The 72,089-nt window shown below is 41.7% G+C and overlaps 1 protein-coding gene and 1 pseudogene across 1 annotated transcript; both read right to left on the reverse strand.

The window, feature by feature from the left end:
• Window positions 1-10,976: 10,976 nt before the first annotated feature.
• LOC139158179 (vomeronasal type-2 receptor 26-like) lies at window positions 10,977-44,754 on the reverse strand (annotated as a pseudogene).
• A 479-nt stretch (window positions 44,755-45,233) lies between these two features.
• LOC139158180 (vomeronasal type-2 receptor 26-like) lies at window positions 45,234-47,739 on the reverse strand. The gene is made up of 3 exons (XM_070735598.1): window positions 47,610-47,739; window positions 46,627-46,852; window positions 45,234-45,912 (listed from the first exon to the last, which is right to left on the reverse strand). Exons 1-3 carry the CDS (start codon window positions 47,737-47,739, stop codon window positions 45,234-45,236), a joined length of 1,035 nt encoding a protein of 344 aa, XP_070591699.1.
• Between the last annotated feature and the right edge of the window lie 24,350 nt (window positions 47,740-72,089).

Here is a 72,089-nt window from a genome sequence, read left to right on the forward strand (position 1 = left end):
ATGCCATAAAGTCACACAGTCTCATTCTTCCCCAACTGTTTACAGTTATTTTACCATTGAGGTCTTCCAGCTGATGTGGTTGCTTGACCAGAACAAAACAAATTACCAGGCTAAGGTTCCCAAACCTTTTACTACTAACATGTGGGTGTGCCTTATTTTGTGGGTGTGGTTTGATGGCCATGTGTTCAGGTGGGAGTGGCTGGTCAACCATGTGACTGGGTAGGAGTGGCTTGCCCACCATTTGCCGGCTCTTCAACCACACATTTATCACACAGTCTCATTCTTCCCCAACTGTTTACAGTTATTTTGCAATTGTGGTCTTCCAGCTGATGTGGTTGCTTGACCAGAACAAAACAAAAGTTAAATATTACCAATTACCAGAATTGGGCAGCCCCCAGTATGCCTGGGACCGCCATTCCTTTAGTGGAAACAGTGACGAGTGCGCATCTACACGTGCAGCCTTGCACAGATCCATGTGTGATGCGCAGAAGGAAAGAAATGGGCAAAAATCACCAAAATCTCTCACAAGGATGCTTGCACACATGAGCTTTTGGTGATCTTGGTTGCTGTACGAATGGGTGTGATTGATTTTAATATAACCAGGGGTTTTAGACAGTTATATACTTTTTAATTTAATTGGATTTAATTTTATTGTAATCTACTGTTTTTTTATATATTGTAATCCACCCAGAGTCTTCAAAGAGAGGTGGCATAGAAATCCAATAAATAAATAAAAATAAATAAACTCCAAATCTCAACCAACAAATGCTCTGTCCTACCCCTTGGCAAAAAGAATCAGAACACCAAATACAAGCTGAAGAGACAAAACTTTGCAGAAAACCCTCACTCTGTCAAAGACCTTGGAATATGCATATCAAATGACCTAAGTGCTAAAGGCCACTGCAACAACATCGCCAAATAGGCTTCAAGAGTTGTTAACCTAATCTTGCATGGCTTCTTCTCCAGTGTTATCACACTACTAACCACAACATAAAAAACTTTCACCAGCCCAGTCCTTGAATACAGCTCATCTGTCTGGAACCCACATTGCATAGCAGACATAAATACATTAGAAAGTGTCCAGAGATACTTTATTAGAAGAGCCCTCCACTCCTCTACCAGCAACAGTAGACCTTACGCAACTAGATTTGAAATCGTGGGCTTAGAAAGCTTAGAACTAGTTCGTCTTCAGCCCAACCTAAGCATGGCTCATAAAATTATCTGCTACAATGTCCTTCCTCTCAATGATTTTTTTCAGCTTCAACCACAATACATGAGCAAACAACAGATAGAAACTCAAAGCTAACTGCTCCAAACTTGACTATAGAAAATATGATTTCAGCAACCACGTGGCTAATGCTTGGAACTCACTGTGACTCAGTAGTATCATCCCCTAACCCCCAAAACATTACCCTTAGTCTGTCCACTGTTGACCTCACCCAATTCCTAAGAGGTCAATAAGGGGCGTGCATAAGTGCACCAGCATGCCAACCCTCCCTGTCCTAATTTTCCCCTCTTATTAGTACCCATATCATGTATATGAATCACCTTCATCTGTTAATTCTATGTTATCAGTCCAATGTATCAAGCTAGATTCCTTCGGAAAGGATTGCTAATACTAAAAAAGCAGTAAAATATATGGAATCATGAAGACTGACACAGGAAAAAAACCATCCAAACATCGTGGCCTCTTATACCATGGATTCACTTTCCATGATCTTAATTAATGTGATTTCTAAACATCAAGTCATATTGTCCCTGAGGTTTCCTCATTGCCCTTGAGAACCACACTCATCCCAAAAGGTAACTGAAAGAGCCCGGATGGTGCAGCAGGTAAAGTGCTGTAATGCAGGACACTGAAGCTGACTGTAGATCTGAAGGTCAGCGGTTCAAATCTCATCACCAGCTCAAGGTTGACTCAGCCATCCATCCTTCCGAGGTGGGTCAAATGAGGACCCGGATTGTGGGGGCAATAGGCTGACTCTGCTAAAAAGTGCTATAGCTAACATGTTGTAAGCCGCCCTGAGTCTAAGGAGAAGGGTGGCATAAAAATCAATCAATCTATCAATCAATCAAACAAACAAACAATAGACAGACAGACAGACACTTTCTTGAATTACGTCAAGATTCGAGCAATCATGGTGTTTCTATATTTCAGGGAACTTTTAGAGATAAAGTTGGCTTTCATGTTTCTTCAGCATTTTCTTCCTATGGTTTTTGAGCAAACAGCTATGTTGACTATAATATTAAACTGACTTTTTTCTTTCCATAGCAGCCAATTTTAATATTTTCAGCCTCACAGGTCCACTAATGTCCTTGTGGTTTATTAATTTCTGATTTTGCATGTTCATCTTCCATGAGGGTCTGGAGTAGGGATGAAATTCTTTTTTTTTTTCTCTACCAGCTCCATGGGCGTCACTTGGTGGTCATGTGACTGGGTGGGCAGATGTCACCAAGTTGATGTCACTAACCAAGGTATGTGGAAAGCACATCACAATAGTATTGGGGTATTTTAACTACCCAGACATCAACTGGGAGACAAACCCTGTACTAACAACAACAACAACAACAACAGCATCAACAATAACAGACTTGGAAGGGTCCTTGGAGGTCTTCTAGTCCAACTCTCTGCTTAGTGAGGAAACCGTACACTACTTCAGACAGATGGTTATCCGACATCTGCTTAAACATTTCGAGTGTAGGAGCACTCATAACTTCTGGATGCAAGCTGTTCCACTGATTAATTGTAACAACTATCAGGAAATGTCTTCTTAGTTCTAAGTTCCTTCTCTCCTTGTTCTGCTTCCACCTATTGCTTCTTATTTACATAAGAACATAAGAAGAGCCATGCTGAATCAGGCAAAGCCCATCGAGTCCAGCATTCTGTGTCACACAGTGGCCCACTAATTGTACATGGGGATCTTGAGCAGAAGGTGCCACCTCCACCAACATAGAGGTGGCACGTGGACATCCATTTAAATAATTGATTTAGCTTTACTAGATAAATGGTTAAAGCAATGGAAACTGCAGTTTAATGTTTCCAAATGTAAGATAATGCACTTGGGGAAAAGGAATCCTCAATCTGAGTATTGCATTGGCGGTTCTGTGTTAGCAAAAACTTCAGAAGAGAAGGATTTAGGGGTAGTGATTTCTGACAGTCTCAAAATAGGTGAGCAGTATGGTCAGGCAGTAGGAAAAGCAAGTAGGATGCTTGGCTGCATAGCTAGAGGTATAACAAGCAGGAAGAGGGAGATTGTGATCCCCTTATATAGAGCGCTGGTGAGACCACATTTGGAATACTGTGTTCAGTTCTGGAGACCTCACCTACAAAAAGATATTGACAAAATTGAACGGGTCCAAAGACGGGCTACAAGAATGGTGGAAGGTCTTAAGCATAAAACGTATCAAGAAAGACTTCATGAACTCCATCTGTATAGTCTGGAGGACAGAAGGAAAAGGGGGGACATGATCGAAACATTTAAATATGTTAAAGCGTTAAATAAGGTTCAGGAGGGAAGTGTTTTTAATAGGAAAGTGAACACAAGAACAAGGGGACACAATCTGAAGTTAGTTGGGGGAAAGATCAAAATCAGCATGAGAAAATATTATTTCACTGAAAGAGTAGTAGATGCTTGGAACAAACTTCCAGCAGACGTGGTTGGTAAATCCACACTAACTGAATTTAAACATGCCTGTGATAAACATATATCCATTGTAAGATAAATTACAGGAAATAGTATAAGGGCAGACTAGATGGACCATGAGGTCTTTTTCTGCAGTCAGTCTTCTATGTTTCTATGTTTCTATAACCACCGATACACTTGGCATCCATGAATTTGTTTAATCCTGCCTTGAAACTTGAAGCCAGATTGGCAGCTGTCACAACCTCACAGGTCCACTAATGTCCTTGTGGTTTATTAATTTCTGATTTTGCATGTTCATCTTCCATGAGGGTCTGGAGTAGGGATGAAATTCTATTTTTTTCTCTACCAGTTCCAAGGGCGTCACTTGGTGGCCATGTGACTGGGTGGGCAGGTGTGACCAAGTTGAAGTCACTAATCAAGGTATGTAGGAAGCACATCACAATAGTATTGGGGTATTTTAACTACCCTGCCATCAACTGGGAGACAAACCCTGTACTAACAACAACAACAACAGCAGCAGCAGCAGCAGCAGCAGCAGCAACAACAACAGAGTTGGAAGGGTCCTTGGAGGTCTTCTAGTCCAACTCTCTGCTTAGGCAGGAAACCCTACGCTACTTCAGACAGATGGTTATCCAACATCTGCTTAAAAAATTCGAGTGTTGGAGCACTCACAACTTCTGGATGCAAGCTGTTCCACTGATTAATTGTAACAACTGTCAGGAAATTTCTCCTTAGTTCTAAGTTGCTTCTCTCCTTGTTCAACTTCCCATATTGCTTCTTAGGAACATAAGAACATAAGAAGAGCTATGCTCTTCTCCGAGTCTTCGGAGAGGGGCGGCATACAAATCTAATAAATTATTATTCTTGTTGTTGTTGTTGTTGTTGTTGTTGTTATTATTATTATTATTATTATTATTATTATTATTATTATATAAAAACACACGCATATACAGCTCTTCTAAAATTATACACATTTAACTTCCTCTATTGCGATAGAAAAAAACATACCCAGAACCCAGAAGGGAAAAAAAGAAAAAAAAAATCAAATTTTTGCTACTGGTACTGCGTACCTGACCATAACCATAGGAGCCCACCACTGCCCTTGTCCAAGTCATTGATGAAGACATTGAAAAGTCCTGGGCTTAAAACAGAGCCTTGGAGTCCTTCACCGTATACATCCCTCCATGTAGATGTAGTTCCATTGAGCACTATGCGTTGAGCACAGTTGGTTGGTGTTGCTGTCCATCCTACATTTTCATTAGTAGCAGGTTATGGTCTACTTTGTCAAAAGCCTTACTGAAGTCCAAGTAAATCACATCGATGGCATTCCCCTGGTCCACAAATTTTGTCACTTTGTCAAAGAATGCTATAAGATTAGTCTGCCATTATCTGTTTTTGACAAATCCATGTTGGCTTTTGGTTATTACTTTCTTTGCTTCTAGGTGTTCATTGATTCATTGCTTGATTATCCTTTCCAAATTCTTCCCAGATATTGAGGTCAGAGTCATAGTTCCCTCTAAGCTGAGCAGGTGAGCAATCGCTCACTTAAAAATCATCATCAACTCAGAGTTTTCCAAACCTGCCCAGAAGCCGAGAGGGAAATTTTATTATTATTTCTGTGTCGCCCAGTCCCGAAGGGGCTGCTGCTCAGACACTATACTTTTCCGCCCACCCCAAAAAAAATTTAGAGAGAACACTGGTCAGAGTGATAGGTCTGTAATTTCCTGGAACTGTTTCCCCCCCCCCTTTCTTGAAGATGGGAACTACATTAGCTCTTTTCCAGTCCTCTGGCAGTTCCCCGGTGCTCCAGGATCTTTGAAAGGTATAGTTCAGTAGTTCTGAGATCTCGTCTGCCAGTTCCTTCAGAAAATCTGGTCCTGGTGATTTGAATTCATCTAGGGCAGGGATAGGCAAAGTTGGCTCTTCTGTCCAATCATACTAGCTGAGGAATTCTGGGAGTTGAAGTCCACATGTCATAGAAGATGTTCCTTTACCATTTTCTTCCCTATTTTAACTTGTGTTCCTAATATGTTTTGTGATGCTGTTTTTGATAGGTTGAACTGTTTTTCCCCTTTGTGTAAAGACAGATGCAAAAAACGTGTTGAGTAGCTCTGCTTTCTCCGTGTTGCTTGTCACCTTCTTGTCACTTTCTCCCTGCAGTGGACCAATTGTTTCCGTGACATCTTTTTTTAATATGTTGAAAGAAACTTTTTTTATTACTTTTTACTCTTGTTGCGAGTCTTTCTTCATTGTGAGCTTTAGCTTTCCTCGCTTCATCTTTATAGGTTCGGGCTATTTGCTGGTATTCTGTCTTAGTTATTTCCTCTTTTTCCAATTTTTGTACTTGTCCTTTTTGTCTTTCAATTTGATTTCAGTTCTTTATGCAGTCATGATGGCTTCTTTTGTGGCTTATTATTTTTCTTCTTCGTTGGTACTGAACTAGTCTGGGCTTCTACAATCTCACTTTTCAAAATTTCCTAAGATCTTGAGTTATTTTTCCCTTGAGGATTTTCATCCATGGAATCTTTCCCAAGTCCTCTCTGTTTACTGAAATTAGCTCTCTTAAAGTCCAAGACTCTAGTTTGACTTTGTTCTACTGTTTATGTTTGCATAATGTTGAATTCCAGTATTGCATTGTCACTTGCCTGCAAGGTTCCTGTAGCTTCAACACCTTCTATCATTTCATCGCTGTTATTGAGAATTAAATCCTAATCCCCTTGTTCCCTTCTCTACCTTTTGGGTAACCAAGTTGTCTGCTAGGTTTGTTAGGAACCTGTTGGATCTTCCACTTGGTGCACAGTTTGTAACAATGGTTTCTTATTGGATTTTAAACTGTCTTTTATATTGTTTTTAGATGTTTATTTTATTTATTTATTTATTTATTTATTATTTAGATAAATTTATTATTTAGATTTGTATGCCGCCCCCTCTCCGCAGACTTATTAGATTTGTATGCTGCCCCTCTCCATAGACTCGTGAGCCCACCAGAGTCCGGAAGAAGTTGGGTGACCTATAAATTAAAATAATAACAACAACAACAACAACATCAAGGTTGATTCAGCCTTCCATCCTTCCCAGGTTTGTAAAATGAGGACCCAGATGACTGGGGGCAATATGCTGATTCTATAAACTGCTCAGAGAGGGCTGTAAAAGCACGATTGAAGTAGTATATAAGTCTAAATGCTATTGCTGTTGCTATTGCTATTGGCATCAGATATAAAACACCACTGAATAAAGTACCAAAGAGGAGTGGATCCAATAAAAAGAACTCAGGAATTTCTTAAAATTGTGTTTCGAACTGGCTCACTCCATTGGTTTTCTTCTGACTAAGTTTCTACCATGGTTTCTATTTTTGATTAGCCCATCCACAAATATTCTCCTTTCCAAACCTCCTCTTGTCCCCAGCTCTGCCTCTAAATGCAATGGTTTGTCTCTGAGTCAGTTTTCTGGAGAAACCAAGGATTCCTTCAAAGAGGAGAGTGTTAGATAGGGTGAATGGAAGAGACAGACAGAAATGACTTCAAAACAACAGGTCTTTATTTTGTAACTATTTATTGTTCTGTCTGGATGGGTCAACGATCAGAAATAAAAGGCAAATATGCTCCAAAGATGATTAAATCAAAAGTACATTGATTAAAACACGTTCAGGCAAAAAATGTTAACTCTAATGAGTTCATTCCAGCAGCGTTCCCGGATGAATGATTCAGAGATAACAATAGTCCAGGTTGACAGCTAAAGTGTTGTGGTTAGCTCTGGCCCAGCTCCTTCCCCAAGGACTGTGGATGTGGGGGAGACATCCACATGCTGCAGGCCTGTTTTGCCCCCAGTGGAATCTGCTGATGAAGGCTCCTCTGACCAAGAAGTCATGAGTGACAGGGAGGAGGAGAGTGTGGCAGACAGCTCAGAAGGAGATCAATTCTCTAGCTCCTCCTTGGATTCAGAACAAGAGTTAATGATACAGCCACGCATGCCGAGAGCGATGCATAGGCAACAACAACTGAGAGATTATTATCAAAGAAAATGAGGCCACCTGTGGTTGGGTGGGGCTGTGGTAATTAGTGAGGCTGCTATAAATAGCAGCCTGTGGGTTTGGCCGTTGTGGAGGATTATCTGATCGTTGTGTTTTATGCCTGCTTTGCTGACTTTGATCTTTGTGTGCTGATTTTCCCCCGCTTTGAAACTAAACCAGAGCAAAGTGTGTTTCACTTTGTGAAAGAATAAGGACTGTGAATTGCCTCACAGCTGCAAGCTAAGTATCACAGGACTGATAAGGGACTTGTACAAATTACCAGTTTGTTTGGAGATGAGTGCTCTTTACTATACCAAAAGAGGGCTTGGTTTAAGTGAATTTTCATTATAAAGAACATTGTTTTGAATTTTCAAATGTGTGTGTGTCAGTAATTGTATCTGCGCATTTTTGGGAGGATTCTACCAGAGAGCTCGACAGAACATGAAGAGTCATTAAGATTTGTTTTTGAAGTGATTCTAGCAATTTGACCAGACTTACAGTTCATAGAAGATTTGCAGAACATGAAGATTGCATGAGTGAAAGAGCTCTGGAATCAGAATATGCTATCTCAGCTGCAGTTCACAAGCAGCCAGGATCTTTTACAAACGTTGTTCACCACGCCCTCTTATCCCCTTATATAGAGAAAAGTGTAAGTGTTCCCTAGAACTACTAACAGCAAGGTCTTTTCTTTCTTAAATATTCTTGTCTAGACATAGTTCTCCTGATCCTTTCATTTAACAGGGGCTCCTCCTCCTCCTCATATATAAACTGAATAAACAAATTCTCACAGCCAACCCACACTCAGTAAAAGACCTCGGAATGCTAATATCAAATGATCTAAGTGCTAAAGCCCACTGCAACAATATCGCCAAAAAGGCTTCTAGAGTTGTTAACCTGATCCTACATAGGTTCTGCTCAGGCAATCTCACACTACTCACAAGAGCCTACAAAACTTATGCCAGACCCATCCTAGACTACTGCTCATCTGTCTGGAACCCATACCACATCTCGGACATCAACACCCTTGAAAACGTCCAAAGATATTTCACCAGAAGAGCCCTTCACTCCTCCACTCGAAACAGAATACCCTACGAAAATAGACTAACTATCCTGGGTCTAGAAAGCTTAGAACTACGGCGCCTAAAACACGATTTAAGTATTGCCCACAAGATCATATGCTGCAGGGTCCTACCGGTCAACGACTACTTCAGCTTCAACTGCAACAACACAAGAGCACGCAACAGATTCAAACTTAATATTAACTGCTCCAAACTTGACTGTAAAAAACATGACTTTAACAATCGAGTTGTTGAAGCGTGGAACTCATTACCGGACTCAATAGTGTCAACCCCTAGCCCCCAACATTTCTCCCTTAGTCTATCCACGGTTGACCTCTCCAAGTTCCTAAGAGGCCAGTAAGGGGCGTATATAAGTGCACTGGTGTGCCTATCATCCCCTGTCCAATTGTCTTTCCTTTATCTCATATATCATATATATTTTCTTCCTCTAATATATTTTCTCTTCTGTTTTACATATTATCTTTATATATATTACTTCATGTCTATTCTCTTCCATATGTATTGTGTATTGGACAAAGAATAAATAAAATAAAAAAAATTCCCCATCATCCTCTCATTCACTCACTACCATAACTGAGGGTGCTACAATCTCTACTTGATCCTCAATCTCTGACTCCACCTCACTTTCTCTCTCAGACTCAGGGTGAGAAGAACACTGGCCTAGGATTCCAATATGCACCATCTCCTGGTCCTCAAAATCCATGAGCAGCTGAGCCAGACGTGGACCTGTCACAACCCAGCAAAGGCTTTATCTGACAGCCAGCCCTTTTATAGGGAGCTGCCAGACAGTCTAGCCAATCAATATTTTCTCTCCAGAATGGAGGACCTGACTGAAGTCTGAGAATGTAACAGAGAGGGCTAAATTCCTTACTGCCATGATACACAAATAAGATATGATGGGAACTATGGGTGAAATTGATGCTGGCTGCTAACTCCTTGAGCACCCAGGAAAGGAAATCCTGGATCATTTCGAAGTGTTTACTCCTCTCCCTATATTCACCCCGGACATTGTGAGGTCAGAATGATATCACTCTTTTGTCACACTATAAAAAAAGAGAGTGAGACTCTTAAAAAATGCAGGAGACCAAGAGGATCCGAGGACTGGAGGCTAAAACGTATAAAAAATGATTGCAGGAACTGGGCATGGATAGTGTAGTGAAGAGAAGGACCAGGGGAGACAGGGTAGCAGTCTTCTAATATTTGAGGGGCTGCTACAGAGAAGAGGTTGTCAAGCTCTTTTTCAAGACACCTGAAGGGCAGACAAGTAATAATGAATGGAAACTGATCAAGGAGAGATTCAACCTAGAAATAAGGAGAATTTCTGACAATGAGAACCATCAACCAATGGAAGAGAAATTGCCTTTGGAAGTGATGGGAGCTTCAGCACTGGAGGCTTTCAAGAGAAGATTGGACTGCCATTTGTCAGAAATGCTGTAGGGTCTCCTTCTTGGGTGGGGGTTGGATTAGATCAGTGTTTCCCAACCTTGGCAACTTGAAAACAACTGGACTTCAACTCCCAGAATTCCCCAGCCAGCATTCGCTGGCTGGGGAATTCTGGGAGTTGAAGTCCAAATGTCTTCAAGTTGCCAAGGTTGGGAAACACTGGATTAGATGACCTACAAGTTTTTTTCCAACTCTATTAATCGGGTCTGTGTTTGTTCCACACCTCTTCAGGAGGTCTTGTTTTCCCCCCCTGCTGAATCCCACCAGGATGACAATATTCATCCAGTATTCAATCTCTCTTTCTTAGGGAAGATTGTGGTCACAGAGTAGCTTTAGAGGAGCCTAATTGAAGTAGATTGTCTAGTCTAGTTCAAATGTAAACTTTTTACTTATGTAAACTTTATATTTATACAAACAACTATAAAAATATTATACCGATGTCAAACCAGCGAATATCGATGAATTGTAAATATCTATTTTTCTTTGTTATTCATAATACTTGTACTTCACTGTATCAACTTTTCTTTGTTATATGTACTGTGTACTTTATTTGTATGTTTTTTTATGCTTGTTTGTAAAATTATTGAAAATCTAAAAATAATTTTTTTAAAAAAATGTTCCAAATTCAGTTGGTCAGTTGACATGGTATTGTGTGCTTCTCTCTTTTCTCTGAAGCAGTTTCCAGTCACTGTGGGTCAAAACTCCTTGTTGTGGTTTTTCTTTTTTGTACTTTTATACAGAAGTCAGATCAAATAAAATACTGCCTAAAATTCAAAATAAACTATCCAATCTGTGCATAAATCAGATATTCTTGTGCCTCATTATATTTTCTCTACAATTCAGATGGGGCCTTAGTAGGATAATGTAGCATTTGGGGAAAAAGATACAAGCCAAAAGACCTGTCCCAGAGGCCAAGATGGAGAAGATCTCCACGGCCACCATGGACTTCCCTTTGGTGCTCAGATAGGTGGGAAGGAATGAGATCCAAACACTGCAAAAGACCAGCATGCTAAAAGTAATGAACTTAGCTTCATTAAAGCTGTCAGGCAATTTCCTTGCCAGAAAAGCCACCGTTAAACTGATGACGGCCAGTACACCCAGATAGGCGAGGACAGCATAAAACATCAAAGCTGAGCCTTCATTACATTCCAAGATGGCTTCTCCTACCATGGAGTGAAAGTCTATGTTGGGAAATGGAGGAGAGGTTGCCAGCCAGGTGACACAAAGAACTGCCTGGATCAGGGGACAGCCTAAGACAATGGAGTTAGTAAGTGGCTTTCCTAAGAGTTTCCTTGTCTTGTTCCCTGGCTTGGTGGCCATGAAGGCCAAAACCACCATAATAGTTTTTGCCAAGACAGAGGAGACTGCAAGGGAAAATATGATGGCAAAGGCAGATTGTCGGAAAAGACAAGTGAACTTCCCAGGTCGACCAATGAAGAGGAAGGAGCAGAGGAAGCAGAGCAGGAGAGAGACCAGGAGGATGTAGGTGAGAACTCGATTGTTGGCCTTGACAATTGGTGTGTCACGATGTTTATGGAATATCACTAGGACTGCAGATGTGGTCACAGGGAGGAAAAGTGTGAGAAAAACTAAAGGTATCTTGATAGGCAAGGAAGTGGATCTTCTTCTCAATGCAGTGGTCCTTGTCTATATTTGGATATTTATCTTGTGGACAATCATCACAGTGGTCTGCATCTGAAACCAAGAATCAAGCAGTTCAGGACCATCTAGCATGATCATTATCCTCATTCAGGAGAGAGAAGATTGTCCCCTTTCTACTGTGGCCAACCACAAATGAAGTGATGGAAAAGGCAACTGCACTTTTTTATGGTTCATCAAAATGGGAAAATCATCCTTCCTTCAGAAGAACCTTGGAGATCCATTAGGCAGAGCCAAGGATCTGTTCATCCCCAACTGGCCTAGTCTGTTTCCCATGGAAAAAAGGTCTCTCCAGTCACCACTTTCTTGACTAATGTGACTGTTTCTGGGAGACCCATTGCCAACTGTATCTTTCTCAATTTATACTGGAATCCTTCAAAATCAGATCGTTCCATCAATTGAGAACCTTACAATTTTATATATATAGTGGTACCTCATCTTACGAACGCCTCTTCTAATGAACTTTTCAAGAGTTGGAGGGGTTGGAGGGGTTGGGAGTGGGAGGCACTGTTCTTCAGTGGTTCTCCTCCTACCTCTCTGGCCGGTCGCAGTCGGTGTTAGTGGGGGGTCAGAGGTCGGCTCCGAGGTCTCTCCCTTGTGGGGTGCCTCAGGGGTCGGTCCTCTCCCCCCTGCTATTTAATATCTACATGAAACCGCTGGGTGAGATCATCCAAGGACATGGGGTAAGGTATCATCAATATGCTGATGATACCCAGCTTTACATCTCCACCCCATGCCCAGTCAACGAAGCGGTGGAAGTGATGTGCCGGTGCCTGGAGGCTGTTGGGGCCTGGATGGGTGTCAACAGACTCAAACTCAACCCGGATAAGACAGAGTGGCTGTGGGTTTTGCCTCCCAAGGACAATTCCATCTGTCCATCCATTACCCTGGGGGGGGAATTATTGACCCCCTCAGAGAGGGTCCGCAACTTGGGCGTCCTCCTCGATCCACAGCTCACATTAGAACAACATCTCTCAGCTGTGGCGAGGGGGGCATTTGCCCAGGTTCGCCTGGTGCACCAGTTGCGGCCCTATCTGGACCGGGACTCATTGCTCACAGTCACTCATGCCCTCATCACCTCGAGGTTCGACTACTGTAATGCTCTCTACATGGGGCTACCTTTGAAAAGTGTTCGGAAACCAGATCGTGCAAAATGCAGCTGCGAGAGCAGTCATGGGCTTACCTAGGTATGCCCATGTTTCGTCATCACTCCGCAGTCTGCATTGGCTGCCGATCAGTTTCCGGTCACAATTCAAAGTGTTGGTTATGACCTTTAAAGCCCTTCATGGCATTGGACCAGAATATCTCCGAGACCACCTCCTGCCGCACGAATCCCAGCGACCGATTAGGTCCCACAGAGTGGGCCTTCTCCGGGTCCCGTCAACTAAACAATGTTGGTTGGCGGGCCCCAGGGGAAGAGCCTTCTCTGTGGCGGCACCGGCCCTCTGGAACCAACTCCCCCCGGAGATTAGGATTGCCCCTACTCTTCCTGCCTTCCGTAGGCTCCTTAAAACCCACCTCTGCCGTCAGGCATGGGGGAACTGAAACATCTCCCCCTGGGCATGTTTAATTTATGCATGGTATGTCTGTGTGTGCATCTGTTAGCATATGGGGTTTTTTAAATATTTAAATATTTTTAAATTTGTCTGTTTACTTATGATTTGTTTCTACATGTTGTGAGCCGCCCCGAGTCTTCGGAGAGGGGCAGCATACAAATCTAAGTAATAAATAAATAATAATAAATTAAATAAGATACGAACCCAGGGTTTAAGATTTTTTTGCCTCTTCTTCCAAACTATTTTCACCTTACGAACCCAAGCCGCTGCTGCTGGGATGAAGGGATTTCTTTTTTTTCCTTTTATGAAGAAAGAAAAGGGAGTGGCGGCTTGAAGGGGGAAAGAGTTTGCATTAAAAAAAGTAGGAGAATAACATGCTTGCAGAGGCACTGAAAGGGTGTCTTTTGAAGAAAGCAAAGGGAGGGGCGGCTTGGAGGGGGAAAGAGTTTGCATTAAAAAAAGTAGGAGAATAACATGCTTGCAGAGGCACTGAAAGGGTGTCTTTTGAAGAAAGAAAAGGGAGGGGCGGCTTGGAGGGGGAAAGAGTTTGCATTAAAAAAGTAGGAGAAAAACGTGCTTGCAGAGGCACTGAAAGGGTGTCTTTTGAAGAAAGAAAAGGGAGGGGCGGCTTGGAGGGGGAAAGAGTTTGTATTAACAAAAGTAGGAGAACAGCTTGCTTGCAGAGGCAGTGAAAGAGTGTCTTTTGAAGAAAGAAAAGGGAGGGGCGCCCCCCTTGCCTTTCTTCCTTCCCACTCACCCTTTAGCCTAGCCTTGCTTCTTCCACCCGCCCCCTTTAGCTGCTCCTTCCTGCCCTCTGTTCGCCTCCCTTCTAAAGTTTGGGATTTTCCTGAAGGATTTGCACGCATTATTTGCTTTTACATTGATTCCTATGGGAAACATTGTTTCGTCTTACAAACTTTTCACCTTACGAACCTTGTCCTGGAATCAATTTAGTTCGTAAGACAAGGTATCACTGTATATTCATTATCTATGCGCCACAGTGGCACAATGGTTAGAGCTCAGTACTGCAGGCTATTTCTGCTGCCTCCTGCCTGCCTGAAATTGGGCAGTTCAAATCTTTTCGAGGTGGTTAAAATGAAGACCTAGATTGTTGGAGGCAATATGCTGACTGTGTAAACCATTTAGATAGGGCTGTAAAGTAATTGTGGTGCAGTATATAAGTCTAAGGGTTATTGCTATATGGCTCAACAACATTTTTGTCTCAAAGTATTTTTTTCAAAATGCAATTGGAGTGATTTTCCTTGAGGAAGAAAAAAATATGTTTTGCTTCTCATCCAAGAAGCTTCATGAGTCCTAATGGCAGGGAGGTTTGGAAGGATAGGTACTGACAATTGAGAATGGGTGTTGGTGGTGGTGGTGGAAATGGAAGGATTGTATTTCTTTGCAGTCATCTGGTTGTTACCATTCCCCTGGAGAGCTCTTGAAGCCAATTGGGAGTTTGCCCTCAAGTTCATCTGAATTGGGATGCAACTGGTTGTGGAATCTTCTTGGAACTTCAGCAAGGGCTGCTTTGTAAACCTCAGGGAGGTGGCATCATATTCTTCCCCTTCTGTTCAATTCTAACATAGATGGAATCTTTTACCCCTATTTCAAACCAATGGTCCTCTCTATCAAAAGAGTGGGCTTTGCTCTCTTAGAAACATAGAAACATAGAAGTCTGACGGCAGAAAAAGACCTCATGGTCCATCTAGTCTGCCCTTGTACTATTTCCTCTATTTTATCTTAGGATGTATCTATGTTTATCCCAGGCATGTTTAAATTCAGTTACTGTGAATTTATCTACCACGTCTGCTGAAAGTTTGTTCCAAGAATCTACTACTCTTTCAGTAAAATAATATTTTCTCACATTGCTTCTGATCTTTCCCCCAACTAACTTCAGATTGTGCCCCCTTGTTCTTGTGTTCACTTTCCTATTAAAAACACTTCCCTCCTGAACCTTATTTAACCCTTTAACATATTTAAATGTTTCAATCATGTCCCCCCTTTCCCTTCTGTCCTCCAGACTATACAGATTGAGTTCATGAAGTCTTTCCTGATACATTTTATGCTTAAGACCTTCCACCATTCTTGTAGCCCGTCTTTGGACCCGTTTAATTTTGTCAATATCTTTTTGTAGGTGAGGTCTCCAGAACTGAACCCAGTATTCCAAATGTGGTCTCACCAGCACTCTATATAGCGGGATCATAATCTCCCTCTTCCTGCTTGTTATACCTCTAACTATGCAGCCAAGCATCCTACTTGCTTTCCCTACCGCCTGACTGCACTGTTCACCCATTTTGAGACTGTCAGAAATCACTATCCCTAAATCCTTTTCTTCTGAAGTCTTCGAAAGAGATAGACACTCAATGTCTTTGCTATTTAATTCAAATCTGATCTTCCTTCCTTCCTTCTTTCCTTCTTTCCTTCTTTCCTTCCTTCCTTCCTTCCTTCCTTCCTTCCTGAGATTTATGTCAATCCTAACAAAATGACAAAATATTAATATTTTGATCTAAAACATTACATTCTTGATCCTGGAAGATCTACATTGAAAGTGTGCTCTACCTGTCTGATTAGAAATGGTTCCTTCTGGACAAAGGGCACATTGGTAGCAGCAGACCTGTTCTCCCTCTGGAACTCTTCTCCTCTCTCCTGCATGGCACCTCTTCAAGCCACATCTGGCAAAGGGCACCTTCTAAAAGAGGAAAGAGAAACATTCTTCCTTTATTCCGGGGCTGTCAAACTCACATCATCATGTCGTTGTCACGTGACATATCACAACTTCCCCCCCTGCTAAGCTAGAGGTGGGCATGGCCAGCACATGATGTATACAGCCTGAGGGCTGCAAGTTTGATACCCCTGATTTATTTCTTTCCACAATCTTATTTCATTTTCATAATCTGTTTAAAAAAATGGTTCCCCATTTGTGCCATCAATTTTTTAAAAACCAAAGCTAGAAGAAAGGATCTGGAAGAAATAAGCAAAGTGCAGACCTTATTTATTTATTTATTTGTTTGTTTGTTTGTTTGTTTGTTTGCTCATTCATTCATTCATTCATTCATTTATTTATTTATTGGATTTGTATGCCACCCCTCTCCGCAGACTCAGGGCGGCTAACAACAGTAATAAAAACAGCAAATGGAAATCCAATATTAAAACAATTAAAACCCTTATTATAAAACCAAACATACATACAAACATACCATGCATAGAATTGTAAAGGCCTAGGGGGAAAGAGGATCTCAATTCCCCTATGCTTGGCAGCAGAGGTGGGTTTTAAGAAGCTTACGAAAAGCAAGGAGGTTGAGGGCAATTCTAATCTCTGGGGGGAGTTGGTTCCAGAGGATCGGGGCCGCCACAGCGACATTGTTTAGTTGACGGGACCCGGAGAAGACCCACTCTGTGGGACCTAACTGGTCACTGGGATTCGTGCAGCAGAAGGCGGTCCCTGAGATAATCTGGTCCGGTGCCATGAAGGGCTTTATAGGTCATAACCAACACTTTAAATTGTGACCGGAAAATGATCGGCAACCAATGCAGACTGCGGAGTGTTGGTGTAACATGGGCATATTTGGAAAAAGCCCATGATTGCTCTCGCAGCTGCATTCAGTACAACCTGAAGTTTCCGAACACTTTTCAAAGGTAGCCCCATTTAGAGAGCGTTACAGTAGTCGAGCCTTGATGTGATGAGGGCATGAGTGACTGTGAGCAGCGACTCCCGGTCCAAATAGGGCCACAACTGGTGCACCAGACGAACCTGGGAAAACGCCCTCTTTGCCACAGCCGAAAGATGTTTCTCTAATGTGAGCTGTGGATCGAGGAGGATGCCCAAATTGCGGACCCTCTCTGAGGGGGTCAATGATTCCCCCCCAGGGTGATGGATGGACGGATGGAATTGTCCTTGAGAGGCATAACTCACAGCCACTCCATCTTATCAGGGTTGAGTTTGAGTCTGTTGATACCCATCCAGGCCCCAACAGCCTCCAGACAGCAGCACATCACTTCCACTGCTTCATTGACTGGACATGGGGTGGAGATGTAAAGCTGGGTATCATCAGCGTACTGATGATACCTCATCCCATGCCCTTGGATGATCTCACCCAGCGGTTTCATGTAGATATTAAATAGCAGGGGGGAGAGGACCAACCCCTGAGGTACCCCACAAGGGAGAGACCTCGGGGTCAACCTCTGACCCCCCCACTAACACCAACTGCGACCGACCGGAGAGGTAGGAGGAGAACCACTGGAGACCAGTGCCTCCCACTCCCAACCCCTCCAGCCGGCACAGAAGGATACCATGGTCGATGGTATCGAAAGCCGCTGAGAGGTCAAGGAGCACCAGGACAGAGGATAAACCCCTGTCCCGGGCCCACCAGAGATCATCCATCAACGCGACCAAAGCAGCTTACGTTGCAAAACTGTAAGGAAAAATTCCCCACTTAACTCTCCCCCCACTTTCCAGGGCAGCAAACAGGAGGCTAGCTGACATTAGGCAAGAAAATGTTAAGGTAACACCTATCCAGTCTAGATGGGTTTTAGTCACCAGGACCAGATGGATTATACCACCAAATCTTTTATTTATTTTATTTAGTTATTATTTATTTATGACTGTGATTTTTATGCTGCCCAAATCCATCTGAGACTCTGAGCGGCTAACAGCAATATAAACAATAAAAACAGTAGTATAAAACTTTAAAAACAATTATAAAACCCCTATCGTCTCGGTTGACATCTCCCAATTGGAGTCCAGGACCATTCAAATATTTTTTTTTGTCCAATACATAATGTAGGTTTCAGAGGATATAAACATAGTGCAGTTTATACCGGTAAATGGAAGATTACAAGAAAAATGTAGGAATAATATGGAGGAAATTATTATTATTGTTATTGCTATTGCTATTGTTATTTATTAGACTTGTATGGCGCCCTTCTTCAAAGACCTTTCCCAAAATACTAGAGTTCATAAACATATACATGTAGTTAGTAGAAATATAAGAGACTTATTAGGACAGGAGACGGAGGGCACGCTGGTGTGGTTATGTGCGCCCCTTACTGACCTCTTAGGAATCGGGAGAGGTCAACTGTGGTTAGTCGAAGGGTAAAATTTTGGGGGTTAGGGGATTATTACTATTATTATTATTATTATTATTATTATTATTATTATTATTATTATTATTATTATTAATATTATTAATTCGATTTGTATGCCGTCCCTCTCCATAGATGACAACTTTATCTGCAAGAAACTGAACAAACTCCTGAGCTCTATCCTGCAATGGCTTGTCCGCTCCCTTCACATTAAGAAGGGAGTGGGTCACCCTAAACAGGGCCGCTGGATGTGATTTTGCAGATGCAATAAGTGCATATAAATGCAAACATTTAGGCTCCTTTACCGTCATTAAATAAGCCCTAATGTAGGTTCTTAACAGTGTCCAGACAGATTTAGAGTTGCTGGTCCTCCATGGAAGCATTCCAATATAGAAATGAGTTTGAATAGAAACCAAATAAATGGATTCTGGACCAGATTTTTGATAGACTTCTTTGCAATGGGATAGGGAGCAGGGGTTGGACTGGAATACTTCCAAGATCCCTTCTAACTCTTTTATTCTGTTATCGCCAAGAGAAAATAAACCTTTTCCTCAATTTACAACATTTCCTCCCAGCTCACCTTTGGGGCCCAGGTGATTGCCTTGGAGTTAAGGGTGAAGACCTTCCCTGGAGGAGCCTTTGCATCTATTTGGCCAATTTTCACGGGGACAAAAGATCGATTAGGGAGAAGAATCCAATTGACGAGATCGTAACCACCAGATTTAAGTACATTTTCTGAGAAGGAGACTTCCTCACCAACACTGTTGTTGAACTGGATGATCCTCAAAGAGGCAAGAATCTGAAAGAAAAGAGAACTTCAGAAATTGGAGTTCTTGGCTGAAGCCACAAATGAGACATCATGAAGTCAATCATAATGTAATGGGAATCATCTTGGGAGACAGGTGCATGTCTGAAAAAGATAGTGGAGTTTTCTTGGTGCTGATCTGAGCAATTGGGAGGAACATGAAATATTTGACTCCTTTTCCAACACTACAAAAGATTCTATTCATCATTGGGCATTTGTATCATGGCTTCTTCCTTTCTAGAACGATAGCTACATGGCACAATTTCAATGCCACATTTCAAAATATTGTGTGGTTTTGCTCCCGTCCTTGGCTATAGATATTGTTAAACATTTTCTTTGGCTCGAGGTCTTGTAAATGACAGGTGCATTTTAGGAATTATTTTAGGAACTTCTGTAACCAGAGCGTACAATTCCACTGGCTTTCTCTAGCTGATGGGCCAAGAGAGCAGAATGATCACTTTCCGCCTCAGCTTCCAAGGCCATGGGCTCAGTGTAATCACGTGGCCCTTGTTCTTCCTCTTCATCATCATCCAACATTATCAAAGTTAACATAAAAACATAAGAAGAGGAACTTCCGGTGGCTCCGTTGTCGCTGCTGGCAGCCTCTTCTGAGACTGCCAACCCTCGAGATAGTGTAGTCGCTAGAACAGCGAAAATCGGCTGTCTAGTGGCTTGAAAACTTCGCCCCCTGTGAGAAGAGGGTGAAGAGAGCAGCTGGGCAAGGGTAGAGCCCCTTTTGACCCCCCAGGGAACTTTTCGGGGGAGATAAGAGGGAAGCTCCCTATTGTGCCCAGCGAAAGCTCCGCTTCCGAGGTGTTTCTGCTGAATCAAAGCAGACCGAAGTGACACGACCACCCCTGCAAGATTGTAACAACTAAGGCTTTTGGAAGAATATTGCTGCAGGCAGAGTGAATTGCGAGGAAAAAGGAAAGAAAATAGCAAGTACCGTCTTTTTTTTTCAACTCTTCTGAGCTCAGCGGAAGTAAAGCGGCTGTGAAAATGGCGTTGTGCTAGGCAGAAACGAAAGTGAAAAGTGAAAGTTTGAGCGAGAGTGATCGTTAGCGATCGTTAGAGATTGTAAATTCGAGCCAGCTCAAAGACTTTTCTTGTTTACTTTAAATGGACTTCCCTTGTAAACTTAACAATTAGTCTTCTGGAAGGGAGGGAAAAAGAAGGAAAGAAAAAGTGGGGATAAAGTACTTAAGAAAGAATATTAAGAAGAAAGGATAGACAAATTGATTTGGAAATGGCTTCTAAACAACAGCCCAAAGCACCATTCCTAGATCCACCAGCCACAACTATACAGGAGCTGCACCAGGCATTACAAATGGGATTTAGAAAACAATCAGAAGAGTTAGATGGAAAAATTCAGAAAATGGAGGAGAAATGGGAGGGAAAAGTTGATGGTGTGTTGGAAACAATTCAACATCAACATGAGGCGATGAGGGAGGATATTGTTTTAGCATTTCAAGGGATACTGTTACAAATACAAGAAATCGAACAAGTTAATTTACAGCTGGAAAATAAAATGGAGGAGGTACAAGAGAAGATAGAAATATCAGATGCTGAATGTGTAATGATGCAATATAGATCTATGGAAGGGGCTATCAGAATAAGAGGTCTGAGAGAAAATGAAGGAGAAGATTTAAGACAAATTTTTGCAGACGCCCTGGAGAAATTTTTAGAGGATAAAGATGTTGACTGGGCTTGGAATATTGATAAAATTTACCGTGTGAACTCATGGATTGCCAGACAAAGGAAATTACCAAGAGATGTTATATATTTTGTTACAAGAGGTGCAAGAAACAGAGTTATACAACACTCATTTCAAAACAAACTTCAAGTTCTAGGGCAAGAAGTTGCTGTACTGAAAGAAATCCCTCCTAAGATGTTAAAAGCAAGGAAGGACTATTCTTTTCTGGTTTCTGAGCTAAAAATGCGACAAGTACAATATAGATGGGATGTCCCATATGGATTAATAGTTACATACAAGGGAGAAAGGCATCGTCTTAATACAGTAGTGAAAGCCAGAGATTTTTATGAAAAAATTTTAAAGGCACGTCAGGAACAAGCAATAGCACCAATGAAGGAGCAGGCACAGGAAGGAGCGATGGCTATACAAGAAGGCTCAATACAACCACCAGAAGAGATAACAGTTCGGGGTAAAACCCAGAAACAACTAAAACCACAAGACCAGAGGCAAACACGTGCAGTAGCAAGGCGTAGAGAGCAAGAGACCAAGTTACCCTTGATGACATATGCCCAAGTGGTGGATGGAACGAAAGCAGTGGGAGGAGCCAGATCTAAAATGACTCCAGCGGACCTGGAGGCAGTGCTCCAGAGGCTTTCGGGTGCCAAAGATGGCAATTAAATTTTTGACATGGAATGTTAATGGTTTAAACTCACCGCAAAAAAGAAGAAAAGTATTTCATTATTTGAAACAATTTAAAAATGATATAATATGCTTGCAGGAGACTCACATAAGACTGGAAGATCAAAAGTTTTTACAGAACGCAAAATTAGGGACACCATATATTGCATCGGCCCCGGAAAAAAAGAATGGAATTGTTGTATATGTAAGACCTGATCTTAAAGTTAAAGTGATAGAAGCTGATAATCTGGGCAGATATATAATAATTGACTTAACAATAGAGACAAGGAATTTTATGGTAGTTGGAATATACGCACCTAACCAACAGCAAGGAAAATTTTATGAGTTATTACACAAAAAATTAATAAGCTTGGATCGTAAATCATATATAGTGATGAGAGATTGGAATGGAGTAATTGATGTTAAAATAGACAAGAAAGGCCCTTCTAAAAATATTCAAAATAAGGCTAAGCTCCCTAAATCGTTTTTTGATATGATGGATGATATAGAATTAAGAGACTTATGGAGAGAAAGGAATGATAAAGAACAAGATTTTACTTTTTTCTCAGATAGGCATCACTCATTTTCAAGAATTGATTTTATACTAATAACAAATGATTTTTGTTCTAGGGTTAAGAAGATAAAGATTTGCCCAAGAACGCTGTCAGACCATAGTCCAGTATGGATGGAGTTGGGAACGGGAGAGAAACCTAGGAGAACGTGGCGTCTAAATGAAAATTTATTTAGATATGATAGGAATGTTTCTGAATGTAAAAAGCTGATGAAGGAATTTTTTACCTTAAATATGCAAAAGGAAACAACGATAGATATGGTCTGGGACGCAAGTAAAGCCTTTATGAGGGGGGTATTAATAAACCAGAATAATGTTTATAGACGGAAACAGAAACAAAAAAAAGAGGAATTGGAAAAAGAAATTAAAAAGAAAGAACAAGAACTGATATATAACCCAGAAGATAAGAAAATTAGAGAAATAATTACATTATTAAGATCACAATTTAACATGTTGGTTTCAGACCAAGTAGCTACTAACTTGCAATATGCAAAACATAATAATTTTTGTAATGCCAATAAACCTGGTAGATGGTTAGTATATATGTTAAGGAAAAAGCAAAAAACGCGAACAATAGATAAGGTATTATATAAAGGTAAAGAGGTATTTCAACAGGATTTGATTAAAAAGGCTTTTATAGATTTTTATAGAGATTTGTACACAAAAGACAAAATACAAGGTACTGACATAGATAGATATTTAGATAAGGAGTGCATTCTTAAAATCCCCGAAGCACAAAAAGAGAAATTAAACTCATATATAACTAAAGATGAGATTTTTACTGGCAATTAAACAGCTAAAAATAGGTAAAGCTCCAGGCACGGATGGTTTGACAGCAGTGTATTATAAGAGCCTTCAGGATGAGATAGTGGAACCACTTAAAGAATTACTCAATAAAATACTAGAAGGAAATAGGGTCCCTCCATCATGGAAAACAACTTTTATTTCTCTAATTCCAAAAGAAGATCAAGATCACACTCAGCCTAAGAATTATAGACCTATATCACTGCTTAATATAGATTATAAAATTTTTACAAAAATTTTAGCTAACAGACTGATGCCAATCATGCAACAGATAATACATAAAGATCAAACAGGTTTTATACAAGGTAGACAGATGAGAGACAATGTTAGACAAATTGTGAATATATTGGAGTATCTTAGGAGAGATATTCAGACTCCGGCGGTGCTAATGTTTTTAGATGCTGAGAAAGCGTTTGACAGATTGAATTGGCAATTTTTGGAAAAGATACTTCAAAAAATGCAAATGGGAGAACATTTTACTCAGTCTATTAAAGCAATATATAGAGAACAAACTGCACGGATAATAATTAATGGGAATTTAACAGAATCTTTTCAAATTGGTAAAAGTACAAGGCAGGGTTGCCCACTATCACCATTATTGTTTATATTGTCTTTGGAAATGTTGTTAAATAAAATACGTAAAGTAGAGGAAATAAGGGGGGTTAAAGTTAAACATCATGATTATAGAGTACGTGCATTTGCAGATGATGTGGTGGTAACATTAACACAGCCTCTACAATCTACTAAGGTATTAATGGAAATTATCAAGGAGTATGGAAAAGTATCGGGTTTTAAAATTAATGTGGGGAAAACCAAGATGTTAACAATAAATATGACAGGGAATCAAAAAGATGGTTTGGTAAAGGCAACTGGATGTGAGATTGTGAAAAAAGTAAAATACCTGGGGGTTTATATTTCAGCAGAGAATGGAAAATTATATAAGCATAACTATGAAACTTTATGGTCCAAGATACAGATAGAGATGGATAAATGGAAAAAATTGCAATTATCACTGTTGGGGAGGATAGCGGTAATCAAAATGAATGTTTTACCTAAATTTTTGTTTTTGTTTCAAATGATACCAATACTTAAAAATGATTCAAAATTGTTGGAATGGCAGAGAGGAATTAATAAATATGTATGGCAAGGGAAAAAACCAAGAGTAAAAATGAAAATAATGCAGGATATAAGAGAAAGAGGTGGCTTAAAATTGCCTAATTTGAAATTGTATTATGATGCAACAGTTTTGGTAACTATAAGTGATTGGGTAAACTTAACTAATGAAATGATATTGAATATAGAAGGGTATGAATTGTTATATGGATGGCATGCATATTTGGTTTATAATCAAAAGGTGCATAGGACTTTCAAGAGCCATGTACTAAGGAATGCTCTGTTGCGTGTCTGGAGAAAATATCAAGGGATAATGGATTATAAAGTACCTATATGGGTGGCGCCCAGACACGCAATAGAGAATACTAGTACAGAACAAAGGCAAGATGTTGTAACATATAAGGAATTACTGAAATTAAACGAAGGAGTATTACAATTAAAATCTTTGAATGATTTAAAAGAAGAAGGATTAGTGCAAACATGGTTTCAATACGCACAGTTGAATGATAGATGGCAAAAGGATCAAAGACTTGGTATGGAACAACAGGAAGGACAATTAATAAAACAAATTAAGGACCAAGGTCCAATGCACATAAAAAGAATATATAACATACTTATAGAAAAAGACTCTGAAACAGAACTAATTAAGGACTGTATGATAAAATGGTCACAGAATTTTGAGGAAACGATTACATTAGATACATGGGAAGTAATTTGGGTAAGAAATGTTAAATTCACACAAGCTCAAAATTTGAGAGAAAACTTTTATAAAATGCTTTATAGATGGCACTTGGACCCTAAAAAGTTGGCTAGTATGTATCCTGATATACAGCCTAAATGCTGGCGATGTGATTGTATGGACGCTACTTATTTTCATGTGTGGTGGACATGTGTAAAAGTAAAAGCATTTTGGATAAAAATATGGTGGATTATGCAAAATGTTCTTAAGAAAAAACTGAAGTTTATACCACAGTTGTTCTTATTAGGTATTACCACAGACTGTACAAGTATAGAGACTAAACTGATACTGAATCTAATAACAGCAGCGAGACTCTTGATTGCCCAATATTGGAAGAAGGAAGAGTTACCCACAATTCAAGAATGGACATTAAAGGTCATGAATCTAGCAGAGATGGCGAAGATATCGGCCTACATGAAGGATCACTCGAATGAAAAATATATATTGGACTGGAAAAAATGGATTGATTATATTCAAATTAAATATCACTCAAAAAAACTTCAAATAGTATATGAATAGTTTAGGATTTTTTAGTAGTATAAAGAGCCTAAATGGATTTGGGTGTGAAAGTAGTAGAGTTAGGGAGAGATAATAGTTAATACAGAATTTAAGTATGTATGATTTTGATTTTGTGGGAATTGAAAATTTGATTTCACTCTGGGAAGTTCGAGGAGGGGGGGAGGTTGGGGGGGGGAAAGAGATTAGTGTAATTGTTATGGGGGAAAACTTTTATACATATCTTTTTGACTTATTTTATGTTCCTTATATAACCTTGAATGGTCGTGGTTTGTAATATGAGAAATACTGTTTGAAAAGTTTCCCATTATTTCAGCTTGTATAACTTTGATAAAAACTAATAAAACTTTTTTTTTTTTTTTAAATGTAAGAAGAGCCATGCTGCATCAGGCCAAAGCCCCTCGAGTCCAGCATTCTGTGTCACACAGTGGCCCACCAATTGTCCATGGGGATCTTGAGCAGAAAGAGAAGGCAAGACCCTCCCTTTCCCTTGACCCCCAACAAGTGGTACTCAAGGGAATCCTGACTGCCTCAACCAACATAGAGGCAGCACTTGGACATCCGTTTCAATAACCATCTATATGCTTGGCATCCATGAATCTGTCTAACCCTGCCTTGAAGCTATCATGGCTGACAGCTGTCACAATCTCTTCTGGAAGTCAATTCCATAAACCAAGGACCCTCTGGGTGAAGAAATATTTCCCTTGATTTGTCCTCACTTTCTTACCTATGAGCTTTAGGGAGGGACCCCTTGTCCTAGTATTGTGGGGTAGAGAAAAGGATTTTCCTCTATCCACCTTTTCTATCCCATGCATGATTTTATACAATTGGGTCAAGTCACCCCTTAAATGCCGTCCTTGAAGGCTGAAGAGACCAAGGCGTTGCAACCTGGTTTCATAAGGGAGGGGCTCCATTTACCTGATCATACTTGTTGCCCTTTTTTGCACCTTTTCCAGTTCCATTATATCCTTCTTGAGGTGCAGTGACCAGAACCTGTTGCTTGTATCCTTAATATTTTAATTAATTGTTCTGTCTGGGTTTTCCCAGACCTCAACACCAACTGAAAAAAACAGCCAGACACTCTGGTAAAAGCCAAAAGTATTTTATAGCTGAAAAAAATAAGCACAAAGGAAAACCTGTCTTCACAACAGACAGGCTATAATACGTTACAGCAGGATCCTGATGTCCAGTCAATACCCCAAGCTTCTTGCTGGCACACCCCCCCAAGGTTTCAATAGTCCAAGGCACAAACCAGGATTGTAAGCCACCAAAGTTCACAGACAGGTCTCACGAATCTCCAAGATAAAACTCCACAAGCCAGGAAGGGTGGGTCCGCCTTTTATCCTTTCCCAAGAGCACCACACCCAAACCCAGCTGTGACCTCTAATGCTGGAAATACTTAGCCAATTGAGTCCGTCTCTGATTAGCTCTCCTTTGTCGCATATCTATGATGTCTTGAGCATTTTCCCCTAAGGAATCCAGGCTGCTTGCTGGGGAGAGCTCCCCCTGGTGGGACTCTGGCTGTCCTTCTTCTTCAGCCTGGGATTCCTCTTCCTCGTCAGTCTGCACCTCCTGTTCCTCAGCCTCTCCCTCTGAGCTGGAAACCGACAGAAGGTCAGCCATTCCCGGAGGGGTCCCAGACTGAACCACAACACCATCCCCCCGCGGAAGTCCCCTCCCCACCTGCCAGCGGAGAGGACGCGGTTTCTGAGGGAACTGGGCGTGAAAATCCCGAATAAGGTCGGGAGCGTCCAACAACGCCGCTTCCACCCAGGAGCAATCATCAGGGTCCCCCTCTACCCATTGCACCTTGTACTGGAAACACCCATCCACCCAACGGGAATCCACAATGTCATGTACCATAGCTTCAGGGAGGTGGTCACGAACACACGGGGCAGGAAACACGGGAACATTGGGACGGAGCGGACAATCGGGAGGGACAGGGACTAACAGCGAACGGTGAAACACAGGGTGAACCCGCAAGTTGGCCGGCAGGGTGAGCCGGTAAGCCACCGGATTGATCACCCGCTCAACGGGAAAAGGACCCAGGAACCGGGGATCTAATTTGTGCCGGGGTAATTCAGAAGCTACATATTTCGTGGACAACCACACCTGATCCCCCACCACCAAGGGGGGCACATCCCGTCTGGAGCGATCAGCCACCCTCTTGTAGTCCTCCTTGGCTTTATTCAGGTACCTCTTCACCATCTCGTGGACCGCCTGCAGCTCTGAGAGAAAGTCCTCAGCAGCAGGCACCGGGGAATCTAGGAGGGTCAAGGGAAAGAAGCGAGGGTGAAATCCATAATTTGCGAAAAAGGGCGTGAGCCGGGTCGATGAGTGACGGGAATTGTTAAAAGCGAACTCCGCTACAGGGATAAACCGGGACCAATCAGTCTGGCGATCCGCCACTACACACCGTAGGTATTGCTCCAGTATCCCTATAACTTTTTCGGTACCTCCATCGGTCTGGGGGTGCTGCGTCGATGCGAGGCACACGGACACATTCAGGGCCGACATCAATTCCCGCCAAAACCGGGCTGTGAATTGTGTTCCCCTATCAGAGACCACTCGATCCGGAAGCCCATGTAACCGAAACACGTGACTGATAAACATTTGAGCCGTGAGTTGGGCAGTGGGCACCCTAGTGCAAGGTACAAAATGAACCATCTTGGTGAGCATGTCCATCACCACCATGACTACCGTGAAGCGAGCAGAGGAAGGCAAATGAGTTACAAAGTCAATGGACACGGCACCCCAGGGTCTCTCAGGCGTGGGCAAAGGTTGCAGTAATCCCGGTGGGGCTCCAATCACCCCCTTGGCCGTACGACACTGGACATAGGTGGCCACATAGGAACGCACATCATCTTGGAGGCGTGGCCACCAGAATGTCCGAGAAACTAGCTCCAATGTTTTGAACAGGCCAAAATGCCCCGCCACTGGACAGTCATGACACTGGGTCATAATCAACCCTCTCACTGGGCCGGCGGGAACATACAGCTGCCCCCGGTACCGAAGCAGACCGTCTTGAAACGTCCATGGGGAATTGGGTGTTAACTCCCGCACTCTCTGCGCTACAAACCCATCCTCCCGCTGCGCCTCCCGTAAACGGCGACGCAAGTCCACTGGGTCCTGAGTGGCAGCCAAAGCTGCAGGGGGTAAAACTGTCTGCAGAGGAGCCGGCTCCTTCGGGTGCGTGTATTCCGGCTTGCGCGACAAGGCATCTGCTCGAGGGTTCTGGGCACTGGGAGTGTACCTGATGCGGAAATTGAACCGCGCGAAAAAGAAAGACCAGCGGATCTGTCTCTGGTTTAATTTCCGAGCCGTCTGCAAATACTCGAGGTTTCGGTGATCCGTCCGTACCTCGATTTGATGACGGGCCCCCTCCAGGTAATGCCGCCAATGCTCAAAGGCGGCCTTCACCGCTAAAAGTTCCTTCTCCCAAATAGTATAATTCCTTTACGAGGGAGACAACTTCCGGGAGAAGTAGGCACACGGAAACAACATGTCACCGGGACGATGGGCTTGGAGGAGCACTGCGCCAACCGCTACATCTGAAGCGTCTGTTTCTAACACAAACGGCCGAGCGGGATCAGGATGGCGCAGAAGCGGTTCCGCCATGAACGCCGCTTTCAGGGCATCAAAAGCCCGCTGTTCCGCCTCCCCCCAACCAAATGGGACTTGGTTTTGTAACAACCGAGTCAAGGGCGTGGTTAATGTGGCATACCCCGGAACAAAAGCCCGATAGTAGTTCGCAAACCCCAAAAGACGTTGTACGTCTTTCACCCGTCGTGGAGGTTGCCAAGACTGAAGTGCGGCCACTTTGCTCGGGTCCATGGAAATGCCACCTGGAGACAAAATGTGCCCAAGGAATTCGACGGTCGTCTGGAAGAATTGGCACTTCTCCAGCTTGGCATACAACTGCTGCTCCCGCAACCGGAGCAGGACCCGGCGCAGATGGTTCAAATGCAAGGCATGGTTCGGGGAATACACTAAAATGTCATCAAGGTAAATCACCACAAAATGGTCCAACATGTCCCGGAACACGTCGTTCATCAGATGTTGAAACACGGCCGGGGCGTTGGTGAGGCCAAATGGCATCACTGTATATTCAAAGTGGCCGTAACGCGTGCCAAACGCTGTCTTCCACTCATCCCCGGCCCGCATCCGGACCAAATTGTATGCACTGCGCAAATCGATTTTGGTGAATACCGTTGCCGTCCGCAACCGGTCCATGAGTTCAGGGATCAAGGGCAAGGGGTACCTATTCCGCACCGTGATGGCGTTAAGGCAGCGATAGTCACAGCAGAGGCGGAGATCGCCTGTTTTCTTTTTCACGAACAAAACAGGGGCAGACAAAGGGGACTTGGATGGCCGAATAAATCCCTTGGCCAAATTCTTTTCCACAAACTCCTTGAGAGCCACAAGCTCCGGCTCGGACATGGAGTACAAACGACCAGCCGGGAGCTTGGCGTCAGGGAGCAGGTCAATGGCACAGTCATACGTCCGATGCGGTGGTAGCCGATCCGCCTCCTTTTCGTTGAACACATCGGCGAACTCCTCGAGGCAACGGGGTAATTGAATCGCGGGAACTACTGGGCCGTGGGCTGCGCACACATGTCGGTGATGGTCCACGCACTGCAAACTGGAGAATGTGACCAGGTTCTGAGACCACACCACCTGCGGGTCATGTGCACGCAGCCATGACAACCCCAACACAAGGGGAAAATGAAGCCCCTTGGTAACATAAAACTGTAGGGCCTCCTCATGAGTTCCGATGCACATCCGCACCGGCAGGGTCTGGAAACGGATGGGACCAGCCAGCAAAACCCGCCCATCGATAGTCTCCACAGTTAATGGCGCGGTAACAGGACAAAGGGGCAAGGAATGACGTTGGGCAAAGGCTTCGTCTAAGAAGTTCGTCGTCGCCCCCGAATCCACGAGGGCCAACGCAGGGTAAGTCCGAATCCGTTGCGCGATATGCAGAGTCACCGCAAGCGTCAGGTGTCGAAACGGTCCGAATTCGGGAGTCGTGGAGTCAGAAGAAAGTGGGATCCCCGCCCGACCTAGTGTTGCCACCAAGCCGGGCCCCCCTCGTTTCCCGATCGTTCCGGCGACGGAGGACATCCAGACGAAGGCCCCGCCATCGGAGAGTTCAGGGCAGGGACGGGGACACCAGAGGTTGTCTCCTGTAACTGCACAGGGGACGCCATGGGAAGCACGGGAGAACTGTAGGGTACGGGAACGACGGCAGCCACTGTGCTCCGCCTCTTGTGGGGACAAACGACAGCAAAATGTCCCGGGGCCCCACAATAGAAGCACAACCCAGCTGCCCGCCGACGCCCTCGTTCCTCCGGGGTCTGTCGGGGTCGGGCGTAACTCACGTCCATCGGCTCCCCGGCAGCAACACGATCCATCAAGCGTGGAGGCAGCGCTGGTGAAAAACGTCGGGGCGCAGGGACCGGAGCCGGGGTGCTTACGGTTGACAACCCCCGCCGTGAAACAGGTGTCGGCGGGACGCCTGATGCACGGGGGTTGGACCGTCCCGCTCGACGGACTTCCCTGGCCAACAGCCTGGCCTCTATTGCCAAGCAATGCCGCTCCAAACCGTCCAACGTGCCGGGCATCACCTCATGCACCAATGCGTCCAACATCGTGTCTGATAGTCCATCCTGAAAGGCCTCGATCAGGGCAGCCTCATTCCACTGGACTTGCCCGGCCAGAGACCTAAAGTCAGCCATATAGTCCACCAGGGGGCGCGAACCCTGGCGTAATTGCTTCAGCGCCCGCGTGGCCATTTGTTCCTGCACCGGGTCCGCAAATTGGTGATGCAGCAAGTCACAGAAAGCATTGTAGTCCTGGAGTAGCGGATCATCCCGGGTCAGGTAAGGTGCCACCCACGACGCTGCAGGGCCAGCCAATAAACTACACAGAAACGCCACCTTGTGGTCATCCCCTGGGAAGTGCATCATCTGGGCGTTGATAAAAAGCTGCACCTGGCTCTGGAACGCAGAAAACAGCCGCCGGTCCCCCCAGAACTTTTCCGGCATCGCCACAAAACATTTCCTTCTGGGCAAAGGTGCTGGAGGTGGTACCACAGGTGCCGCCTGGGGTGGGGCCGCCTGGGACAAAACCTCCACTTGATGTTGTAATAACAAGACTGTCTGGGTCAATTGAGCAATGTCCCCTCGCAACTCTGCAAAGACAGCCTGCATGTCAGCTGCAGAAACATCCATGGTGACAGGCAAAAACAGGAAGCCGAAAAACAAAAGATGTCCAACAAGGAACCAGCAGCAAAGAGCAAGGAAAAAAGCAACCAAACCACCCCTCCAAAATGAGCACCAGGTGTCTGGTGGTTGGTGGAGTTTTATACTGTTCTGTCTGGGTTTTCCCAGACCTCAACACCAACTGAAAAAAACAGCCAGACACTCTGGTAAAAGCCAAAAGTATTTTATAGCTGAAAAAAATAAGCACAAAGGAAAACCTGTCTTCACAACAGACAGGCTATAATACGTTACAGCAGGATCCTGATGTCCAGTCAATACCCCAAGCTTCTTGCTGGCACCCCCCCCCCCAAGGTTTCAATAGTCCAAGGCACAAACCAGGATTGTAAGCCACCAAAGTTCACAGACAGGTCTCACGAATCTCCAAGATAAAACTCCACAAGCCAGGAAGGGTGGGTCCGCCTTTTATCCTTTCCCAAGAGCACCACACCCAAACCCAGCTGTGACCTCTAATGCTGGAAATACTTAGCCAATTGAGTCTGTCTCTGATTAGCTCTCCTTTGTCGCATATCTATGATGTCTTGAGCATTTTCCCCTAAGGAATCCAGGCTGCTTGCTGGGGAGAGCTCCCCCTGGTGGGACTCTGGCTGTCCTTCTTCTTCAGCCTGGGATTCCTCTTCCTCGTCAGTCTGCACCTCCTGTTCCTCAGCCTCTCCCTCTGAGCTGGAAACCGACAGAAGGTCAGCCATTCCCGGAGGGGTCCCAGACTGAACCACAACAATTAATATTGTTTCCTCATTGCTTTTTTGACCCCTATGACAATAATTAAGTGCTGTACCTTAGGATTCTTGACAAATTTATATTTTCTTTTATGTACACTGAGAGCATATGCACCACAGACAAATTCCTTGTGTGTCCAATCACACTGGCCCAATAAAGAATTCAATTCAATTCAATTTTATTCTATTTTATATAAAGTTAATCTAGGCTCACTCACAACACCATGAAAGCATACAATTCAGTAATTCAAGAAATGTGTATGGGAAACCTCCTCTCTAAAAATCAGTGGACAGGTTTAAAAGTGAGAGATTACCTGCCATGACTGGACATTTGAGATCGTCTTTCCAACCTTCATCATGGCTGGTCTCACTTTGGATCTATACATTGCATGTAAAGCATGTGCCACAGAATAAATGGCGTTGTAGATATTGTAACTTTTCCCCGTCATGGGTATTTCAAAAAGGTAAGATGGCAGATTCTTTAAATTCTCCCTTCCTGTACATCGTGTTTTCCACTTTGGATGGAACTTGCCTTCTTTGAAGATCTGGCAGTCGAAGACCATTTCCCACCACATTGGGAGGAAGACATCCCCTTGTGGTTTCCAAGGAGTTAAAGACAGGACGAAACGGCTGAATTCTGAGACATCTAGAGTGTGGTCCCTAAAATGCAGAGCCCCATGGAACTGTTTTACAAGTAGCAGTAGGTCTAGCTCTCCCATAATATTAAGATTCCAATGGGAAGTTAAGATCCAAACGATATGAAATGAGATCTTTCTCATTTCTTCATAATTATATGTAGCCTCCAGTAGAGCAATCATACTGTGGGTGTCTCCAGGCAAAACAATCACTTCAGCTTTAAACCAAATTTCAAAACGAGGAAGAAAATTCAAGATTGCAGTATCAGTCAACTCAGATGAAAATGTTGCGGTAAAGACCAGGCAGATCTCCTTCTCCTTCAGCATTGGTACCAGAGTTGAGACGAAATGTTCTCCCCTCTCATCTTCAGGGGCCAGAAGACCAACCCAGTTCCACTGGAAATACAGGAGCAGCTGGACTAAACCTTCATACTCAGCAGATTCACCAGGATTAATTTGTAAGAAGGAAGGATGGATTCTTCTGTCTTTCTGAGGGACCTCAAAGCCAACACCTAGCTGGAGAAAGTGAGATTCTTTTTTAAAGTATGAAAGTAAAGATTGGTGGAGACTTTAAGGGTCACTATTTGTTCTGTTGGGCTCTCTGGTAGAATCCTCCCAAAAATTCACAGGTACAAATTTCAGACACAGACACATTTGAATATTCAAAACAATGTTCTTTATAATGAAAATTCACTTAAACTAAGCCCTCTTTTGGTATAGAAAAGAGCACTCATCTCCAAACAAACTGGTAATTTATACAAGTCCCTTATCAGTCCTGTGATACTTAGCTTGCAGCTGCGGGGCAATTCAAAGTCCTTCTTCTTTCACAAAATGAAACACACTTTGCTTTGGTTTAGTTTCAAAGTGGGGAAAAATCAGCACACAAAAGGTCAAAGTCAGCAAAGCAGTCATGAAACACAACGATCAGATAATCCTCCACAATGGCCAAACCCACAGGCTGCTCTTTATAGCAGCCTCACTAATGACCACAGCCCCACCCAACCACAGGTGGCCTCATTTTCTTTGATAATAATCTCTCAGTTGTTGTTGCCTATGCATCGCTCTCCGCATGCGTGGCTGTATCATTAACTCTTGTTCTGAATGCAAGGAGGAGCTAGATAATTGATCTCCTTCTGAGCTGTCTGCCCCACTCTCCTCCTCCCTGTCACTCATGTCTTCTTGGTCAGAGGAGCCTTCATCATCAGATTCCACCGGGGGCAAAACAGGCCTGCAGCATGTGGATGTCTCCCCCACACCCACAGTCCTTGGGGCAGGAGCTGGGCCAGAGCTAACCACAACACTATTGCAAAGTTATTGCCTCACCACTCAGTCTGACTCACTTTGAGTGGCAAGCTTAAGTCTTATAAAGAGTCACCAGTTACACCTTTCACCTGGCTGGGACATGCTGGAGCACAAGGAAAGGAACCATCAACATGATCCCAAGGAAAAAACTGTGAAGAAAGTGTGGCTATACTGTTATGATGAATAAATTAACAAGAGGTTGCTTTTGGAAAATACAGCATTTCAACATTGTCTCATTCTCTTTGTGTTAAATAAAAACATATCCTGCAATATGAAATATAGTATGGATTGTCTGAGTCTCATACTCTTGGTCTCCATGCCAAATCCCTTTAGATGATTTTTGGTGTGGGTCTGTGGTTTGTCTACACCTTGCTGTCTCCAGCTAGAGCCGCTTCCCCTTTACCTGTGGAACCTTGAAGAGGCTGAAGGGGGAATTCATCTGCCTTGAGGTTTTGGGGTTGAGTCCTCCAATGACAGAGAGCAGAGGATCCTGACCTTCACAGTCATAACCTGGAACTAATTTGCGTCTTGCGGAGAGCACAGAGAGGCTGTTGATGGTCATAGATGTGGAAGCCAAGGGTGATGTTGGGGAGGAGATGCAAGTCTTTGTTGACCTCTCTGACTGCAAAGGCCAAGGCCAGGATCCTTTGGTAGTTCTTAGGCAGGAATCTACAGTGAGGAAAATATTTCAGTCGAGTTTCTGAGTGCTGGTAAATGTCACCTTGCTTTGGGGGCAAGGGCTTAAATTTGGAGGACACATACACATAAACAATTTTCATTTGATTTGTTTTAATTAAAGCATGTTCCTTGATTGAATTTGGATGGCTACATGAGAAAATATTAAACCTAACCAATCAGTATTATGGGCCCTTTAAACCCCCCTCTTTTGTCCCTCTCCATTCTTCTCTCTGTCCAATGGCTGGAATATTCCCCAATTGTTTCTTTTCGACCCTAATCAATTTGGGTATCCCTGTTCAATCCTGATAGCCATTCCAGGTTTACTTTTTTATATATATAGAAAAAAAATATTTTATTTTAATGCAAACAATTCATCAACAATTCAAACTGTGTGTAGTATGGGTGCAAATATCGTGTGCAATAACAATTAAAATTTACAATCATAATATCATTATTTTTTTAGAATAGAATTATTTTATTGGCCAAATGTGATGGGGCACACAAGGATATATAACAAGCAGGAAGAGGGAGATTGTGATCCCGCTGTATAGAGCACTGGTGAAACCCCATTTGGAATACTGTGTTCAGTTCTGGAGACCTCACCTACAAAAAAAATATTGATAAAAGTGAAGGAGTCCAAGATGGGCTACAAAAATGGTAGAAGGTCTTAAGCATAAAACTTATCAGGAAAGACAATGGAAACTGCAGTTTAATGTTTCCAAATGTAAAATAATGCACTTGGGGGAAAGGAATCCTCAATCTGAGTATTGTATTGGCAGTTCTGTGTTAGCAAAAACTTCAGAAGAGAAGGATTTAGGGATAGTGATTTCTGACAGTCTCAAAATGGGTGAGCAGTGTGGTCAGGTGGTAGGAAAAGCAAGTAGGATGCTTGGCTGCATAGCTAGAAGTATAACAAGCAGGAAGAGGGAGATTGTGATCCCCTTATATAGAGCGCTGGTGAGACCACATTTGGAATACTGTGTTCAGTTCTGGAGACCTCACCTACAAAAAGATATTGACAAAATTGAACGGGTCCAAAAATGGGCTACAAGAATGGTGGAAGGTCTTAAGCATAAAACGTATCAGGAAAGACTTAATGAACTCAATCTGTATAGTCTGGAGGACAGAAGGAAAAGGGGGGACATGATCGAAACATTTAAATATGTTAAAGGGTTAAATAAGGTCCAGGAGGGAAGTGTTTTTAATAGGAAAGTGAACACAAGAACAAGGGGACACAATCTGAAGTTAGTTGGGGGAAAGATCAAAAGCAATGTGAGAAAATATTATTTCACTGAAAGAGTAGTAGATCCTTGGAACAAACTTCCAGCAGACGTGGTTGGTAAATCCACAGTAACTGAATTTAAACATGCCTGGGATAAACATAGATCCATTGTAAGATAAAATACAGGAAATAGTATAAGGGCAGACTAGATGGACCATGAGGTCTTTTTCTGCCGTCAGAGTTCTATGTTTCTATGTTTCTAGAGGACTGAGTTTCTCTATGAGTTTCCCAATATGTCTTTCTGTCATATTGAATAATACAAGTCAGCTTCTACTCTAGGCAGAACAGATTTGACAATCGGTACTTTAGGACAGTGCAAAAATCACTGGGAGAAGTATATAATAGCAAAGTAAAGAATTAATTAATTGCACCTTTACTACACAAATGAAACATACACACTGCGAAGAAGAGACTGCAATGGAGGTTTCGCAAAGTCTGGGACCTTCATAATCGAAGCCGCTGACAGGTGCAAATTCCCAGCAATCATGAGATCTCCAGACCTGTAATAGTAAAGGCGAGTTTCTATATGTCCTTTCAACCCACATCCAGTGTGCATGCTCTTAGCAATAGTTAGAGGCAGGAGGCACAAAATCAGGAGAGGAAGCCCAGCCATTCTCATCACCTTTATCCCTAGATGATTATGAAGAAGAAGGAGGAGGAGGAGGAGGAGGAGGAGAAGTAGTAGTAGTAGTAGTAGAAGAAGAAGAAGAAGAAGAAGAAGAAGAAGAAGAAGAAGAAGAAGAAGAAGAAGAAGAAGATGATTATTTGTGGAGAATCTGAATGGCAGGTAGCCCGTGAATTCTCAGCACAGTTTCAGCACAACAGGGAAAGGTTTAGGTTTAGGTTAGGTTTAGGTTTATTGGATTTATATGCCGCCCCTCTCCGCAAACTCGGGGCGGCTCACAACAATAATAAAAAACAGTACAGTACACAATACCAAATCCAATGCCCACCCATCCAGTTCCAATTGAAATTAATAATCTCATAAAAAACAGTATATATAAAAAACAGGCACACAGTCAATCAATCAACAAACAACATGGGCAAGGGGGAGGTGTTTTAGTTTCCCCATGGCTGACGGCAAAGGTGGGTCTTAAGGAGTTTACGAAAGGCAAGGAGGGTGGGGGCAATCCTAATCTCAGGGGGGAGCTGGTTCCAGAGGGTCGGGGCCCCCACAGAGAAGGCTCTTCCCCTGGGTCCCGCCAGACGACATTGTTTAGTCGACGGGACCCGGAGAAGGCCAACTCTGTGGGACCTAACCGGTCGCTGGGATTCGTGCGGCAGGAGGCGGTCCCGAAGATATTCTGGTCCGGTGCCATGAAGGGCTTTATAGGTCATAACCAACACTTTGAATTGTGACCGGAAACTGATCGGCAGCCAATGCAGACTGCGGAGTGTTGGAGTAATATGGGCATACTTGGAGAAGCCCATAATTGCTCTCGCAGCTGCATTCTGCACGATCTGAAGTTTCTGAACACTTTTCAAAGGTAGCCCCATGTAGAGAGCGTTACAGTAGTCGAGCCTCGAGGTGATGAGGGCATGAGTGACTGTGAGCAATGACTCCCGGTCCAAATAGGGCAACAACTGGCGCACCAGGCGAACCTGGGCAAACGCCCCCCTCGCCACAGCTGAAAGGTGTTTTTCTAATGTGAGCTGTGGATCGAGGAGGACGCCCAAGTTGCGGACCCTCTCTGAGGGGGTCAATAATTCCCCCCCCAGGGTAATGGACGGACAGATAGAATTGTCCTTGGGAGGCAAAACCCACAGCCACTCCGTCTTGTCTGGGTTGAGTTTGAGTTTGTTGACACCCATCCAGGCCCCAACAGCCTCCAGGCACCGACACATCACTTCCACTGCTTCGTTGACTGGACATGGGGTGGAGATGTACAACTGGGTATCATCGGCATATTGATGATACCTCACCCCATGCCCTTGGATGATCTCACCCAGCGGTTTCATGTAGATATTAAATAGCAGGGGGGAGAGGACCGACCCCTGAGGCACCCCACAAGGGAGAAACCTCGGGGTCGACCTCTGACCCCCCACTAACACCGACTGCGACCGACTGGAGAGGTAGGAGGAGAACCACTGAAGAACAGTGCCTCCCACTCCCAACCCCTCCAGCCGGCGCAGAAGGATACCATGGTCGATGGTATCGAAAGCCGCTGAGAGGTCAAGGAGCACCAGGACAGAGGACAAGCCCCTGTCCCGGGCCCGCCAGAGATCATCCATCAACGCGACCAAAGCAGTTTCCGTGCTGTAGCCGGGCCTGAATCCAGACTGCTGAGGACCTAGATAATCGGCTTCATCCAAGGACCGCTGGAGTTGAAGTGCCACCACCTTCTCGACAACCTTCCCCATGAAGGGAAGGTTGGAGACTGGACGGTAGTTATTAAGCACGGCTGGGTCCAGGGAAGGCTTCTTGAGGAGGGGGCGCACAACCGCCTCCTTATAAAGTGGCGGAAAGGACCCCCTCCCCAAGGAGGCGTTGACAATCTTCTGGACCCAGCTCCGTGTCACCCCTCGACTGGCCGAAACCAGCCAAGAGGGACACGGATCCAGTAAACAGGTGGCGGAACTCACAGCTCCAATGGCCTTGTCCACTTCATCAGGTGTCACCAAGTCAAACCCCTCCCAGACAGATGGACAAAGACGTTTAGCCCCAGTCACCTCGACTGACTCATTGTCAGTCGACTCTGTTTCACAATTGGAGTCGAGGTCTGCTCGGATCCGGGCGATTTTATCAGCGAAAAACGTGTTAAAATCCTCGGCACTACTCTGCAAGGGCTCCCCAACTCCCCTCTGATTAAGAAGGGAGCGGGTTACCCTAAACAGAGCGGCCGGGCGGGATTCCGCTGATGCAATCAAGGCGGCATGATACGTGCATCTTGCCGCCTTGAGCGCCACTTTGTAAGTCTTAATATGAGCTCTTACAAGTGTTCGATCGGATTCGGACTTACTCTTCCTCCATCGCTTCTCCAGACGTCTCTTCTGGCGCTTCAACACCCGGAGCTCCTCGTTGAACCATGGAGCTCTACGGGGTCTAGTGCCGCGGAGAGGTCGCAACGGCGCAATCCGGTCAAGAGCCTCCCCTGCAGCCTTGTTCCAGGCCTCAGCAAGAGACTCTGCCGAACTGTGGACAAGTGTATCTGGAATAACCCCAAGCGCCATCTGGAAGCCTTCTGGATCCATCAGGCGTCTGGGGCGGAACCTCCTAATTGGTTCCGCCTCCCTGCGGGGAAGGATTGGAGCCAGGAAGTTAAGCCGCAGTAGGAAATGATCTGACCACGACAAAGGCAGCACTTCTAAGCCCCTTAATCTCAGATCATTACTCAGTTGCTCAGAGAGGAATATCATATCGGGTGCGTGCCCACCCTCGTGAGTCGGACCCTGAACTACTTGAGTCAGGTCCATGGCTGTCATGGTGGCCATGAACTCCTGTGCCAGTCCAGAGGAACCGCCGAGCGACGGCAGATTGAAGTCCCCCAGGACGATAAGTCCGGGGAACTCCACCGCCAGCCCGGCCACCTCCTCGAGCAGCACAGGCAGGGCTGTTGACACGCAGCTGGGAGGCAGGTACGTGAGTAACAAGCCCACCTGAACCCCCCCCCCTCAGACAAATGTATATCAACTATGCTTCCTCTTTAGCTGTATTTGGGCTGTGACCAAACTAAGGGCATCTGAATCTCCCCAAACCCAGGAATTGTCCCCTCTCCTGGCCCCAAGAGGACCTTTGAGCATATATTTTTAAATCAAGTTTTATCTTGCAAGTTGTACGTGGGTGGAAATCCACAGAGGGTTGAATTACTGTTCTTATGATAATTGCAAACAGAGGCAATCATTCTACCCACATAACAATTCACATAGCAGAGTGGGCAGAGCCGACCATGCCCCATATCTAGCCTCTAGGTGGGACCCACTGCCAAGTAGGGAGGGGGAGAGAGAGAGAGAGAGAGAGAGAGAGAGAAAGGTTGTTTACACAGCAAATAGGGGAAAACATGCTTGTATTTCTTGTAGATGGACTTGAGAATCAAAGTGAAGGTGTGTATTTGAGCTACACAAAACTGAGTACCTGCAGAAAAAATGGAGTTTGGCCTGTGACACAGTTTGTTTAGAAAGTCTGAATGCTAATGAGTAGTGTGGTGGCACTTACAGTCAGTTGTAGCTTAGTATGTTGGAGCTATTATTCCAAAGCTTGGATTGAATAACTGGTTTAAATGAGAGTTCATAAAATCGTATACCAAAATGTCCTTCCTGTTAATGACGACTTCACCTTCAACTGCAGCCATACACAAACATGTAATAGATTCAAACTAAATGTAAACCGCTCCAAACTCGACTGCAGAAAATACAACTTCAGCAACAGAGTGATCAATGCCTGGAATGCACTACCTGACACTGTGGTTTCTTCCCAACTCCCCAAACCTTTAACCTTAAATTGTCTATAGTCGACCATCTCCCCCCCATTTCTAAGAGGTCTGTAAGGAGTGTGCATAAGCACACCACTCTTCCTACGGTTCCTGTCCTCTTTCATCGTTACTTTTTACTTATATTTATACAAACTGCTACTATCCTACACATGTTTGATTGAATGGATAGATAGATAGATAGATAGATAGATAGATAGATAGATAGATAGATAGATAGATAGATAGATAGATAGATAGAACAACTAGCTGGAGCCAGAAAAGTTTGTTTGCTGTGTTTGCGTTGAGAAGTACCTCTTTCAGGCCGAAGCCATCATTTAAGTTAGAGACTTTGGCCTGCCACAAGTAAAGTAGTAATGTTGGAATTGGGAGGGATGGGTGCATGAGGGAGAAAGATACTAGCCACAACAAATTCCTTCCTGAAGATTCAAGGTCATCCTTTGTTCAGCACCAGCGGAAATACAGAGGAGGCCTGTGGACATGTAGACAACCGGACTGGTCCACGCGATGAACTTGTGGGTGTGGGGATCAAGGATGAACCTTAACCTGGATGGAGAACTGTAGAGAAAGTTAGTATCAGTTTGACTACAGTTCATATCCTACATGGCTCTGTTAATAAATTGGAATTTGAAAGAAGGCCAAGGTTTGGACTCTGATTTATTTCTCATTGATTGATTGATCGATTGCTTGATTGCATTTATATGCCACCCCTCTTCAAGGACATTATTAGGATGCTGACACATCTTCACAATTGTCAACTTCTATGGGCAGGAGGCCATAAACCATGATCTACCTTTGGACCAGCTGGGCTAATAGGAAATGGTTTTGTGTGCTTCTCTCCTTTCTCTGAAGCTGGTTCCAAGCTTAACATTTGTACTGAGGTATAGAATAAAATAAGATACCAAATGCAAAAGTAAATAGGAAAACGGTGAGGAGGAAGAGGGGGGATAGGAAAAGAAAGAAAACTACTTCCAACTCTCTCTGTTGCAGTAGAATAAAACATTAACATCAAATCACAACTTTTTGTTTATTTTCATAATACAGTGGTACCTCGAGATACGAGTTTAATTCGTTCCGGACCTGCGCTCTTAAGTCGAGCAGCTCTTATCTCGAATGACTTTTCCCCATAGGAATTAATGTAAATAATTTTAATTGGTTCCAGCCCTCAAAAAACTCACAAAGTTAGTCTAAATTATGCAAAAAGACATTGCAAGAATAAATGTAACTTTACTTATTAATAAGATGATAAGCTGAGAGCTTTCCTTCCCTTCCTCTTTTTACCCAAAACAATCAACATGGCAAACTTTTATTTTTATTCATTAAACTGGAGTTATTTATTCAACTTCACTGCCACCCAATCCTGTAGAGGGAGGAAAGAAGGGAGGAAGGAAAAGGAAAGCAAGAAATGGAGGGAGGAAAGGAAGGAAGGAAAGAAAGGAAGGAAGGAAGAAAGAAAGAAAGGAAGAAAGAAAGGGTGAAGGGACAGGAACAGAGGAAGGAAGCAAGGAAACTTATGAAAGGGGAGAGTAACTTCACTGCCACCCAATCCTGTAGAGAGAGGAAAGAAGGGAGGAAGGAAAAGGAAAGCAAGAAATAGAGGAAGGGAAGGTAAAAGAGAGAAAGAAAAAGAGCAAGAAAGCAAGCAAGCAAGAGAGAAAGAAAGAAAATGAAAGAGAAATAAAAATAGAGAGGGAGAATGAAAGAAATGGAAGGAGGGAAGGAAGGAGAGAAAGCAAGAGAAAGAAAGAAAGCAAGAGAAAGAAAGAAAGAAAGAAAGAAAGAGAAAGAAAAAAGAATGAAAGAGCAAGAGAGCAAGAGAGAAAAAGAAAGAGAGAGAGAAAGAAAGAAAGAAAGAAAGAAAGAAAGGAAACTTCAAAGAAAGGCTCACTGAGCATCTCTCACTCTCTCTCTCTTTCTATCCCTCTCTCTTTCTCTCCCCCCTCTCCCCCCTTTCCCTCTCTCTTTCTCTCTCTCCCTCTCTCTTTCTCTCCCCCCTCTCCCCCCTTTCCCTCTCCCCCCCCAGGCCGGCAGCGATGTTTTAAAACAGCCGCGCCGTTTGCGAGCTAACTCCTGAGGTGCGGAAGTTCGCCTTTGGCGTTTGGGCCACTCGGAATGTGAAATTCAAAACAGCGTTCGGATCCCCCCACCCCCAGCAGAAGCCAAGGACCCCCAGAGTGGGGCGGCAGGGGAGGCGACCGCCTCTCCACTCACCAAGTGCCGGGATACGAGCCGAGAAGAGCCGGGCTGGCTTACTTTCCTTCCTTCCCGCGCTGATGCAGAGCCACTCGAACAAAGCGTCACGCCCCCCCTGACGCTTTTGGCGGCAAAAGAGCCCAGCGTCGCTTCGGAAGCCGCCGAAAGCATCAGAGGGGCACGACGCTTTGCTCGAGTGGCTCTGCATCAGCGCGGAAAGGAAGGAAAGTAAGCCAGCCCGGCTCTTCTCGGCTCGTATCGCGGAGAGGGGCGGCATACAAATCCAAGTAATAAATAAAATAAAATAAAAAAATGTCTCTCCTCTCCCAGCTCTTATCTCGAGTAGCTCTTAAGTCGAGCAGCTCTTATGTCGGGGTTCCACTGTAATATGAACAAGCCATTTCTATAAAGATCCATCAATCTAATTGGTAAAACCCAAAATCGAAGCTTCATTCTTTTCCACTTTAGTGTGGAAAGTTCAGAAGCGGTCTACATATCAGCAGAGCAGAGATTATATTTTTGGGTATATGTTGATAAAATTGGGATGGGACACTACTTCTACCTTGGGTCTACCTGACCTGGTAGTTTTAAATACCATCATCTATGGCAGTGATGGCAAACCTTTTCTTCCTTGGATGCCAAAAGAGTGTGCCCAGGCACTATCATGCATACACGAATGCCCACTCCCATAATTTAATGCATGGGGAGGGTGAAAACAGCTTTCCCCGCCCCCTGGAGGCCCTCTGGAGGTCGGAAATGGTCTGTTTCCCAATTTCTGGTGGACCCAGTAGGCTCATGTTTCATCCTCCTCAGGCTCCAAAGCCCCCCCCCATCCCGCCAAAAGCTCTCTGGAAGCCAAAAATGTCCTCCCAGAGCCTCTTTGTGATCAAAAAATGAGCTGGCCAGCACACCATGCATGTTGGAGCTGAGATAAGGCAAACTTCCCAAGGTATGCCCATGTTACACCAACACTCCACAGTCTGCATTGGTTGCTGATCAATTTCCGGTCACAATTCAAAGTGTTGGTTATGACCTATAAAGCCCTTCATGGCATCGGACCAGAATATCTCTGGGACCACCTTCTGCCGCACGAATCCCAGCGATTGATTAGGTCCCACAGAGCTGGCCTTCTCTGGGTTCCGTCAACTAAACAATGTCATTTGGCGGGTCCCAGGGGAAGAGTCTTCTCTGTGGCGGCCCTAACCCTCTGTAACCAGCTCCACCTGAGATTAGAACTGCCCCCATCCTCCTTGCCTTTCGTAAACTCCTTAAGTCCAAAATTTCAAGTCTGGTGGAATAAGGTATTCTGTGGCAAGCAGAGGAGTGGAGGAATCTTCTTGTGAAATATTACTGGATTCTCTCAATTGTATTAATGTCTGGTAAGCAGTTCAGGTTCCAGATGGGTGTGCTGTATTCGAGGATTGGTCTGGCAAATGTTTTGTATACTCTGGTTAATAGGATGAGGGTATTCTTCAAACCGCACAGCCCATCCTCAGCAGCCCATCCCTGCCAAGCAATGCTGCCAAAGTTTTGCTCTAATGTGTGAAAGCTGTTAGATGCGGAGTATAGATAATTTCAGTTTATAATAGCACAGGCAGGGCTGTTGACATGCAGCTGGGAGGCAGGTTCATGAGTAACAAGCCCACCTGAACCCCTAAGTCCAACTTTACAAGGAGGGACTCACAACCCGCAATCTCAGGAGCAGCAAGTCTACGCAGGCGAAGGTTCTCCTTGGCTACAATAGCCACTCCTCCTCACCTTCCCTGGGGTCGAAGCTGGTGCCATACCTGAAACCCAGCTGGGCATATTCCCTCTTTTGTCCTGCTTCATGTTGCTCTGCCATGCTTGAGGCTGTGTTGCAATGTGGGGAACTTTTGGAACTCTTAATTTTTGCTCAAGGATCATATGGTAGTTATGGTCAGGAGGTTTTTGTTGTTGTTAAGCTTCAGTTGGTTTGTTTGCAGAAACCAAGATATCTACCACCCCCACAATCTTCTCTAATCTATGTTGACAACTCCAATTCTAGACAAACCGCACAAAACATTTAGCCTTCCAAATTTGAAGGAGAAACTTCCAGTGTGGAATGTTAACAATAAATTCTGCAGTATTAATTTCCATGTTTATTAGTACGGTCAACTAGCATTAATGAAAAATTAAAGGATGGGTGATTATTGTTGATTAACAGATAGTTTGTGATCAGATGCATTATTTAATTTCCAATTGTATAATATACAAGTCCTTTTCTCACTTCATCCTTTTTTAGAAATCAGATCAAATATGAAATGTCCACAATCAAAATAAATCTCCAGTTCTGAGCATAAATCAGATATTCTTATGCCTCATTATATTTTCTCTATAATTCAGATGGGGCCTCAATAGGATAATGTAGCATTTGGGGAAAAAGATACAAGCCAAGAGACCAGCCCCAGAGGCCAAGATGGAGAAGATCTCCACGGCCACCATGGACTTCCCTTTGGTGCTCAGGTAGGTGGGGAGAAAAGTGGTCCAAACACTGCAAAAGACTAGCATGCTAAAAGTAATGAACTTGGCTTCATTAAAGCTGTCAGGCAATTTCCTAGCCAAAAAGGCCACTGTGAAACTGACCAGGGCCAGGAAACCCAAATAGGCCAAGACAGCATAAAACATAAAAGCTGAGTCTTCATTACATTCCAAGATGGCTTCTCCTACTAGTGAGTGGAAGTCCAAGTTGGGAAATGGGGGAGAGGTTACCAGCCAGGTAGTACAAAGAATTCCTTGCACCAAGGGACAGGCTAAGACAATGAAGTTGGACAGGGGTTTTCCTAAGAGTTTCCTTGTGCTGTTCCCTGGTTTTGTGGCCATAAAGGCCAGAACCACCGTGACAGTTTTTGCCAACACAGAGGAAACTGCAAGGGAAAATACAATGGCAAAGGCAGTTTGTTGGAAGAGACAAGTGATCTTCCTGGGTCGACCAATGAAGAGGAAGGAGCAAAGGAAGCAGAGCAGGAGGGAGACCAGGATTGCATTGGCAGTTCTGTGTTAGCAAAAACTTCAGAAGAGAAGGATTTAGGGGTAGTGATTTCTGACAGTCTCAAAATGGGTGAGCAGTGTGGTCGGGCGGTAGGAAAGGCAAGTAGGATGCTTGGCTGCATAGCTAGAGGTATAACAAGCAGGAAGAGGGAGATTGTGATCCCCTTATATAGAGCGCTGGTGAGACCACATTTGGAGTACTGTGTTCAGTTCTGGAGACCTCACCTACAAAAAGATATTGACAAAATTGAACGGGTCCAAAGACGGGCTACAAGAATGGTGGAAGGTCTGAAGTATAAAACGTATCAGGAAAGACTTAATGAACTCAATCTGTATAGTCTGGAAGACAGAAGGAAAAGGGGGGACATGATCGAAACATTTAAATATGTTAAAGGGTTAAATAGGGTTCAGGAGGGAAGTGTTTTTAACAGGAAAGTGAACACAAGAACAAGGGGACACAATCTGAAGTTAGTTGGGGGAAAGATCAAAGGCAACATGAGAAAGTATTATTTTACTGAAAGAGTAGTAGATCCTTGGAACAAACTTCCAGCAGACGTGGTTGGTAAATCCACAGTAACCGAATTTAAACATGCCTGGGATAAACATATATCCATTGTAAGATAAAATACAGGAAATAGTAAAAGGGCAGACTAGATGGACCATGGGGTCTTTTTCTGCCGTCAGTCTTCTATGTTTCTATGTTTCTATGTAAGTGAGATCTCGGTTGTTGGCCTTGACAATTGGTGTGTTGTGATGCTTGAGAAAAATCACCAGGACTGCAGATGTGATCACAGAGAGAAAAAGGGCCAGGGAAACTAAGGTGTATCCCAGGGTCTCTTGATAGGCGAGGAAGTGGATCTTCTTGGGAATGCAGTGGTCCTTGTCCTTGTTGGGATATTGGTCTTCTGGGCAAAAATCACAGTAGGCAGCATCTGAAATGAAGAATCTTTGTTAAAGGATTTAATGGCATCTGCTATGAACATTGTCTTTCCTTCCTCAATGGTGACATGACTTCCTCCTTTTTGTTGTGATGGAATGACCCTCTGTGCATTTCATGGTGGATCAAAAGGACAGATAATCCTTCATGAAGATAGGTTGGCCAGAGAAAAGAATCTGTTAAACCCCAACTCTTTGCTAAGTTTTATCTGGGAAAACTTCATGGCACTGGACCAGGATATCTGTGAGACTGCCTTCTGCCGCACGAATCCCAGCGACCGGTCAGGTCCCACAGAGTTGGTCTTCTCCAGATCCCGTCGATTAAACAATGTCATCTGGCGGGACCCAGGGGAAGAGCCTTCTCTGTGGCGGCCCCGACCCTCTGGAATCAACTCCCTCCAGAAATTAGAACTGCCCCTACCCTCCTTGCCTTTTGTAAACTCCTTAAAACCCACCTCTGTCATCAAGTGTGGGGGAACTGAGACATCTCCCCCTATGTAGTTTTAGTGCATGATATGACTGTATGTATGTTTTTTATATTGGGGATCCTTGCTTTTAGATTTTTAAATGTACAATTGTTATTTTAGATTCTAATTATTAGATTTGTCATTATATATTGTTTTTATCACTGTTGTGAGCTGCCCCGAGTCTGCGGAGAGGGGCGGCATACAAATCTAATAAATAACAATAACAATAACAATAACAATAATAATTAAAAAAGGGATGTCTCCAGCTGACGGGCACATCAATGACCACTGTACATTTCAGAGTCAGATGAATTGTGCACTGTGTTTTTCCACAAATACAGGTGTCCCAGGATAATGTTGGTCCCTGGATCCAGCAGTTTCGTCTTCTGAGCTTTCAGACTCATACTGGAGCCCATTTTCAGGGAGCTTCTCTCCATCAGATCATGTGCTGTTTTATGTGAGGTATTTAGATTACATTTTTTAGATTTTTTAGATTATTATTAGAGTTGGAAGGAAAATGGACAAATAATTGTGGACTGAGTGTTATGAGAGAGAAAAGTCTGATTTCAGGGAAATGTAGGAGATGGCCAGGCTGAGCCTGAGGGAGTGGTCAAACAGTCACCACACTTCAAAAGAGACATTGAAACTCTGGAGAAGGTGCAAAAAAGAGCAACCAAGATGATTAAGGGATTGGAAACCAAGACTTACGAAGAGAGACTGAGGGAACTGGGCCTGGATAGCCTAGAGAAAAGGAGGGCCAGAGCGGACATGATAGCAGTCTACAGGTATACGAGGGGTTGCCACAGAGAGGAGGGGATCACTTTATTCTCCAGGGCACCAGAGGGCTGGACGAGGAACAACGGCTGGAAGCTGACCAAGGAGAGATTCAACATGGAGATAAGGAGGAACTTAGTGATGGTCAGAGCGATCAACCAATGGAACAACCTACCAGCGGACGTTGTGAACTCCAACACTCTGGACATTTTTAAGAGAAGATTGAACTGCCACTTGACTGGTGTGCTATAGGGTTCCTGCTTGGGCAGGGGGTTGAACTTGATGGCCTTCATGGTCCCTTTCAACTCTAACAATAAATAAATAAATAAATAAATAAATAAATAAATAAATAGATAGATAGATAGATAGATAGATAGATAGATAGATAGATAGATAGATAAATAAATAAATAAATAAATAAATAGATAGATAAATAGATAGATAGATAAATAGATAGATAGATAATTAGATAGATAGATAGATAGATAGACAGACAGACAGACAGACAGACAGACAGACAGACAGATAGATAGATAGATAAATGAATGTTATAAGTCATGAGTCTCTGTGCACTCACAAGAGATCTACCGTATTTTTCGCTCCATAAGACGCAGTTTTTTTCCTCCCAAAGTAGGATGAAAAATCAGCCCCGTCTTATGGAGCGAAGATGCAGGCAGGGAGGGGGGGGGAGGCGCTGGAGCAGAGGGGGCGCAGGGATGGGGACAGGGGGGGGGTTCGTCCGAATGCGGTTCCGAGTTGGGGGTTCGGGGTGTGTGTTCTGGAAAGCCCCCCAGGCCAGCTGCGATCTTTTAAAACAGCCGCTCCGCTTCCCAGCTGACTCCTGAAGCCAAAAGCCAAAGGCGAACTTCCGCGCTTCAGGAGTCAGCTGAGAAGCGGCGCGGCTGTTTTAAAAGATCGCAGCCAGCCTGGGGGGCTTCCCAGCACCCCCCCGAACCCCCAACCCGGGTTTGGGGGGGTGCTGGGAAGCCCCCCAGGCCGGCTGCGATCTTTTAAAACAGCCGCGCCGCTTCTCAGCTGACTCCTGAAGCGCGGAAGTTCGCCTTTGGCTTTTGGCTTCAGGAGTCAGTTGGGAAGCAGCGCGGCTGTTTTAAAAGATCGCAGCTGGCCTGGGGGGCTTCCCAGCACCCCCCCGAACCCGCTTCCCAGCTGTTAAGTTATTCTGTTATTGTAATACATATTTTAGCCCACTTTTTGGCTCAAAATATTTTTTTCTATTTTCCTCCTCTAAAATCTAGGTGCGTGTTATCAGCAGGTGCGTCTTATAGAGCGAAAAATACGGTAAGTCCAGCCCATATTGAATGCCTTTCTTATCTCCTGCTACATTCCCTTGACTGTTAGTAGTTCCGATTCTTGTAGAGAGCATAAGCTTACAATAAATCCTTATACTCATTAGAACTGCCCGGACTTCAGAGGACTTCCGGGTGGAGCTCGATCGCGCCGGAGGTGTGGAAGCCAAGCTCCGGCTCCATGGCCTTCGTTTCACCCCGTAGGACGCCTCGTTGCGTTGTGCCGACACCCGGACGGGGTCGGCCTAGGACAGGGGGTCTCCTGGACCCCCCGGGACGGATCGCCGCGACCCCGGGGGTTAGGGACAGCCCCGCAGCTACGGGAATGGAGAGCTGTGACCAGACGGCCGTCTGGGTGCAGCCATAGCGATTGCCGAAAGCGGAAGTTAAAGAAAGATCAAGAAGTCTACAAACCAGCAGATCGGCAGATAAGGGAGATTTACAGCACCACACAGAATCTTTCGGAATCTTTTTTTTTCTCAGAAAAAAGAACTTTGAAGACGAACACTGGCAGAGGAAGAATAAACAAATTGTAAGTCATATCCATACGCGGAGAGAAGCCTAGCCGGAACTACTTGCCTTTGTTGAATCCATTAGTACCGAATACAGTAATCCTTTTCTTTTACATTTTTTTTACAATCTTAGAATAGTGTGATGCCTTTGTTGTTTATTTCTCACCTTTGTTTTTCCTTTTAAATCATATTTTTATCTGACAACCAAAGACTGACTTGATAGCTACCTGACTAGATAGAGTAAAAATGTTTAAATGAATCAAATATACGACAACATGGATTGAATTGAAATCATCTTTTTACAATGGAATTTTACTGAGATTGTAACTGTCTGGACTAAATTTTAAACAGTATATTTTATTTTTATATTTTTATAATTCTTTTTGATTGAATTCTTTCTTTTTTATGGACTAAGTGGGACTATTTTCCTTTCAACATGAATCTGGAGGCGTAAGGATATTTTTTGTGTTCGTTCTTCCTTTCCTTGTTTTTCTTATTTTTAATCCTTTTTTATAATAAGAAGATACTTATTTTAATTGGATATTATATTGGACATTACATTGGATATCCGTTTGGAGTATTCTTTTTTTTTAAAGAGATTTTCATCAAGCATATTTTGGTATCACATACTTTGGCATTTTTGGACTTAATTGTTTCCTTTCTTTTTTCGCTTCATTTTTTTTTCTTTTTTTACCTTTTGGATTTTTCTCTTAGATTTTTTAGATCCTTTTTTCTTTTATATTTTTTAGTTAATTGATTACTATTATTGTACTGTTATTAAATTTTTTTTCTCTATATATATATCCTTTCATATCTCATTTCCTCTTTTTTTTTCATTTAAAGGAACTTTTTATAGTCTCTTCTCTCCTCCCCCCTATTATTTCCTTCTCTTTAAAGAAATTTCCCTACCTTTTCATCTATTTCCTTTCCTTTTTTTCTTTTTTGTTCTTCTCGCTTCCCCCTTTCCATTTTTATTTTTAATTATTTCCCTCTTTTTTAGTATTAAATAGCTATGTGCTAGAAATATTGGTTTCTTCCTTTCTCCCACCTGATCCCCCCCCAAGAAGTCTAGGAACTCACTGAAATATTTTTCTACCTCTTCACCCCCTCTTTTCCTTTTCTTTTTTTTAATTTCCCTTTTTAATTAAACCAAAATAATTAATTATAACATTAACTGAATTGAATTGATATACCTAATCTCCTCCTTTTCTCTTTTCTTTGTACCATTTCTTTACTAAGAATATAAGAATATATAAGATTTTGATTAAAATAATTTTTAAAATAAAATAACAACAGTGATTTTGAATTATGAAAGGTACCCACAGGGCACAGTGTGACTTCAGTGACTACAATAACATCACGAAAACAACCAACTACTCCCGTCCCCACTTCTACACCCAGAGTATCCCCAACTTCATCACCGTTACAACAAAGGACCATACCTACAATGTTGGCCAAAGAGAAAGAAAAAGACAAGCCTACGATGGACTCTGGCTTCCAGATTATCCAAGAAGCACTAGCAGACATCAAAGCACTACAAAACCAGGCAAAAATTGAAAGTGACACAAATAAAGAAGAAATGAAAACCTACTTACAAGAACTGAGGCAGGAGATGAAGGAGATGAAAGATGAAATCAAAAAAGAAATTGCGGAACTTAAAACTGAATTAACTGAAGTAAAAGGGAATGTCGCCGAAATGGACGGAAATATAAAGGTCATTCAACAAAAATTACAAGACAGTGAAAAGAGAATACAAGCGACAGAAGGAAAAATCCAAGATGTGGGACAGAGAGTAGAAGAATATGAAGATTGTAACTATGCAGCCCGCAGAGACTTTGATATAGCAATAACCAATCTAGAATTTCACTCCGCACTGCACGGCTTGAGGTTCCAAAACATTGAAGAAGAAAAAGATGAAGATTTGCCTGCAAAAATGGCAGAAGTCATGGGAGCTATTTTACAGTTAGACCCAACAGACCTGGTAAAAGAAATCGACGAAGTCTACCGAGTCCAGACTGGATATGTAAGGTGCCATAATTTACCCAGAGAAGTCCACATTAAGTTCACAAGAAGAATTGTTAAAGATGCGATACTGAAATACACAAAAAACAAATCCTTTCAACGTGACGGGAAAGAAATCACGATTCTGAAACAAGTCCCGAGGAGAGTCCGAGAGAGTAGAAGACAATATTATTTTCTCACAAGCATTTTAATCAGGAAGAACATTCTTTTCAGATGGCTGATACCAGAAGGACTGACCCTAACATGGCAATCAACGAGAGTGAAAATAGAAAGCGTAGAACAAGCAAGATCTTTCCTAGCACGCAGTGGACTGGACAGTACAGCACAAATCCATATTCAACCAAAGCCTAGCGATGATATGATGGGGGCTACAGGTGGCGGAGGGGAAGAAGCATTGGTCATGAAGCCGAAACAACTACAGATCTCACAGGATTTAATCTTGGATACTCGACTCCGAGAACCAAAAGAAGTCAAAAGGTACTATAAATAAGGATGACACATGATCTGAAAATATTTTCAGTCAATATCAACGGATTGAATAACCCAAGGAAGAGAAACCAAGTATTAACTAAACTTACCAAACAAAAAGCCCAGATAAACATTTTACAAGAAGTCCATATTAAAAAATCAAAAAGAAGTCTCCTTAAAAACCCAAAATTGGGGAAATTATATACTAGTTTGGCCAATCAAAAGAAAAGAGGTGTAGCAATGTATATTGATGAATTAATTGAATCAAAAGAAATATATAATGATGGGGATGGAAGGATTTTGATAGTACAATTAGACTTAGAAACAAAACCATTAACAATTGTCTCAATTTATGCACCAAATGATAATCAAAAAGAATTTTATAAAGACTTACATGAAAAAATTAATGAGATATCAATTGAAAATATGATAATAGTAGGAGACTTCAATGCAATTTCAGGTGATCATATGGATTATAATGGGAAAAGAAAAGAAAAGAAAAAAAGGTAATCTTACCGGTCTCATTTTGGAAAATGAGTTCAGAATTAGCATTAAAAGATGTATGGCAAGAACAGCATTTAAAAGATAAACAGTATACTTTTTATTCTAACCCGCATAAGACATGGTCTAGAATCGATATGGTTTGGGCCCCTACCCACATAATGGAACAAATAAGTGAAATAGAAATAGAGACAAATACTTGGGCGGACCATAACCCTTTATCCATATATTGGAAAGCTAAAAAGAGAATAAAGAATTGGTCAATGAATAGAACTATAATAAAAGACCCTGAATATAAGAAATGGATAGAGAAAGAATTAGAGATTTTTTTGAAAATAAATAAAAATACAGACACTACACCTCAAAATCTATGGGATACAACCAAAGCATATATACGCGGACTAACAATATCATTTATAGCAAGAAAAAATAAAGAAAAGAAAAAATATCAAGGAACACTAGTAGAAGAACTAAGAAAATTAGAAATTTTAATGCAAAAAGAGGATAAGGAGGACAAATTAAAAAATCAGAGAGAATTAATAAGACATAAATTGAGATTAATAGAACAAGAATCAATTGTAGAAAAAATAAAGACAGTAAAACAAGATTACTTTGAGCATGCGAATAAATCCGGAAGATGGCTGGCATACAAACTAAGAAAAGAAAGAGAAAATAAAATTATAAAAAATTTGATGGATTCAAAAGGTACAATAAAACATAGAATAGAAGATAAAAAGGAAATAGTATTGGAATTTTATAAACAATTATATAAGAAAGAAGACATAAGTGAGGATTTAATTTTTAAATATTTGGAAAAAATAGAACTTCCAGTTTTAACCGAAACACAACAGCAAAGTTTAAATAGACCTATTACAGATATGGAATTAAAACAATCTATAAAGAATCAAAAAAACAATAAAGCTACTGGTCCAGACGCAATACCAGCTGAATTTTATAAATTAGATTTAGAAATACTCTCTTCAAACATGCTTGAGATATATAATCAAATATTGACAATAGGTAAATTACCAAAAACTTGGTCAGAAACTTTAATAACTTTAATACATAAGGCTGACACAAAGAAGGAAAAAATTGAAAATTACAGACCTATCTCATTGTTGAATGTCGATTATAAAATTTTTATATCAATATTTGCCAATAGACTTAAAAGTATTATAAATAATATGATACACAGTGACCAAAATGGATTTTTACCAGGTAGACAAATTAAAAATAATTTAAGAATAATAATTAATACCTTGGAATATTATGAGCAACATCCTGAAAGGCAAATGGCACTCATATTTCTAGACGCCAAAAAAGCATTTGACAACGTGGATTGGAACTTTATGAAAATACAATTAAATAAGATGGAAGTAGGAACAAAATTTTTCAATATAATAGATGCTATATACTCTGAACAAACTGCTAAAATTATAATAAATAGTGAACAGACAGGAAAAGTAGTTATACAAAGAGGAGTAAGACAAGGCTGTCCAATATCACCATTGTTATTTATTTTAACTTTAGAAGCATTGTTAATAAAAATAAGAGCAGATAAGGAAATAAAAGGATTGAAAATTAGAAAAGAAACCTACAAAACACAAGCTTTTGCAGACGACGTAGTGTTTGTTTTGGATGATCCAATAGAATCTATTTCAAATCTAATAAATGTGATCGAAGAATATGGGAAAGTTGCAGGACTGAAAATAAATAAGGAAAAGACACAGATATTAACAAAAAATATGACTGAAATACAGAGAAAATACTTAGGAGACCTATCAAACATGAAGATCGTGAAAAAAGTGAAATATTTAGGGATATGGATGACTTCCAAAGCCGTATCTTTAAAAAATGACAATTATCTAAAATTATTAAATCAGATCAAAAAAGATTTAGAAATATGGAGCAATCTACAATTATCATTAGTAGGAAGAATTTCCACAGTTAAAATGAACATCCTCCCAAAAATATTGTTTCTTTTTCAAGTGATCCCAATAAATCCAGGAACGAAATTCTTTGCCGAATTGAATAAGATAATAAAAAAATTTATTTGGCTAGGTAAAAAATCAAGAATAAAACAAAATTCATTAGAAGATCTTAAGGAGAGAGGAGGCCTAGGCCTCCCAAATTGGAAACTATATTATTATGCTACGGCCTTGACATGGATAAAAGAATGGTTAACATTAGAAAATCAAAGATTGCTCAATCTAGAAGGACATGATTTGATGGTAGGTTGGCATGCATTCGTATGGTACGATAAATTAAAAACTGATTCATACTTTAAAAATAATGTTATTAGGAAAGCATTGATAGAAGTGTGGAATGAAATAAAGAAGAACCATTTTCTAGTAATGCCAGAATGGGTTTCACCCTTTGAAGCCATTGTACACCCGAATCTTAAAGGGAAAGGCAAGATTTGGAAATATAGTGACTTGCTGGATAATCAATTAAAATTAAGAACAAAACAAGAGTTATATGAGTTAGGTATAGATTTAGACTGGTGGCAATACATGCAGATTAGTTCCAGGTATCAAATAGACGCAAAGATATATACTTTTTAAAAAGAAAACAATGTATTGAGCAAATTATTACTTCAAAATCAAATAAAGACAATTGGAAATGTTTACAAATATTTACTAAACCACAGAACAATTGGTTGGATATTGAAAGATAATATGATCAGTTGGTGCAAAAATTTTGGCAAAGAGATTGATATAGACACTTGGGAGAAGATATGGATGTATAATTGGAAAATAACAAAATCAATTTCCTTTAAAGAAAATCAAATTACGATGTTTTATAGATGGCACCTTCCACCATATAGAATTTCTAAAATGTTTCCATCAGTATCGCCTATTTGTTGGAAATGCAAAAATGAAGTTGGTACATACTATCATGCATGGTGGACCTGTTCTGAGACAAAAATATTTTGGAATAAAGTACAGAATTGGATAAATGAAATCACTAAGGAGAAGATTAAAAAATCTCCTAAATTTTTCTTATTGGGTATTTCAAATATAAAGTATAAAAAGAAATTTACTATTTAATAACACATATATTGACGGCGGCGCGAATAGTATTCGCACAGAAATGGAAAGAAAAGACGATACCGAAAGATACGGAGGTATTCAAAAAAATTATAGAATGTGCAGAATTAGATATGATGACTAAACGTTTGAATAATCAAACCGAAACAGAATTTTACAAAATATGGGATAAAGTATATGATTGGTGGAATGTTAAAAATGGTATTAAAAATTTAAATATGATTATTTGAAAAATTATAAGATAGAATTAAATAGTTTTTATGATAACTTAGAAGTGTTTATTTTATTTTATTTTTGTATTACTAATAATCCGTTTATCGCTTTTTACAAATATATATTTTTATACAAGTATATCATTTATAATAAAAAATATGTGTGTATATGTATATATATATATGCGTGTGTATGTATATATATATATACATAAAGGAATCTAACCAACAATTTTAATCTTAAAAACATAGTATTAAAATTAATGACAATGTAATCAGTAAGTGTGGCATTTCTGCTTAGATCTGGAAATAGTTTGAGTTTTTTATATTCTGTATTAGTTAGACTTCTATGATAAGAGGAGCAATGGTAGCTCCTTAAATGTTCAACGTTGTATGTCTTTGTCTGTCTTTTTTTGAAAATAATAAAAAATATTTTTTTTTTTAAAAAAGAACTGCCCGGACTTCTTGATTTTCCCCGGTGCTTGACAAGAAATTGATTATAGGAGGGAGAAAGGAAACAAAGATGCAAAGACAAAACAGCACCGAAAGTTCTTTGGCTCAACATCTTTGCTTTGTACTTCAAATCTTCTCACACAGATTCTTCCCATCCTGGAGAAAGCCTAGTAGACATGGATAGATCAATCTCCAATTTCCCCCATAGTTCTATTAATTTCCTGGGAGTTTAGTAGTGCTGACAGAAAAGGCACACTTTGTATAATGAAAATGAAAACTTAAATTTCACACTCTGATCCTTTATGAAAAGGTTGGTATCTGGTATTTCCAATGGCATGTTATAGTAGGAGAGAAAAGGCTAGTAGGATACCAAGACGTTATGTATTTAAACTATCTAGCATTAACTTGGCGAGGTGTGGGAAAGTTGGTTTATGGGGGAATTTGAGTTTAGATCTGTGAACCGTGAGAACCATGAATACTTTGAAGCATGACAATCCTACAAAAATGGAATTAATATGAAAACATATTAATATTAAAATCTGCTGAACAGTTTGCTTGATCCTGGAATACCTAAATTTGAAGTGTGATCTACCTGTCTGACCAGAAATGGTCCCTTCTGGACAAGGGTCACACTGATAGCAGCAGACCTGGTTGCCCTCTGGGACACGTTTCCTTTCTCCTGCATGGCACCTCTTCATGCCACACCTTCCAAGGGGCACCTTCTAAAAGACAAAAGAGAAATGTTTGAGATGGCCTAAGCAAGGAACATGCTTCATTATTGATTTCCACATTTCTTTTTCCATGTTCAGAAAGTCTTCAAAGGAAGTGAGTCACCATGGTCTACAAGACACCAGGAACATCTCCTGAGGGCTTCTGGTCAGTAGAATTCCTGATGCATCAATGGATGCTGGAGAATGGAACTAGGAGATCAGTCTTGAAAAAAAACTTAAAAGAAGCATCGAGTTTTGTTAAAAAAAGAAAAGATTCAAGAGACAGGGAGTCTTTGCTCACGGTCACTCATGCCCTTATCACCTCAAGGTTCAACTACTGCTATATATACTATATATATATCCTCCACTCGAAACAGAATACCCTACGAAAATAGACTGACAATACTGGGTCTAGAAAGTTTAGAACTAAGACACCTTAAACAAGATCTAAGTATTGCCCACAAGATCATATGCTGCAACGTTCTACCTGTCAATGACTATTTCAGTTTCAACCGCAACAACACAAGAGCACGCAACAGATTCAAACTTAATATTAACCGCTCCAAACTTGACTGTAAAAAATATGATTTTAGCAATCAAGTTGTTGAAGCGTGGGTCTCATTACCTAACTCAGTAGTGTCAACCCCTAACCCCAAACATTTTTCCCTTAGACTATCCATGATTGACCTCTCCAGGTTCCTTAGAGGTCAGTAAGGGGCGTGCATACGTGCACCAGTGTGCCTTTCGTCCCCTGTCCAATTGTCTCTCCTTTATCTCATATATCTTTTCTTCCTTTCATATATCTTCTCCTCTATTTTTATATCTTTTCTTCTATCCTTTTCTTTATATATATTACTACATGTCTATTCTCTTCAATATGTATTGTGTATTGGACAAACAAACAAACAAACAAATGCTCTCTACCTGGGGCTACCTTTGAAGAATGTTCGGAAACTTTAAACCGTCCAAAATGCAGCCGCCGAAGTGGTTATGGGCCTTCCGAGGCATACGCATATCTTACCATCACTCTGCAGACTGCATTGGCTGCCAATTAGTTTCTGGACACAATTCAAAGTGCTGGTTATGACCTATAAAGCCCTACATGGCATCGGACCAGATTACCTCTGAGACCACCTTCTGCCACACGAATCCCAGCGTCCGGTCAGGTCCCACAGAGTTGTCCTCCTCAGGGTCCCGTCAGCCAGACAATGTCAGCTGGCAGGACCAAGGGGAAGAGCCTTCTCTGTGGGGACCCCAACCCTCTGGAATCAACTCCCCCTGGAGATTCGCACTGCCCCCACCCTCCTTGCCTTCCAAAAAAGCTTAAAGACTTATCTATGCCGCCAGGCCTGGGGTCATTAGGTCTTCCCCCCTGACCAATGAGTGTTTTAGTGTGTTTCGCAGAGTGAATGGTAACAAATGTCTTTTTAATTATACTAGAACTTTTAGATGTTTTAGTTATATTAATTGGATCCCATTGTATTATTATGTCTTTTAATATATTGTGAGCTGCCCCGAGTCCTCGGAGAAGTGCGGCATACAAATCCAATAAATAAATAAATAAATAGATTGAACAGGAATGGTCCACGGAAATATTTCTTCTCTCCTCCAATTGCATCCTGGATTTCAAGCAGAAGTTCTTCCCAATCCCAAACCTTTGTGCCACATATCTAACCTCAATTGTGTTACTCCCAAAGCAGGATTTTCACAAAATGTAATTTTGTAATTCAATAATTCTGTTACCAGTACAGGTGTAGGAAATGTTGGCCCTTCTATGACACATGGACTTCAACTCCCAGAATTCCTGAGCTAGCATGATTGACTCAGGAATTCTGGGAGTTGAAGTCCACAAGTCATAAAAGGGCCGACGTTCACTACCCCTGAGTTAGAAGGTTATTCTCCATCCCCAGGAGATAATTAATCTTTCCCTAAATTTGCAGTGTTTCCTTTGAGCTCACCTTTGTGGCCCAGATAATTGTATCAGAGCGAATGGTGAAATCTTGGCCTGTGGAAGCCCCAGCATCTATTTGTCCAATTTTCATTGATTGAGGAGAAAAACCCAGTTGAGAATATCATATTGGGAAGATCCGAGTCCATTTTCTGAGAAGGAGACCTCCTCTCCAGCACTGTTGTTGAAGTGGACATTCCTCAAGTGGACAAGGATCTGAAAGAAAAGAGATATTCAGAAATTGGAGTAACCACCTGGAAGCCGAAAATGAGGAATAATGGCTTCTATCATTCTGTGCTGGTCAGCATCTTAGGTGAATATGTGAAAGGCTAGATATGTTCTCTTGGTGGAGATCCGAGCAATCAGGAGTAACACCAAATGTTTGACTCATTCCCCAGCACTTAACAATTGGACATTTGTATTATGGCTTCTTCCATCCCAATTTCCATCGGACCAAAATGATATTTATATGCCAAGATTTTAATTCTGTACTCAATGCCTGGAATACACTACCTGACTCTGTTGTTACATCCCTCAACCCCCAAAACCTTAACCTTAGACTGTCCACTGTTGACATACCCCATTCCTAAAAGGTATGTAAGGTGTGTGCATAAGCATACCAATGTGCCTACCTTCGCTGTCATACTGTCTTCATTTTTTTGATAACCATTTACTATGTTGTTGTTGTTGTTGTTGTTGTTGTTATTATTATTATTATTATTATTATTATATTGACTGGGAGTGGAGTTATGATTATGTTTACAGCCTACTTTTTATCTTGTATGTGTTTGACATAATAATGATACTACTACTACCACCACTACCACTACTACTACTACTGTACTACTACTGCTACTACTACTACTACTACTAATAATAATAATAATAACAACAATAACAACAACAACAACAATGCTATCAAAGTCAGGATTAAAAAATCAAAAGAAGATCTGAAGTGCAGACTCCAAATAAATAGATGAAACAATAGATCACATACTCAGCTGCTGCAAAAAGATTGCACAGACTGACTACAATCATAGACATAATGCTGTGGCACAGATGATCCACTGGAACTTGTGCCAGAACTACCATCTATCAGAACCGTTGAGATCATAAGCCCGAAAAGGTGGTCAAAAATGAGCAAGCAAAACTACTGTGGGACTTCTGACTTAAGACTGACCGAATTCTGAAGCATAACACACCAGACATCCTTATTGTGGAGAAAAAGAAAGTATGGATCATCGACATCGCAATCCCAGGAGACAGCAGAATTGAGGAGAAGCAGCTAGAGAAATTAGTGAAATACAAAGATCTAAAAATTGAGCTGCAATAAGTCACTGAAAGTGATCCCAGTGGTACTTGGCACACTGGACGCAGCGCCAAAGGATCTCAGCTGACATTTGAAGACCATCAGAATTGACAAATTCTCCATCTGTCAACTGTAAAAGGCCACTTTACTGGGGTCAGCACACATTCGCTGCTACATCATGCAGTCCTAGGTGCTTGGGAAGTGCCCGACTGGTGATGAAATACGAAATCCAGCATAGTGATCTCGTTTGCTATGTTGTATTGTTGATAATAATAACAACAGCAGCAGCAACCATAACAACATCATTATCATCATCATCAAAAAATTGCAGCTTCCTGCAATAACACCAGCAGAACTGCAAAAACATGCACTACTCGGAACATCATATATTTTAAGAAGATACTTGGTTGATAGTTCGGATGCTGGCAGCAACCCACATCAACCATTAACATCACCCAGTGATATTTGTGACACTTTTAAAAATGTTCGATTGACTTTCATGTTTAACGAATAAACAAGGTAATAATAATAAATAATAATAATAATAATAATAATAATAATAATAATAATAATAATAATAATAATAATTTATTGCATTTGTATGCCACCCCTCTCCGTAGACTCAGGGCGGCTAACAACAATGATAAAACAACATGAACAATCCAATAATAAAAACAACTAAAAACCCTTATTATAAAACCAAACATACACACAAACATACCATGCATAACTTATAATGGCCTAGGGGGAAGGAATATCTCAACTCCCCCATGCCTTGCAGTATAAGTGATGGCTCTCGTGGCTGCGTTCTGCACGATCTGGAGTTTCCAAACACTTTTCAAAGGTAGCCGCATGTAGAGAGCATTGCAGTAATTAGTAATAGTAATAGTAATAACAACAATAAATAAAAATAAAGATAAATAGATTACCTGCCATAGCTGCACATTTGAGATCTTCTTTCTAAGCCTCTTCATGGCTGATTGGGCTCCTGACTGACGCATTGAATGCAATGCATGGGCCACAGCAAAAATGGCATTGTGGATGTTGTAACTTTCACCTGTCATGCTCGTTTCAAACATGTGAGTTGGCACGTCCTGCAAATTCTCCTTTCCTGTACATTGTTTGTTCTTCTTTCCTGGTTTGGAGATCTTACAGTCAAAGACTTTTCCCCACCATTCTGGGAGAAAGACGTCCCCTTCTGGATTCAAAGGGTCCAAGGACATGAGAAAGTGGCTGAATTCTGAGATGTCCCCCGTGTGGTCCCTTAAATGCAAAGCTCCATGGAAGGGCTTTATCACTTGCAGTGCATCTTTAGCTGCCCCGACGTTATGTTTCCATTGGGAAGTTAAGATCCAAACTCTTGGAGGCGATAACTGTGTGACCATTATGTGAACGTGCAGAGCTAACTGAATATGTGCATTAGTATGGGGGTCTCTAAAGAGAATGACCACATCAGCTTTACAACAGTGGTTTAGAAAAAGAACAAATTTATTCATTGTAGTAAGAAAATTATCCGATTTCACCATTTCAGTGAAGGCCAGGCAGATCTCCTTCTCCTTCAGCATTGGCATCAGAGATGACATGAAACGTTCCCCACTATCATCTTTGTTGACTATCAGCCCAACCCAATTCCACTGGAAATACAGGAGCAGGTGCACTGAACCCACATACTGAGGAAATTCCTTGGAATTAATCCGGAAGAAGGAAGGATAAACTCTTCTGTCTCCTTGAGAAAACTCAAGGCCAACACCGAGCTGGAGAAAGGGAGATTCTTCTTTAAAAGAGGAAGTAGAGGCCACCATTGCATGGCTATTGATTCACCATTCAGGGTGACTCAGCTAGAGTTGCAAGTTAATGTTTCTTCCCTTTTTATAAATGGGCCAGGGGGGGTCATGGATAGTGGTTTTTCTTGTGGTTTCTTTCTTTCTTTCTTTCTTTCTTTCTTTCTCTCTCTCTCTCTCTATCTATCTATCTATCTATCTATCTATCTATCTATCTAAACATAGAAAAATAGAAACATAGAAGATTGACGGCAGAAAAAGACCTCATGGTCCATCTAGTCTGCTCCTTATGCTATTTCTTATATTTTATCTTAGGATGGATATATATTTATCCCAGGCATGTTTAAAGTCAGTTTGTGGATTTACCAGCCATGTCTGATGGAAGTTTGCTCCAAGGATCTACTACTCTTTCAATAAAATAATATTTTCTCATGTTGCTTCTGATCTTTCCCCCAACTAACCTCAGATTGTGCCCCCTTGTTCTTGTGTTCACTTTCCTATTAAAAACCTTCCCTCCTGAACCTTATTTAACCCTTTAACATACTGTATTTAAATGTTTCAATCATGTCCACCCTTTTCCTTTTATCCTCCAGACTATACAGATTGAGTTCATTAAGTCTTTCCTGTTAAGTTTTATGCTTAAGACCTTCCACCATTCTTGGAGCCCGTCTTTGGACCTGTTCAATTTTGTCAATATCTTTTTGTAGGTGAGGTCTCCAGAACTGAACAGTGTATTCCAAATGTGGTCTCACCAGCACTCTATACAGCGGTATCACAATCTCCCTCTTCCTGCTTGTTATGCCTCTAGCTACGCAGCCAAGCATTCTTCTTGCTTTTCCTACTGCCTGACCGCACTGTTCACCCATTTTGAGACTGTCAGAAATCACTACCCCTAAATCCTTCTCTTCTGAAGTTTTTGCTAGCACAGAACTGCCAATACAATACTCAGATTGTGGATTCCTTTCCCCCAAGTGCATTATTTTACATTTGGAAACATTAAACTGCAATTTCCATTGCTTTGACCATTTATCTAGTAAAGCTAAATCATTTACCATATTACAGACGCCTCCAGGAATATCAACCCTATTGCACACTTTAGTCATTGGCAAATAGGCAAACCTTCCCTACCAAACCTTCCCCTCACAAAGATGTTAAAAAGAATAGGACCCAGAACAGACCCTTGTGGCACACCGCTTGTAACCAGTCTCTGCTCAGAATACTCACCATTAGCAACAACCGTCTGGTGTCTATGCTTCAGCTAGCTGCAAATCCACTGAACTATCCAGGAATTAAATCCTATCTATCTATCTATCTATCTATCTATCTATCTATCTATCTATCTATCTATCTATCCATATCCATTCAATCAAACATGTGTAGGATAGTATCAGTTTGTATAAACATAAGTAAAAAGTAACAATGAAAGAGGACAGGAACCGTAGGAAGAGTGGTGTGCTTATGCATGCTCCTTACAGACCTCTTAGAAATGGGGGGGAGATGGTCGACTATAGACAATTTAAGGTTAAAGGTTTGGGGAGTTGGGGATGAAACCACAGTGTCAGGTAGTGCATTCCAGGCATTGATCACTCTGTTGCTGAAGTTGTATTTTCTGCAGTCAAGTTTGGAGTGGTTTACATTTAGCTTGAATCTATTACATGCTTGTGTATTGCTGCAGTTGAAGGTGAAGTCGTCATTAACAGGAAGGACATTTTGGTATAGGATTTTATGAACTACATTTAGATCAGATTGGAGGTGACGTAGTTGTAAATTGTCTAATCCCAGTATATCAAGCCTGGCGGACTAAGGTATTTTGTTGCAAGAGGAGGAGTGAGGGACTCCTTCTTTTATTTGTACTAGATTGATAATCTTCACTATGGGGAAATGGTCCCATGAATTTAGGTCCCAGCTTCTTGCTGGGGAGTTTTAAGTATTTTGTGGAAAGGTAGACCTTCTCCCCAAACTGGAATGGCCATTGTGGGGTTCGATGTTTGTTTGCCTGTTTCTTATAGGTCTGTGCCGCCTTAGCTAGCCCTTTCATATTTCAGTTACATATCTGATCTGTTTATTTATTTATTTGTTTGTTTGTTTGTTTGTTTGTTCGTTCGTTCGTTCGTTCGTTCGTTCATTCATTCATTCATTCATTCATTCACTGACTGACTTACTTACTTACTTACCAAACAATTGTAGGATGAAGTCATATTTTTTTTGCAGTGTAGTTTAGAGCGATTGACATTTTGTTTAAATCTGTTATGTGCTCGTTTGTTGTTGCGGTTGAAGGTGAAGTAGTCTCTAACTAGAAGAACATTTTGGTATATGATTTTATGAACTAATGTTAAGTTGGAACGGAGATGATGGAGTTGTAAATTGTCTAATCAAAGAATTTCAAGTCTGGAGGAGTCAGGTATTTTGTTGCGGAAAGAGGAGTGAAGGACTCTTCTTGTGAAATATTTGTGAACTCTCTCAATTGTGTTAATGTCAGATATGCAATGTGGGTTCCATACAGGTGAGCTGTATTCTAGGATTGGTCTGACAAATGTTTTGTAAGCTCTGGTTAGCAGATCAATATTACCAGAGAAGAAGCTGTGAAGGATTAGGTTAACAACTCTTAAAGCCTTTTTGACAATGTTGTTGCAGTGGGCTTTGGGACTTTAGGTTGTTGGATATGAGTACTCCAAGGTCTTTGAAAGAGTGAGGGTCATCAATAAGTTCAATTCCTCCAAGTTTATATTTAGCATTCAGATTCTTTTTACCAATGTGTAAGACAGAGCATTTAGTGGTAGAGATTTGAAGTTGCCAGGTTTATGATAGATCAGAAGACAAGGGGAGAAATATCAACCTGATGTAGGGAATAATCTGCACTGAAAAGGTGGCTACATTAATGAAGAATAAGCCAGAAAGAAATTTTTCTTGGCAAGTGAAAATTTCAGAAATTATCTGTCACTTTAGGACTATATAAAATATATCTTGACCCGTAAAATATAAAAGTCATCTTTAGCATGCTCCTGATGTGCCTCAACATCTTTTCTTTCACTTTGAGGTTCTATATCTCCTTCTGCTGTTTGTCTACTCCATATTGTCTCCATTGGTGCTCCCTTACCTGTGGGACCTTGAAGATGCTGAAGATGGAGGCCATCTGCCTTGAGGATTTTGAGTTGAGACCACCAATGATACAGAGCAGAAGGTCCTGCCTGTCACATTTGTAGCCTGGTACCATTTCCCCTTGTGTGGGAGACCAAGGAGTGGCTGATTAAGGAAATAGTCTTCTCAGTCTGGCAATTGTCATAGAGGTGGAAGCCAAGGGTGTTGACTTCTCTGACTGCAAACACCAAGGCCAGGAACTGCTGGTAATTCTTGGGTATGAGTCTACAGTAAGAAAAAAAAAGGAGGACCTTTATAGGAAAGGACACATTTGTGGGTACAGCGTCTTTGACTTTTTGTGGTGTTCTTTGCAGCAAAAAGTTCCAGGTACAATTGGTTTTTTAAAACATAGAAACATCCTATGTAATATCCTACGAAAATAGACTAACAATCCTGGGCCTGGAAAGCCTAGAACTACGGCGCCTAAAACACGATTTGAGTATTGCCCACAAGATCATATGCTGCAACGTCCTACCAGTCAATGACTACTTCAGCTTCAACCGCAACAACACAAGAGCACGCAACAGATTCAAACTTAATACGAACCGCTTCAAACTCGACTGTAAAAAATATGATTTCAACAATCGAGTTATCGAAGCGTGGGACTCATTGCCAGACTCAATAGTGTCAACCCCTAACCCCCAACATTTCTCCCTTAGACTCTCCATGATTGACCTCTCCAGGTTCCTAAGAGGCCAGTAAGGGACGTACATAAGTGCACTGGTGTGCCTTTCGTCCCCTGTACAATTGTCTTCCTTTCTCTCGCTTATCATATATATTTTCTTTCTTTCATATATCCTCTCCTCTAAGTTCACTTTACCCTTATATTTCCGTCCCCTGTCCTATTGCTCTCCTATATCTCCTATACCTTTCTTCTATTCCTATATCTCTTCTTCTATTCTTTCATTGATATGTTCTATTACTATATCTTCTTTTCTATTATTTCTTAGATATATTTTACTATGAGTATCTCCTCTATAACCTTCATCATGTATTTTACTATGTGTATATAGATATATACCCACTAAAACCCTCGTTGTGTATTGGACAAAATAAATAATTAAATAAATAAATAAATATATTACTACATGTCTATTTTTCTTCCTATGTATTTGTGTATTGGACAAACAAACAAACAAACAAACAAACAAATAAATAAAGATTGATGGCAGAAAAAGACCTCACGGTCCATCTAGTGGCCCTTGTATTATTTCCTGTATTTTATCTTAGGATGGATATGTTTATCCCAGGCATGTTTAAATTCAGCTACTGTGGATTTACCGACCATGTCTGCTGGAAGTTTGTTCCAAGCATTTACTACTCTTTCAGTAAAAAACAAAGAGGGATGTTCAAATTTTTCTCAACTCTAAAGAACTCAAAGCCAACACTGAACTGGAGAAAGTGAGATTCTTCTTTCAAAGACAAAAATAAGCTTTATGGTGACTTTAGTGGTCAACATCGTGTGGTTTGTTGTCCCACCATTCAGTCTGACTCATTTTGCGTGGCAGGTTTAAGCATCTTCTCTTCTTAGGAAGAGACACCACTTACACATTTTGCTTGCTTATGCCACGTCAGAAGACAAGGAAACAAACCATCCACCTGATACAGAGAATAAACTACTGTATTTTTTGGAGTATAAGACACACCTTTTCCCCCCCCAATGGAAAATTTTGGTGTGAATGCAGTCATTTTTGCTATCCCGAAGTCCTGTCACCCTGTTTTTGCAAAAATGAACCATTTTCACCTATTAATTAGAGTTCAATTAACTAAATCTAGAGTTTAATTAATTAATCCTAATTAATTAGAGTTTCTCTTGGAGTGGCTTCTTCAGTGGGAATCCCAGCCTCTATTTATTAAAGAATGTCAGCATAAAACTGAAGGGGTTTAATGGAACTCCTGGACACTAGAAAAGAATTGAAATTGTCTTTACACTTCCAATCGTGATCTTCCAAATTAATACTATAACTCAACTTCTTCACTAGGCCAGCACAATTTCTAAAATGTTGTCTCTTCTTATTTTTTCACATGAAAAATTCTAGAAAGCTAGAGAATTGAAATTATTGCAATAGAAGAACAGAATTAGAAGGGACCTTGGAGGTCTTATAGTCCAACTCCCTGCCCATTTACTATTTCAAATAAGTGACTTTCCAATTTCTAAAAACATCCAGTGTAGTAGCATCCACAACATGGAGTTGTTCCATGATTAATCGTTCTAATTATCAGGAAATTTCTTCTTAGTTCTAGGTTGGTTCTCTCCTTGATTATTTTTATCAATTGCTTCTTGTTTTGTCCTCAGGTCCTTTGGAGAATAGACTGACCCTGCTTCATCTTTGGGATAGCCCCTGAGATACTGGAAGATTGCTATCATGTCTGACCTGGTCCTTCTCTAGGCTAGCCATGCCCAGTTTTTGCGGCTGTCCTTTGTTTCTTTCAGTCTCCAGTCTCCTAATCATCTTTGTTGCTCTTTCCTGCCCTCTTTCTAGAGTATCAACATTTTCTATATCATGGTGACCAAAACATTTAATAATGAGTTTTAAATCTTAAAATATTAAAAAGTTGGCACTTTCCTGAAAGGAAAAAAAACCCCTAAAGCTTTGAACTACACTGCAAACATACTATTGCAGGTAATTTTTGAAGAAGTTTCTGAATTTAAAATAAAGGAAACAATTGCTGTATTTTTTAGAGTATAAGACACAGTGGAGTATAAGACGTATCTTAATTTTGGGGGAGGAAAATAGGGAAAAGAATCTGCTTACCAGATATTCATCTGCTTAGGGCTTAAAAAAAGCTTTATTCAGAGAAAGTAACAATGAAAGAGCTTGCAAGCCAGTAAGAGCCAGGGACATCATTAGCATCTGGAAAGAAACATTTGGAGCAAGTAGAGCAATGGGGGGAAAAAAACCTTCAAAGACTTAGGGCTTGGAAATCATTCTTTGCAGAGAGTAACAATGAAAGAGCCTGCAAGCCAGTAAGAGCTGAAAACATTGTTAGTACCTGGTTAAGGCTGGAAAGAAACATTCAGAGAAAGTAAAACAATGAACCCCCCCCCCCAAAAAAAAGACAGGGTTTAGAAACCATTATTCATGGAGAATAACAATGGAAGAGTTTGCCAAGCGGGTAAAAGCTGGGAACATCATTAGCACCTGGTTAGGGCTGGAAAGAAACATTTGGAGAAAGTTAGACCAATGGGGGGAAAAAACCTGCATAGACTTAAAGCTTGTAAAACATTCTTTGCAGAGAATAACAATGAAAGAGCTTGCAAGCCAGTAAGAGCTGGGAACATTGTGAGCACCTGGTTAAGGCTGGAAAGAAACTTCTTTGGAGCAAGTTAGTGCAATGAAAAAAACCCTGCAAAGACTTAGGGCTTGGAAAACATTCTTCGCAGAGAGAAACAATGAAAGAGCCTGCAAGGTAAGAGCTGGGAAGATTGTTACCACAACAAAGAATGTTCTTTCTGCGCCAGCTCAGGAAGCTCAAACTGCCCAAGGAGCTGCTGATACAGTTCTACAGAGGAATCATGAAGTCTGTCATCTGCACCTCTATAACTGTCTGGTTTGGTGCTGCAACCCAACAGGACCAACACAGACTTCAGAGGAGAATCAGAATTGCAGAAAAAACAATTGCTGCCAATCTGCCTTCCATTGAGGACCTGTATACTGCACAAGTCAAAAAGAGGGCGGGGAAAATATTTACTGACCGCTCACATCCTGGACACAAACTATTTCAACTCCTACCCTCAAAACGTCGCTACAGAGCACTGCACACCAAGACAACTAGACACAAGAACAGTTTTTTTCCGAACGGCATCACTCTACTAAACAAATAATTCCCTCAACACTGTCAGACTTTCTACTAAATCTGCACTTCTATTCTACTAGTTTTTCTCATCATTCCTATCACCCATTTCCTCCCATGTTGACTGTATGACTGTAACTTGTTGCTTATATCCTAAGATTTTTATTAATATTGCTTCTTCATTGCTTATTTGACCCCTATGATAATCATTAAGTGTTGTACCACATGATTCTTGACAAATGTATATTTTATTTTATGTATGCTGAGAGCACATGCACCAAGACAAATTCCTTGTGTGTCCAATCACACTTGGCTAATAAAATTCTATTCTATTCTATTCTTAGGGCTGGGGCGGGGGGAAGAGCTACATTCAGAGTATAACACAACCCCAAATTATCAGCCTCTTTTAGGGAGGAAAAATGTGCATTTTATACATGAAAAATACATTATCTACATCATATCCCTCCCCTTCAGGTAAGACTTACGAACTTGGCATGGGAAGCAAGAATGGGTCTTTTTGAAAGTCTGGGATATTGGAAAGAACAGTGGCTCCCAGCTGCAAATTCCCACCAATAATGAGATCACCAGGCCTATAGTAGCTTTCCTGCAACTGGAAATAATTTCGCAACACAAAAACTGTTTGCATCTTCTCAGCAGCAGTTGGAGGCAGGAGCCAGAAGAGCAGCAGCAGCAACAGCAGGAGAGGCAGCCCAGTCATTCTTGTCACCATTTCCTCCTAGATTATTAAAGTTTGTGCAGAAGCTGAATTGCAGGGAGCACTCGAAATATCACCAGAGCTTTAGCAGAATAGAGACAGGCTGCCCCATAGGGATGTCTCCAAGGTAAATGTATACCAGGAATGTGTCTGGATATACAGAGCTATGCAGGAGGACTTGACAAGATACCAGAATTTATAGTGTGGCCATTTAGGAACCAGTGCAGAGAAATAATGAAGACACTTTTGTAGAAGACAGTAGTAAACAGATTTACTCTTCAGTGCAATCAAAATATCTTCTGTCTTAGTCTCCTACTTACAGGAACAAACCTTGCTTTAATTATACACAGTAAAGCTTACTTACACATAGATACTAAACCAATCCAGGTTTCTCCGTATCAACACTATAGCTCTAACTCAATATCTTAACTCATGCTCAAACTGCTCCAGCCAGCTAACTAACAATATCGTCACCAACAAAGGACTAACAATCATTGTAAAGTTGCTTTGCATTTTATAATGCCCTGGCCCAATCAGATTGCAGTTTACACCCTATGACTCAGCATTCAACATGCTTACATCCTTCTTTTACCTTACATGGTAACATAACGGAGTGAATGGAATGATTGTTTTTTTATGATTTCCTGAGTGGGGGGTTTCTAATTTTTTAATTCATTAATTGGATTATATTTAAATAAATAAATAAATAAATGTATGAATGAATGAATTAATGAATGAATGAGTAAGTAAGTAAAGAAAGGAAGGAAGGAAGGAAGGAGTATCACCTAGGGCTGAACTAATCCTTGACAGAATGTTCCTCTTACCTGTGTTTGGTAAGCTAAACTAGGTATGAAGACATGTTCTGTCCCCATTAGAAGAACATATTTTTTAAACAAGGAAAATTTTTGTGGGTAGAAATCCATAAGGGATACATTAAAAAATTACTGTTCTTCTGATAATTGCAAGGAAAAGCAACTGTCATGCCCACTTAGCAATAGCTTCTCTTTGTACGGTATACAAGGGAAAAATATGTTGTGTTCTTTGATAAAGTGACTCAATGAATGAATCAGTGAAATTATGTAGCCATAGGGTACTTTGTCAGTGTATAAAAAATTATGAGCTGGGATAGCCATAACAATGAGTCAGCCCATCAGAACTGATTGGTGACTAAGAAACAGGGTTTGTTGTGAGCCATGTAAGATGGCTTGGAGCCTGGGCATGGCTTATGGCTTAGCTTTCTTTGCTCCAAAATATTTGTTCTAGTGCTGTTTCAATATCTTCGTTAATTAAAATCTCTGTATTTTTCTCAATAAAACACGCTGCGTGAGCAGTCATGGCCCTCCCAAGGTATGCCCATGTTTCTTCAGCACTACGCGGACTGCATTGGCTGCCAATTGGTTTCTGGACACAATTCAAAATGTTGGTTATAACCTGTAAAGCCCTACATGGCATTGGACCAGATTACTTATGGGACCGCCTTCGGCCTCCGAATCCCAGCTTTGGTTTAGGTCCCACAGAATCAGCTTTTTCCAGGTCCTGTCAACTAGACAACGTCATTTAGCAGGACCCAGGGGAAGAGCCTTCTCTGTGGGGGCCCCGGCCCTCTGGAATCAACTCCCCCCAGAGATTCGCACTGTCCCCACCCTCCTTGCCTTTTATAGGAACCTGAAAACTTATTCATGCCGCCTGGCTTAGGGTCGTTAGATCCCAGCCTCTGGCCACTGAATGACTAGTATGTTTATGGTTTGTATCTATATGAATGGTTTTAATGTTTAGCTTTTTATAATGATTTAAATTAACTATTATAATTGAGTCTAGTTGTATTATTGTATACTGTTTTGTTATTGATATGTTGTGAGATGCCCTAAGTCCACGGAGAGGGGCAGCATACAAGTCCAATGAATGAATGAACGAAGAAACGAAGAAACGCAGGAACGAACAAACAAACAAATGAACAAATGAACAAACAAACAAACAAATAAAATAAAGACCCAAGCTCATAAAACAGGCTAATTCTCAATCTTTCCAGTATTCTTCATCAAGAAGACAATATTTATTTATTTATTTTTAT

This window comes from Erythrolamprus reginae, chromosome 1 (assembly GCF_031021105.1).
Source record: "Erythrolamprus reginae isolate rEryReg1 chromosome 1, rEryReg1.hap1, whole genome shotgun sequence".
NCBI lineage: Eukaryota > Metazoa > Chordata > Lepidosauria > Squamata > Dipsadidae > Erythrolamprus > Erythrolamprus reginae.

Excerpts from the sequence above, each read along its gene's own strand:
- LOC139158180 (XM_070735598.1), bottom strand. The coding sequence starts at position 47,739 with ATGGGCTCCAGTATGAGTCTGAAAGCTCAGAAGACGAAACTGCTGGAT. Across the intron at positions 46,853-47,609 it reads TGACTCTGAAATGTACAGTG|ATGCTGCCTACTGTGATTTT; the intron begins GTCATTGATGTG and ends TCTTCATTTCAG. Across the intron at positions 45,913-46,626 it reads AACCGAGATCTCACTTACAT|AATCCTGGTCTCCCTCCTGC; the intron begins AGAAACATAGAA and ends AACTGCCAATGC.